This window comes from Procambarus clarkii, chromosome 70 (assembly GCF_040958095.1).
Source record: "Procambarus clarkii isolate CNS0578487 chromosome 70, FALCON_Pclarkii_2.0, whole genome shotgun sequence".
Taxonomy (NCBI): domain Eukaryota; kingdom Metazoa; phylum Arthropoda; class Malacostraca; order Decapoda; family Cambaridae; genus Procambarus; species Procambarus clarkii.
In genome coordinates, this window is record NC_091219.1 from 13,101,799 (window position 1) to 13,173,887 (window position 72,089).

At 43.9% G+C, this 72,089-nt stretch overlaps 1 protein-coding gene across 1 annotated transcript; it reads left to right on the forward strand.

The window, feature by feature from the left end:
• The first annotated feature begins 14,079 nt into the window (after window positions 1-14,079).
• On the forward strand, window positions 14,080-35,827 carry LOC138355956 (uncharacterized). The gene is made up of 10 exons (XM_069311492.1): window positions 14,080-14,706; window positions 28,765-29,163; window positions 29,308-29,454; window positions 29,980-30,378; window positions 30,523-30,669; window positions 31,088-31,318; window positions 31,655-32,158; window positions 33,207-33,962; window positions 34,634-34,906; window positions 35,534-35,827. Exons 1-10 carry the CDS (start codon window positions 14,080-14,082, stop codon window positions 35,825-35,827), a joined length of 3,777 nt encoding a protein of 1,258 aa, XP_069167593.1.
• The last annotated feature ends 36,262 nt before the right edge of the window (window positions 35,828-72,089 follow it).

Here is a 72,089-nt window from a genome sequence, read left to right on the forward strand (position 1 = left end):
TTCGTCAATACTCGTCTGTTGGCTCCTTCCCATGGTTCTCTAAAACAGCAGATTACCCATGAGGAATGTGCAAAAAACACCGAGTCTACCCTATATGTATCGATTACGTTAAGGTCATGTCATTAAATCGTTCATTTGAGTTTCAAATGTTCGGCCAGGATGGGATGCAAACATAGTGTATAACATAGTTTATGTTTGAATTCAGATTCCCACCAAAGTTTACCACAACGAGACAAATGTTGCCAATACGCTAGTATCCGTCAGAAGGCTCCCTCGCATGGTTCTCTCAGATAGCAGGATACCCGTGTGGAAAATGACACCAACACCGAGTCTACCATATATAAATCGAATACGTTAAGGTGATGTCGTTACATCGTTCAAATGAGTTCCAAATGGGCTATTATTACCACTTACGGGCTATTCATGCTTGTGCCACCTGTTATGTGGCTTAATCTTCATCAATCATCTCCACATAATTTTACAATTTTTAAATTGTCCTAATGGGTTAGGACATGATCGCGACCGCACCGGAAGCGAGAACTAGCACCTTGCATTGAGGGAAAAGACTGGAGCCTAAAAACAAAATAATGGGAAACATTTGCTCCTTTTCTCTGGCAACAACGAGACACTATGTCGACAATTCGTCAATACTCGTCTGTAGGCTCCTTCCCATGGTTCTCTAAAACAGCAGATTACCATGAGGAATGTGCAAAAAACACCGAGTCTACCCTATATGTATCGATTACGTTAAGGTCATGTCATTAAATCGTTCATTTGAGTTTCAAATGTTCGGCCAGTAAGCACCCTGCTCTGAACATACAACGAAAAAGTGTGATGTACCACATCCGATTTCTGGACAAAGGTAAATTTTTCGGCTCGATTTCCTCCATCTAAGTGAGGTTAGGACATGATCGCGACCGCACCGGAAGCGAGAATTAGCACCTTGCATTGAGGGAAAAGACTGGAGCCTAAAAACAAAATAATGGGAAACATTTGCTCCTTTTCTCTGGCAACAACGAGACACTATGTCGACAATTCGTCAATACTCGTCAGTAGGCTCCTTCGCATGGTTCTCTAAAACAGCAGATTACCCATGAGGGTTGTGCAAAAAACACCGAGTCTACTCTATATGTATCGAATACGTTAAGGTGATGTCATTACATCGTTCATTTGAGTTTCAAATGTTCGGCCAGGATGGGATGCAAACATAGTGTATAACATAGTTTATGTTTGAATTGAGATTCCCACCAAAGTTTACCACAACGAGACAAATGTTGCCAATACGCTAGTATCCGTCAGAAGGCTCCCTCGCATGGTTCTCTCAAATAGCAGGTTACCCGTGCGGAAAATGACACCAACACCGAGTTTACCCTATATAAATCGAATACGTTAAGGTGATGTCGTTACATCGTTCAAATGAGTTTCAAATGGTCGCCCAATATGCACCCTGCTCTGAACATATAAAGAACACTTAGTAAGCCAACCAGAGGCTTAGGGCCCGCACAGGAATATCCCTCGCAAAAAAAATCTTTTAATAAAGCACAGTACTTCAGCTTTGCAGCTTACATGTGCATACCTCACCGATTGCAATTCATCCACTTTTCATGGTGTTGTATTCAGTGTATTTTGAACTTTGTATTTGAAGTTTTTAATGCTTTGCGCTGCATAAGATTTAATGAGGCATTAATGATTCATCAAATTTTACTCCACTGAACATTGGATGAGGGAAGTTTTTACTCAGTCTAAGCATACTCCATTGTGAATTGTGTTAAGAACATATATATTGCGACATGGAATTGATAAGCTCTTTATTTTGAGGATGGGATGCAAACATAGTATATAGTATAGTTAATGTTTGAATTGAGATTTCCACCAAATTTTCCTACGAGACAAATGTTGCCAATACGCCAATATCCGTCAGAAGGCTCCCTCCCATGGTTCTCTCAGACAGCAGGTTACCCGTGCGGAAAATGACACTAACACCGAGTCTACCCTATATATATCGAATACGTTAAGGTGATGTCGTTACATCGTTCAAATGAGTTTCAAATGGTCGCCCAATAAGCACCCTGCTCTGAACGTATAAAGAAAACGTCTGATGCACCACACCCGATTTCTGGAGAAAGGTAAATTTCTCGGCTCGATTTTCTCCAGAATAAGCACATCTAAGTGAGGTGAGCACATGATCGCGAATGCACCGTAACCGAGAACAAACACCTTGCATTAAGGGAAAATACTGGAGGCAAAAAACGAAAATTGAAACATTTGCTCCTTTTCTCTCGAAACAACGAGACACTATGTCGACAATTCGTCAATACTCGTCTGTTGGCTCCTTCCCATGGTTCTCTAAAACAGCAGATTACCCATGAGGAATGTGCAAAAATCACCGAGTCTACCCTATATGTATCGATTACGTTAAGGTCATGTCATTAAATCGTTCATTTGAGTTTCAAATGTTCGGCCAGGATGGGATGCAAACATCGTGTATAATATAGTTTATGTTTGAATTGAGATTCCCACCAAATTTTCCTACAACGAGACAAATGTTGCCAATACGCCAATATCCGTCAGAAGGCTCCCTGGCATGGTTCTCTCAGACAGCAGGTTACCCGTGCGGAAAATGACACCAACACCGAGTCTACCCTATATATATCGAATACGTTAAGGTGATGTCGTTACATCGTTCAAATGAGTTTCAAATGGTCGCCCAATATGGACCCTGCTCTGAACATATAAAGAAAACGTCTGATGCACCACACCCGATTTCTGGAGAAAGGTAAATTTTTCGGCTCGATTTTCTCCAGAATAAGCACATCTAAGTGAGGTGAGCACATGATCGCGAATGCACCGTAACCGAGAACAAACACCTTGTATTAAGGGAAAATACTGGAGGCAAAAAACGAAAATTGAAACATTTGCTCCTTTTCTCTCGAAACAACGAGACACTATGTCGACAATTCGTCAATACTCGTCTGTTGGCTCCTTTCCATGGTTCTCTAAAACAGCAGATTACCCATGAGGAATGTGCAAAAAACACCGAGTGTACCCTATATGTATCGATTACGTTAAGGTCATGTCATTAAATCGTTCATTTGAGTTTCAAATGTTCGGCCAGTAAGCACCCTGCTCTGAACATACAACGAAAAAGTGTGATGTACCACATCCGATTTCTGGACAAAGGTAAATTTTTCGGCTCGATTTCCTTCATCTAAGTGAGGTTAGGACATGATCGCGACCGCACCGGAAGCGAGAACTAGCACCTTGCATTGAGGGAAAAGACTGGAGCCTAAAAACAAAATAATGGGAAACATTTGCTCCTTTTCTCTGGCAACAACGAGACACTATGTCGACAATTCGTCAATACTCGTCAGTAGGCTCCTTCGCATGGTTCTCTAAAACAGCAGATTACCCATGAGGGTTGTGCAAAAAACACCGAGTCTACTCTATATGTATCGAATACGTTAAGGTGATGTCATTACATCGTTCATTTGAGTTTCAAATGTTCGGCCAGGATGGGATGCAAACATAGTGTATTACATAGTTTATGTTTGAATTGAGATTCCCACCAAAGTTTACCACAACGAAACAAATGTTGCCAATACGCTAGTATCCGTCAAAAGGCTCCCTCGCATGGTTCTCTCAGATAGCAGGTTACCCGTGCGGAAAATGACACCAACACCGAGTCTACCCTATATACATAGAATACGTTAAGGTGATGTCGTTACATCGTTCAAATGAGTTTCAAATGGTCGCCCAATATGCACCCTGCTCTGAACATATAAAGAACACTTAGTAAGCCAACCAGAGGCTTAGGGCCCGCACATTAATATCCCTCGCAAAAAAATTCTTTTAATAAAGCACAGTACTTCAGCTTTGCAGCTTACATGTGCATACCTCACCGATTGCAATTCATCCACTTTTCATGGTGTTGTATTCAGTGTATTTTGAACTTTGTATATGAAGTCTTTAATGCTTTGCGCTGCATAAGATTTTATGAGGAATTAATGATTCAACAAATTTTACTCCACTGAACATTGGATGAGGGAAGTTTTTACTCAGTCTAAGCATACTCCATTGTGAATTGTGTTAAGAACATTTATATTGCGACATGGAATTGATAAGCTCTTTATTTTGAGGATGGGATGCAAACATAGTATATAGTATAGTTAATGTTTGAATTGAGATTTCCACCAAATTTTCCTACAACGAGACAAATGTTGCCAATACGCCAATATCCGTCAGAAGGCTCCCTGGCATGGTTCTCTCAGACAGCAGGTTACCCGTGCGGAAAATGACACCAACACCGAGTCTACCCTATATATATCGAATACGTTAAGGTGATGTCGTTACATCGTTCAAATGAGTTTCAAATGGTCGCCCAATAAGCACCCTGCTCTGAACATATAAAGAAAACGTCTGATGCACCACACCCGATTTCTGGAGAAAGGTAAATTTTTCGGCTCGATTTTCTCCAGAATAAGCACATCTAAGTGAGGTGAGCACATGATCGCGAATGCACCGTAACCGAGAACAAACACCTTGCATTAAGGGAAAATACTGGAGCCTAAGAACAAAATAATGGGAAACATTTGCTCCTTTTCTCTGGCAACAACGAGACACTATGTCGACAATTCGTCAATACTCGTCAGTAGGCTCCTTCGCATGGTTCTCTAAAACAGCAGATTACCCATGAGGGTTGTGCAAAAAACACCGAGTCTACTCTATATGTATCGAATACGTTAAGGTGATGTCATTACATCGTTCATTTGAGTTTCAAATGTTCGGCCAGGATGGGATGCAAACATCGTGTATAATATAGTTTATGTTTGAATTGAGATTCCCACCAATGTTTACCACAACGAGACAAATGTTGCCAATACGCTAGTATCCGTCAGAAGGCTCCCTGGCATGGTTCTCTCAGACAGCAGGTTACCCGTGCGGAAAATGACACCAACACCGAGTCTACCCTATGTCTCTCACCGATCCAGATAGTGTCTCATTACCCTGGTAGTATCTCTCACCAACCAGGTAGTGTCTCTAGCCAACCAGGTAGTGTCTCTCACCAACCTAGTAGTGTCTCTCACCAAACTGATAGTGTCTCTCAACATCCAAGTAGTGTCTCTCACCCACATGGTAGTGTGGGTGATAACAACCAGGTAATGTCTTTCGCCAACGAGGTAGTGTCTCTCACCAACCTGGCAGTGTCTCTCACCAACCTGGTAGTGTCTCTCACCAACCTAATAGTGTCTGTCACCAACCAGGTAGTGTCTCTAACCAACCTGATATTGTCTCTCGCCAACCAGGTACTGTCTCTCACCAACCTGGTAATGTCTCTCGCCAACCAGGTAGTGTCTCTCACCAACCTGGTAGTGTCTCTCACCAACCAGGTAGTGTCTCTCACCAACCTGGTAGTGTCTCACACCAACCTGGTAGTATCTCTCACCAACCAGGTAGTGTCTCGCACCAACCTGGTAGTGTCTCTCACCGATGCAGATAGTGTCTCATTAACCTGGTAGTATCTCTCAGCAACCAGGTAGTGCCTCTCACCAACCTGGTAGTGTCTCTCACCAACCAGGTACTTTCTCTCACTAACCAGGTAGTGTCTCTCACCAACCAGGTAGTGTCTCTCACCAACCTGGTAGTGTCTCTCACCAACAAGGTAGTGTCTCTCGCCAATCTGGTAGTGTCTCTCACCAACCTGGCAGTGTCTCTCGCCAACCTGGTAGTGTCTCTCACCAACCAGGTAGTGTCTCTCACCAACCAGGTAGTGTCTCTCACCAACCTGGTAGTGTCTCTCACCAGCCAGGTAGTGTCTCTTTCCAACCTGGTAGTGTCTCTCTACAACCAGGTAGTGTCTTTCACCAACCAGGTAGTGTCTATCACCAACCTGGTAGTGTCTCTTTCCAACCTGGTAGTGTCTCTCTACAACCAGGTAGTGTCTTTTACCAACCAGGTAGTGTCTCTTACCAACCTGATAGTGTCTCTCACCAACCAGGTACTTTCTCTCACCAACCTGGTAGTGCATCGCACCAACCAGGTAGTGTCTCTCTCCAACCTAGTAGTGCCTCGCACCAACCTGGTAGTGTCTCTCACCAACCTGGTAGTGTCTCTCAACAACCAGGTAGTCTCTCTCACCAACCTGGTAGTGTCTCTCACCAACCAGATAGTGTCTCTCACCAACCAGATAGTGTCTCTCACCAACCAGGTTGTGTCTCTCACCAACAAGGTAGTTTCTCTCACCAACCTGGTAGTGTCTCTCACCAACCACGTAGTGTCTCTCACTAATCTGGTAGTGTCTCTCACCAACCAGGTAGATTCTCTCACCTACCGGGTACTGTCTCTCACCAACCAGGTTGTGTCTCTCACCAACAAGGTAGTGTCTCTCACCAAGCTGGTAGTGTCCCTCACCAACCAGGTAGTGTCTCTCACCAACCTGGTACTGTCTCTTACCAAACTGGTAGTGTCTTTCACCAACTAGGTAATGTCTCTCACCAACCTAGTAGTGTTTCTCACCAACCAAGTAGTCTCTCTCAACAACCAGGTAGTGTCTCTCACCAACCTGGTAGTGTCTCTCACCAACCAGGTAGTGTCTCTCACCAACCTGGTAGTGTCTCTCACCAACCTGGTAGTGCCTCTCACCAACCTGGTAGTGTCTCCCACCAACCTGGTAGTGTCTCTCACCAACCTGGTAGTGTCTCTCACCAACCAGGTAGTGTCTCTCACCAACCTGGTAGTGTCTCACACCAACCTGGTAGTATCTCTCAACAACCAGGTAGTGTCTCTCGCCAACCTAGTAGTGTCTCTCAACATCCAGGTAGTGTCTCTCACCAACCTGGTAGTGTCTCTCACCAACCTGGTAGTGTCTCACCAACCAGATAGTGTCCCTCACCAACCAGATAGTGTCTCTCACCAACCAGGTTGTGTCTCTCACCAACAAGGTAGTTTCTCTCACCAACCTGGTAGTGTCTCTCACCAACTAGGTAGTGTCTCTCACCAACCTGGTAGTGTCTCTCACCAACCAGGTAGTCTCTCTCAACAACCAGGTAGTGTCTCTCACCAAACTGGTAGTGTCTCTCACCAACCAGGTAGTGTCTCTCACCAACCTGGTACTGTCTCTTACCAACCTGGTAGTGTCTTTCACCAACTAGGTAATGTCTCTCACCAACCTAGTAGTGTTTCTCACCAACCAAGTAGTCTCTCTCAACAACCAGGTAGTGTCTCTCACCAACCTGGTAGTGTCTCTCACCAACCAGGTAGTGTCTCTCACCAACCTGGTAGTGTCTCTCTCCAACCTGGTAGTGCCTCTCACCAACCTGGTAGTGTCTCCCACCAACCTGGTAGTGTCTCTCACCAACCTGGTAGTGTCTCTCACCAACCAGGTAGTGTCTCTCACCAACCTGGTAGTGTCTCACACCAACCTGGTAGTATCTCTCACCAACCAGGTAGTGTCTCGCACCAACCTGGTAGTGTCTCTCACCAACCAGGTAGTGTCTCTCACCGATCCAGATAGTGTCTCATTAACCTGGTAGTAACTCTCACCAACCAGGTAGTGTCTCTAGCCAACCAGGTAGTGTCTCTCACCAACCTAGTAGTGTCTCTCACCAAACTGATAGTGTCTCTCAACATCCAAGTAGTGTCTCTCACCCACATGGTAGTGTGGGTGATAACAACCAGGTAATGTCTTTCGCCAACGAGGTAATGTCTCTCACCAACCTGGCAGTGTCTCTCACCAACCTGGTAGTGTCTCTCACCAACCTAATAGTGTCTGTCACCAACCAGGTAGTGTCTCTAACCAACCTGATATTGTCTCTCGCCAACCAGGTACTGTCTCTCACCAACCTGGTAATGTCTCTCGCCAACCAGGTAGTGTCTCTCACCAACCTGGTAGTGTCTCTCACCAACCAGGTAGTGTCTCTCACCAACCTGGTAGTGTCTCACACCAACCTGGTAGTATCTCTCACCAACCAGGTAGTGTCTCGCACCAACCTGGTAGTGTCTCTCACCAACCAGGTAGTGTCTCTCACCGATGCAGATAGTGTCTCATTCACCTGGTAGTATCTCTCAGCAACCAGGTAGTGCCTCTCACCAACCTGGTAGTGTCTCTCACCAACCAGGTACTTTCTCTCACTAACCAGGTAGTGTCTCTCACCAACCAGGTAGTGTCTCTCACCAACCTGGTAGTGTCTCTCACCAACAAGGTAGTGTCTCTCGCCAACCTGGTAGTGTCTCTCACCAACCTGGCAGTGTCTCTCGCCAACCTGGTAGTGTCTCTCACCAACCAGGTAGTGTCTCTCGCCAACCAGGTAGTGTCTCTCACCAACCTGGTAGTGTCTCTCACCAGCCAGGTAGTGTCTCTTTCCAACCTGGTAGTGTCTCTCTACAACCAGGTAGTGTCTTTCACCAACCAGGTAGTGTCTATCACCAACCTGGTAGTGTCTCTTTCCAACCTGGTAGTGTCTCTCTACAACCAGGTAGTGTCTTTCACCAACCAGGTAGTGTCTCTTACCAACCTGGTAGTGTCTCTCACCAACCAGGTACTTTCTCTCACCAACCTGGTAGTGCATCGCACCAACCAGGTAGTGTCTCTCTCCAACCTAGTAGTGCCTCGCACCAACCTGGTAGTGTCTCTCACCAACCTGGTAGTGTCTCTCAACAACCAGGTAGTCTCTCTCACCAACCTGGTAGTGTCTCTCACCAACCAGATAGTGTCTCTCACCAACCAGATAGTGTCTCTCACCAACCAGGTTGTGTCTCTCACCAACAAGGTAGTTTCTCTCACCAACCTGGTAGTGTCTCTCACCAACCACGTAGTGTCTCTCACTAATCTGGTAGTGTCTCTCACCAACCAGGTAGATTCTCTCACCTACCGGGTACTGTCTCTCACCAACCAGGTTGTGTCTCTCACCAACAAGGTAGTGTCTCTCACCAAGCTGGTAGTGTCCCTCACCAACCAGGTAGTGTCTCTCACCAACCTGGTACTGTCTCTTACCAAACTGGTAGTGTCTTTCACCAACTAGGTAATGTCTCTCACCAACCTAGTAGTGTTTCTCACCAACCAAGTAGTCTCTCTCAACAACCAGGTAGTGTCTCTCACCAACCTGGTAGTGTCTCTCACCAACCAGGTAGTGTCTCTCACCAACCTGGTAGTGTCTCTCACCAACCTGGTAGTGCCTCTCACCAACCTGGTAGTGTCTCCCACCAACCTGGTAGTGTCTCTCACCAACCTGGTAGTGTCTCTCACCAACCAGGTAGTGTCTCTCACCAACCTGGTAGTGTCTCACACCAACCTGGTAGTATCTCTCAACAACCAGGTAGTGTCTCTCGCCAACCTAGTAGTGTCTCTCAACAACCAGGTAGTGTCTCTCACCAACCTGGTAGTGTCTCTCACCAACCTGGTAGTGTCTCACCAACCAGATAGTGTCCCTCACCAACCAGATAGTGTCTCTCACCAACCAGGTTGTGTCTCTCACCAACAAGGTAGTTTCTCTCACCAACCTGGTAGTGTCTCTCACCAACTAGGTAGTGTCTCTCACCAACCTGGTAGTGTCTCTCACCAACCAGGTAGTCTCTCTCAACAACCAGGTAGTGTCTCTCACCAAACTGGTAGTGTCTCTCACCAACCAGGTAGTGTCTCTCACCAACCTGGTACTGTCTCTTACCAACCTGGTAGTGTCTTTCACCAACTAGGTAATGTCTCTCACCAACCTAGTAGTGTTTCTCACCAACCAAGTAGTCTCTCTCAACAACCAGGTAGTGTCTCTCACCAACCTGGTAGTGTCTCTCACCAACCAGGTAGTGTCTCTCACCAACCTGGTAGTGTCTCTCTCCAACCTGGTAGTGCCTCTCACCAACCTGGTAGTGTCTCCCACCAACCTGGTAGTGTCTCTCACCAACCTGGTAGTGTCTCTCACCAACCAGGTAGTGTCTCTCACCAACCTGGTAGTGTCTCACACCAACCTGGTAGTATCTCTCACCAACCAGGTAGTGTCTCGCACCAACCTGGTAGTGTCTCTCACCAACCAGGTAGTGTCTCTCACCGATCCAGATAGTGTCTCATTAACCTGGTAGTAACTCTCACCAACCAGGTAGTGTCTCTAGCCAACCAGGTAGTGTCTCTCACCAACCTAGTAGTGTCTCTCACCAAACTGATAGTGTCTCTCAACATCCAAGTAGTGTCTCCCACCCATATGGTAGTGTGGGTGATAACAACCAGGTAATGTCTTTCGCCAACGAGGTAGTGTCTCTCACCAACCTGGCAGTGTCTCTCACCAACCTGGTAGTGTCTCTCACCAACCTAATAGTGTCTGTCACCAACCAGGTAGTGTCTCTAACCAACCTGATATTGTCTCTCGCCAACCAGGTACTGTCTCTCACCAACCTGGTAATGTCTCTCGCCAACCAGGTAGTGTCTCTCACCAACCTGGTAGTGTCTCTTACCAACCAGGTAGTGTCTCTCACCAACCTGGTAGTGTCTCACACCAACCTGGTAGTATCTCTCACCAACCAGGTAGTGTCTCGCACCAACCTGGTAGTGTCTCTCACCAACCAGGTAGTGTCTCTCACCGATGCAGATAGTGTCTCATTAACCTGGTAGTATCTCTCAGCAACCAGGTAGTGCCTCTCACCAACCTGGTAGTGTCTCTCACCAACCAGGTACTTTCTCTCACTAACCAGGTAGTGTCTCTCACCAACCAGGTAGTGTCTCTCACCAACCTGGTAGTGTCTCTCACCAACAAGGTAGTGTCTCTCGCCAACCTGGTAGTGTCTCTCACCAACCTGGCAGTGTCTCTCGCCAACCTGGTAGTGTCTCTCACCAACCAGGTAGTGTCTCTCGCCAACCAGGTAGTGTCTCTCACCAACCTGGTAGTGTCTCTCACCAGCCAGGTAGTGTCTCTTTCCAACCTGGTAGTGTCTCTCTACAACCAGGTAGTGTCTTTCACCAACCAGGTAGTGTCTATCACCAACCTGGTAGTGTCTCTTTCCAACCTGGTAGTGTCTCTCTACAACCAGGTAGTGTCTTTCACCAACCAGGTAGTGTCTCTTACCAACCTGGTAGTGTCTCTCACCAACCAGGTACTTTCTCTCACCAACCTGGTAGTGCATCGCACCAACCAGGTAGTGTCTCTCTCCAACCTAGTAGTGCCTCGCACCAACCTGGTAGTGCCCTCACCAACCTGGTAGTGTCTCCCAACAACCAGGTAGTCTCTCTCACCAACCTGGTAGTGTCTCTCACCAACCAGATAGTGTCTCTCACCAACCAGATAGTGTCTCTCACCAACCAGGTTGTGTCTCTCACCAACAAGGTAGTTTCTCTCACCAACCTGGTAGTGTCTCTCACCAACCACGTAGTGTCTCTCACTAATCTGGTAGTGTCTCTCACCAACCAGGTAGATTCTCTCACCAACCAGGTAGATTCTCTCACCTACCGGGTACTGTCTCTCACCAACCAGGTTGTGTCTCTCACCAACAAGGTAGTGTCTCTCACCAAGCTGGTAGTGTCCCTCACCAACCAGGTAGTGTCTCTCACCAACCTGGTACTGTCTCTTACCAAACTGGTAGTGTCTTTCACCAACTAGGTAATGTCTCTCACCAACCTAGTAGTGTTTCTCACCAACCAAGTAGTCTCTCTCAACAACCAGGTAGTGTCTCTCACCAACCTGGTAGTGTCTCTCACCAACCAGGTAGTGTCTCTCACCAACCTGGTAGTGTCTCTCACCAACCTGGTAGTGCCTCTCACCAACCTGGTAGTGTCTCCCACCAACCTGGTAGTGTCTCTCACCAACCAGGTTGTGTCTCTCACCAACAAGGTAGTTTCTCTCACCAACCTGGTAGTGTCTCTCACCAACTAGGTAGTGTCTCTCACCAACCTGGTAGTGTCTCTCACCAACCAGGTAGTCTCTCTCAACAACCAGGTAGTGTCTCTCACCAAACTGGTAGTGTCTCTCACCAACCAGGTAGTGTCTCTCACCAACCTGGTAGTATCTCTCACCAACCTGGTAGTGTCTCTCACCAACCTGGTTGTGTCTCTCACCGACCTGGTAGTGTCTCTCACCATCCTGGTAGTGTCTCTCACCAACCAGGTAGTGTCTCTCACCAACCTGGTAGTGTCTCTCACCATCCTGGTAGTGTCTCTCACCAACCAGGTAGTGTCTCTCACCAACCTGGTAGTGTCTCTCACCAACCTGGTAGTGTCTCTCAACAACCAGTTTGTGTCTCTCACCGACCTGGTAGTGTCTCTCACCATCCTGGTAGTGTCTCTCACCAACCAGGTAGTGTCTCACACCAACCTGGTAGTGTCTCTCAACAACCAGGTAGTGTCTCTCGCCAACCTAGTAGTGTCTCTCAACAACCAGGTAGTGTCTCTCACCAACCTGGTAGTGTCTCTCACCAACCTGGTAGTGTCTCTCACCAACCTGGTAGTGTCTCTCAACAACCAGTTTGTATCTCTCACCAACATGGTAGTGTCTCTCTCTAATCTGGTAGTGTCTGTCACCAACCTGGTAGTGTCTCTCACCAACCTGGTAGTGTCTCTCAACAACCAGGTAGTCTCTCTCACCAACCTGGTAGTGTCTCTCACCAACCAGATAGTGTCTCTCACCAACCAGATAGTGTCTCTCACCAACCAGATAGTGTCTCTCACCAACCAGGTTGTGTTTCTCACCAACAAGGTAGTTTCTCTCACCAACCTGGTAGTGTCTCTCACCAACCAGATAGTGTCTCACACCAACCTGGTAGTATCTCTCACCAACCAGGTAGTGTCTCTCACCAACCAGGTAGTGTCTCTCACCAACCAGGTTGTGACTCTCACCATCAAGGTAGTGTCTCTCACCAACCTGGTAGTGTCTCTCACCAACCACGTAGTGTCTCTCACTAATCTGGTAGTGTCTCTCACCAACCAGGTAGATTCTCTCACCAACCATGTACTGTCTCTCACCAACCAGGTTGTGTCTCTCACCAACACGGTAGTGTCTCTCACCAAGCTGGTAGTGTCCCTCATCAACCAGGTAGTGTCTCTCACCAACCTGGTAGTGTCTCTCAACAACCAGGTAGTCTCTCTCACCAACCTGGTAGTGTCTCTCACTAACCAGATAGTGTCTCTCACCAACCACATAGTGTCTTTCACCAACCAGGTTGTGTCTCTCACCAACAAGGTAGTTTCTCTCACCAACCTGGTAGTGTCTCTCACCAACCAGGTAGTGTCTCACACCAACCTGGTAGTATCTCTCACCAACCAGGTAGTGTCTCTCACCAACCAGGTAGTGTCTCTCACCAACCAGGTTGTGACTCTCACCATCAAGGTAGTGTCTCTCACCAACCTGGTAGTGTCTCTCACCAACCACGTAGTGTCTCTCACTAATCTGGTAGTGTCTCTCACCAACCATGTAGATTCTCTCACCAACCGGGTACTGTCTCTCACCAACCAGGCTGTGTCTCTCACCAACAAGGTAGTGTCTCTCACCAAGCTGGTAGTGTCCCTCACCAACCAGGTAGTGTCTCTCACCAACCTGGTACTGTCTCTTACCAACCTGGTTGTGTCTTTCACCAACTAGGTAATGTCTCTCACCAACCTAGTACTGTTTCTCACCAACCAAGTAGTCTCTCTCAACAACCAGGTAGTGTCTCTCACCAACCTGGTAGTGTCTCTCACCAACCAGGTAGTGTCTCTCACCAACCTGGTAGTGTCTCTCTCCAACCTGGTAGTGCCTCTCACCAACCTGGTAGTGTCTCCCACCAACCTGGTAGTGTCTCTCACCAACCTGGTAGTGTCTCTCACCAACCAGGTAGTGTCTCTCACCAACCTCGTAGTGTCTCACACCAACCTGGTAGTATCTCTCACCAACCAGGTAGTGTCTCGCACCAACCTGGTAGTGTCTCTCACCAACCAGGTAGTGTCTCTCACCGATCCAGATAGTGTCTCATTAACCTGGTAGTATCTCTCACCAACCAGGTAGTGTCTCTAGCCAACCAGGTAGTGTCTCTCACCAACCTAGTAGTGTCTCTCACCAAACTGATAGTGTCTCTCAACATCCAAGTAGTGTCTCTCACCCACATGGTAGTGTGGGTGATAACAACCAGGTAATGTCTTTCGCCAACGAGGTAGTGTCTCTCACCAACCTGGCAGTGTCTCTCACCAACCTGGTAGTGTCTCTCACCAACCTAATAGTGTCTGTCACCAACCAGGTACTGTCTCTCACCAACCTGGTAATGTCTCTCGCCAACCAGGTAGTGTCTCTCACCAACCTGGTAATGTCTCTCGCCAACCAGGTAGTGTCTCTCACCAACCTGGTAGTGTCTCTCACCAACCTGGTAGTGTCTCTCACTAATCTGGTAGTGTCTGTCACCAACCTGGTAGTGTCTCTCACCAACCTGGTAGTGTCTCTCAACAACCAGGTAGTCTCTCTCACCAACCTGGTAGTGTCTCTCACCAACCAGATAGTGTCTCTCACCAACCAGATAGTGTCTCTCACCAACCAGGTTGTGTCTCTCACCAACAAGGTAGTTTCTCTCACCAACCTGGTAGTGTCTCTCACCATCCAGGTAGTGTCTCACACCAACCTGGTAGTATCTCTCACCAACCAGGTAGTGTCTCTCACCATCAAGGTAGTGTCTCTCACCAACCTGGTTGTGACTCTCACCATCAAGGTAGTGTCTCTCACCAACCTGGTAGTGTCCCTCACCAACCAGGTAGTGTCTCTCACCAACCTGGTACTGTCTCTTACCAACCTGGTAGTGTCTTTCACCAACTAGGTAATGTCTCTCACCAACCTAGTAGTGTTTCTCACCAACCAAGTAGTCTCTCTCAACAACCAGGTAGTGTCTCTCACCAACCTGGTAGTGTCTCTCACCAACCAGGTAGTGTCTCTCACCAACCTGGTAGTGTCTCTCACCAACCTGGTAGTGCCTCTCACCAACCTGGTAGTGTCTCCCACCAACCTGGTAGTGTCTCTCACCAACCTGGTAGTGTCTCTCACCAACCAGGTAGTGTCTCACACCAACCTGGTAGTATCTCTCACCATCCAGGTAGTGTCTCTCAACAACCAGGTAGTGTCTCGCACCAACCTGGTAGACTCTCTCACCAACCAGGTAGTGTCTCTCATTTGCTCCTTTTCTCTCGAATCAACGAGACACTATGTCGACAATTCGTCAATACTCGTCAGTAGGCTCCTTCTCATGGTTCTCTAAAACAGCAGATTACCCATGAGGGTTGTGCAAAAAACACCGAGTCTACTCTATATGTATCGAATACGTTAAGGTGATGTCATTACATCGTTCATTTGAGTTTCAAATGTTCGGCCAGGATGGGATGCAAACATAGTGTATAACATAGTTTATGTTTGAATTGAGATTCCCACCAAAGTTTACCACAAGGAGACAAATGTTGCCAATACGCTAGTATCCGTCAGAAGGCTCCCTCGCATGGTTCTCTCAGATAGCAAGTTACCCGTGCGGAAAATGACACCAACACCGAGTCTACCCTATATATATCGAATACGTTAAGGTGATGTCGTTACATCGTTCAAATGAGTTTCAAATGGTCGCCCAATAAGCACCCTGCTCTGAACATATAAAGAAAACGTCTGATGCACCACACCCGATTTCTGGAGAAAGGTAAATTTTTCGGCTCGATTTTCTCCAGAATAAGCACATCTAAGTGAGGTGAGCACATGATCGCGAATGCACCGTAACCGAGAACAAACACCTTGCATTAAGGGAAAAATACTGGAGGCAAAAAACGAAAATTGAAACATTTGCTCCTTTTCTCTCGAAACAACGAGACACTATGTCGACAATTCGTCAATACTCGTCTGTAGGCTCCTTCCCATGGTTCTCTAAAACAGCAGATTACCCATGAGGAATGTGCAAAAAACACCGAGTCTACCCTATATGTATCGATTACGTTAAGGTCATGTCATTAAATCGTTCATTTGAGTTTCAAATGTTCGGCCAGTAAGCACCCTGCTCTGAACATACAACGAAAAAGTGTGATGTACCACACCCGATTTCTGGACAAAGGTAAATTTTTCGGCTCGATTTCCTCCATCTAAGTGAGGTTAGGACATGATCGCGACCGCACCGGAAGCGAGAACTAGCACCTTGCATTGAGGGAAAAGACTGGAGCCTAAAAACAAAATAATGGGAAACATTTGCTCCTTTTCTCTGGCAACAACGAGACACTATGTCGACAATTCGTCAATACTCGTCAGTAGGCTCCTTCGCATGGTTCTCTAAAACAGCAGATTACCCATGAGGGTTGTGCAAAAAACACCGAGTCTACTCTATATGTATCGAATACGTTAAGGTGATGTCATTACATCGTTCATTTGAGTTTCAAATGTTCGGCCAGGATTGGATGCAAACATAGTGTATAATATAGTTTATGTTTGAATTGAGATTCCCACCAAAGTTTACCACAAGGAGACAAATGTTGCCAATACGCTAGTATCCGTCAGAAGGCTCCCTCGCATGGTTCTCTCAGATAGCAGGTTACCCGTGCGGAAAATGACACCAACACCGAGTCTACCCTATATAAATCGAATACGTTAAGGTGATGTCGTTACATCGTTCAAATGAGATTCAAATGGTCGCCCAATATGCACCCTGCTCTGAACATATAAAGAACACTTAGTAAGCCAACCAGAGGCTTAGGGCCCGCACAGGAATATCATTCGCAAAAAAATTCTTTTAATAAAGCACAGTACTTCAGCTTTGCAGCTTACATGTGCATACCTCACCGATTGCAATTCATCCACTTTTCATGGTGTTGTATTCAGTGTATTTTGAACTTTGTATTTGAAGTCTTTAATGCTTTGCGCTGCATAAGATTTAATGAGGCATTAATGATTCAACAAATTTTACTCCACTGAACATTGGATGAGGGAAGTTTTTACTCAGTCTAAGCATACTCTATTGTGAATTGTGTTAAGAACATTTATATTGCGACATGGAATTGATAAGCTCTTTATTTTGAGGATGGGATGCAAACATAGTATATAGTATAGTTAATGTTTGAATTGAGATTTCCACCAAATTTTCCTACAACGAGACAAATGTTGCCAATACGCCAATATCCGTCAGAAGGCTCCCTGGCATGGTTCTCTCAGACAGCAGGATACCCGTGCGGAAAATGACACCAACACCGAGTCTACCCTATATATATCGAATACGTTAAGGTGATGTCGTTACATCGTTCAAATGAGTTTCAAATGGTCGCCCAATAAGCACCCTGCTCTGAACATATAAAGAAAACGTCTGATGCACCACACCCGATTTCTGGAGAAAGGTAAATTTTTCGGCTCGATTTTCTCCAGAATAAGCACATCTAAGTGAGGTGAGCACATGATCGCGAATGCACCGTAACCGAGAACAAACACCTTGCATTAAGGGAAAATACTGGAGGCAAAAAACGAAAATTGAAACATTTGCTCCTTTCTCTTGAAACAACGAGACACTATGTCGACAATTCGTCAATACTCGTCTGTAGGCTCCTTCCCATGGTTCTCTAAAACAGCAGATTACCCATGAGGAATGTGCAAAAAACACCGAGTCTACCCTATATGTATCGATTACGTTAAGGTCATGTCATTAAATCGTTCATTTGAGTTTCAAATGTTCGGCCAGTAAGCACCCTGCTCTGAACATACAACGAAAAAGTGTGATGTACCACACCCGATTTCTGGACAAAGGAAAATTTTTCGGCTCGATTTCCTCCATCTAAGTGAGGTTAGGACATGATCGCGACCGCACCGGAAGCGAGAACTAGCACCTTGCATTGAGGGAAAAGACTGGAGCCTAAAAACAAAATAATGGGAAACATTTGCTCCTTTTCTCTGGCAACAACGGGACACTATGTCGACAATTCGTCAATACTCGTCAGTAGGCTCCTTCGCATGGTTCTCTAAAAGAGCAGATTACCCATGAGGGTTGTGCAAAAAACACCGAGTTTACTGTATATGTATCGAATACGTTAAGGTGATGTCATTACATCGTTCATTTGAGTTTCAAATGTTCGGCCAGGATGGGATGCAAACATAGTGTATAACATAGTTTATGTTTGAATTGAGATTCCCACCAAAGTTTACCACAACGAGACAAATGTTGCCAATACGCTAGTATTCGTCAGAAGGCTCCCTCGCATGGTTCTCTCAGATAGCAGGTTACCCGTGCGGAAAATGACACCAACACCGAGTCTACCCTATATAAATCGAATACGTTAAGGTGATGTCGTTACATCGTTCAAATGAGATTCAAATGTTCGCCCAATATGCACCCTGCTCTGAACATATAATGAACACTTAGTAAGCCAACCAGAGGCTTAGGGACCGCACAGGAATATCCCTCGCAAAAAAATTCTTTTAATAAAGCACAGTACTTTAGCTTTGCAGCTTACATGTGCATACCTCACCGATTGCAATTCATCCACTTTTCATGGTGTTGTATTCAGTGTATTTTGAACTTTGTATTTCAAGTTTTTAATGCTTTGCGCTGCATAAGATTTAATGAGGCATTAATGATTCAACAAATTTTACTCCACTGAACATTGGATGAGGGAAGTTTTTACTCAGTCTAAGCATACTCCATTGTGAATTGTGTTAAGAAAATTTATATTGCGACATGGAATTGATAAGCTCTTTATTTTGAGGATGGGATGCAAACATAGTATATAGTATAGTTAATGTTTGAATTGAGATTTCCACCAAATTTTCCTACAACGAGACAAATGTTGCCAATACGCCAATATCCGTCAGAAGGCTCCCTGGCATGGTTCTCTCAGACAGCAGGTTACCCGTGCGGAAAATGACACCAACACCGAGTCTACCTTATATATATCGAATACGTTAAGGTGATGTCGTTACATCGTTCAAATGAGTTTCAAATGGTCGCTCAATAAGCACCCTGCTCTGAACATATAAAGAAAACGTCTGATGCACCACACCCGATTTCTGGAGAAAGGTAAATTTTTCGGCTCGATTTTCTCCAGAATAAGCACATCTAAGTGAGGTGAGCACATGATCGCGAATGCATCGTAACCGAGAACAAACACCTTGCATTAAGGGAAAATACTGGAGGCAAAAAACGAAAATTGAAACATTTGCTCCTTTTCTCTCGAAACAACGAGACACTATGTCGACAATTCGTCAATACTCGTCTGTAGGCTCCTTCCCATGGTTCTCTAAAACAGCAGATTACCCAAGAGGAATGTGCAAAAAACACCGAGTCTACCCTATATGTATCGATTACGTTAAGGTCATGTCATTAAATCGTTCATTTGAGTTTCAAATGTTCGGCCAGTAAGCACCCTGCTCTGAACATACAACGAAAAAGTGTGATGTACCACATCCGATTTCTGGACAAAGGTAAATTTTTCGGCTCGATTTCCTCCATCTAAGTGAGGTTAGGACATGATCGCGACCACACCGGAAGCGAGAATTAGCACCTTGCATTGCGGGAAAAGACTGGAGCCTAAAAACAAAATAATGGGAAACATTTGCTCCTTTTCTCTGGCAACAACGAGACACTATGTCGACAATTCGTCAATACTCGTCAGTAGGCTCCTTCGCATGGTTCTCTAAAACAGCAGATTACCCATGAGGGTTGTGCAAAAAACACCGAGTCTACTCTATATGTATCGAATACGTTAGGGTGATGTCATTACATCGTTCATTTGAGTTTCAAATGTTCGGCCAGGATGGGATGCAAACATAGTGTATAACATAGTTTATGTTTGAATTGAGATTCCCACCACAACGAGACAAATGTTGCCAATACGCTAGTATCCGTCAGAAGGCTCCCTCGCATGGTTCTCTCAGATAGCAGGTTACCCGTGCGGAAAATGACACCAACACCGAGTCTACCCTATATAAATAGAATACGTTAAGGTGATGTCGTTACATCGTTCAAATGAGTTTCAAATGGTCGCCCAATATGCACCCTGCTCTGAACATATAAAGAACACTTAGTAAGCCAACCAGAGGCTTAGGGCCCGCACAGGAATATCCCACGCAAAAAAATTCTTTTAATAAAGCACAGTACTTCAGCTTTGCAGCTTACATGTGCATACCTCACCGATTGCAATTCATCCACTTTCATGGTGTTGTATTCAGTGTATTTTGAACTTTGTATTTGAAGTCTTTAATGCTTTGCGCTGCATAAGATTTAATGAGGAATTAATGATTCAACAAATTTTACTCCACTGAACATTGGATGAGGGAATTTTTTACTCAGTCTAAGCATACTCCATTGTGAATTGTGTTAAGAACATTTATATTGCGACATGGAATTGATAAGCTCTTTATTTTGAGGATGGGATGCAAACATAGTATATAGTATAGTTAATGTTTGAATTGAGATTTCCACCAAATTTTCCTACAACGAGACAAATGTTGCCAATACGCCAATATCCGTCAGAAGGCTCCCTGGCATGGTTCTCTCAGACAGCAGGTTACCCGTGCGGAAAATGACACCAACACCGAGTCTACCCTATATATATCGAATACGTTAAGGTGATGTCGTTACATCGTTCAAATGAGTTTCAAATGGTAGCTCAATAAGCACCCTGCTCTGAACATATAAAGAAAACGTCTGATGCACCACACCCGATTTCTGGAGAAAGGTAAATTTTTCGGCTCGATTTTCTCCAGAATAAGCACATCTAAGTGAGGTGAGCACATGATCGCGAATGCATCGTAACCGAGAACAAACACCTTGCATTAAGGGAAAATACTGGAGGCAAAAAACGAAAATTTGAAACATTTGCTCCTTTTCTCTCGAAACAACGAGACACTATGTCGACAATTCGTCAATACTCGTCTGTAGGCTCCTTCCCATGGTTCTCTAAAACAGCAGATTACCCAAGAGGAATGTGCAAAAAACACCGAGTCTACCCTATATGTATCGATTACGTTAAGGTCATGTCATTAAATCGTTCATTTGAGTTTCAAATGTTCGGCCAGTAAGCACCCTGCTCTGAACATACAACGAAAAAGTGTGATGTACCACATCCGATTTCTGGACAAAGGTAAATTTTTCGGCTCGATTTCCTCCATCTAAGTGAGGTTAGGACATGATCGCGACCACACTGGAAGCGAGAATTAGCACCTTGCATTGCGGGAAAAGACTGGAGCCTAAAAACAAAATAATGGGAAACATTTGCTCCTTTTCTCTGGCAACAACGAGACACTTTGTCGACAATTCGTCAATACTCGTCAGTAGGCTCCTTCGCATGGTTCTCTAAAAGAGCAGATTACCCATGAGGGTTGTGCAAAAAACACCGAGTTTACTGTATATGTATCGAATACGTTAAGGTGATATCATTACATCGTTCATTTGAGTTTCAAATGTTCGGCCAGGATGGGATGCAAACATAGTGTATAACATAGTTTATGTTTGAATTGAGATTCCCACCAAAGTTTACCACAACGAGACAAATGTTGCCAATACGCTAGTATCCGTCAGAAGGCTCCCTCGCATGGTTCTCTCAGATAGCAGGTTACCCGTGCGGAAAATGACACCAACACCGAGTCTACCCTATATAAATCGAATACGTTAAGGTGATGTCGTTACATCGTTTAAATGAGATTCAAATGTTCGCCCAATATGCACTCTGCTCTGAACATATAAAGAACACTTAGTAAGCCAACCAGAGGCTTAGGGCCCGCACAGGAATATCATTCGCAAAAAAATTCTTTTAATAAAGCACAGTACTTCAGCTTTGCAGCTTACATGTGCATACCTCACCGATTGCAATTCATCCACTTTTCATGGTGTTGTATTCAGTGTATTTTGAACTTTGTATTTGAAGTCTTTAATGCTTTGCGCTGCATAAGATTTAATGAGGCATTAATGATTCAACAAATTTTACTCCACTGAACATTGGATGAGGGAAGTTTCTACTCAGTCTAAGCATACTCCATTGTGAATTGTGTTAAGAACATTTATATTGCGACATGGAATTGATAAGCTCTTTATTTTGAGGATGGGATGCAAACATAGTATATAGTATAGTTAATGTTTGAATTGAGATTTCCACCAAATTTTCCTACAACGAGACAAATGTTGCCAATACGCCAATATCCGTCAGAAGGCTCCCTGGCATGGTTCTCTCAGACAGCAGGTTACCCGTGCGGAAAATGACACCAACACCGAGTCTACCCTATATATATCGAATACGTTAAGGTGATGTCGTTACATCGTTCAAATGAGTTTCAAATGGTCGCTAAATAAGCACCCTGCTCTGAACATATAAAGAAAACGTCTAATGCACCACACCCGATTTCTGGAGAAAGGTAAATTTTTCGGCTCGATTTTCTCCAGAATAAGCACATCTAAGTGAGGTGAGCACATGATCGCGAATGCATCGTAACCGAGAACAAACACCTTGCATTAAGGGAAAATACTGGAGGCAAAAAACGAAAATTGAAACATTTGCTCCTTTTCTCTCGAAACAACGAGACACTATGTCGACAATTCGTCAATACTCGTCTGTAGGCTCCTTCCCATGGTTCTCTAAAACAGCAGATTACCCAAGAGGAATGTGCAAAAAACACCGAGTCTACCCTATATGTATCGATTACGTTAAGGTCATGTCATTAAATCGTTCATTTGAGTTTCAAATGTTCGGCCAGTAAGCACCCTGCTCTGAACATACAACGAAAAAGTGTGATGTACCACATCCGATTTCTGGACAAAGGTAAATTTTTCGGCTCGATTTCCTCCATCTAAGTGAGGTTAGGACATGATCGCGACCACACCGGAAGCGAGAATTAGCACCTTGCATTGCGGGAAAAGACTGGAGCCTAAAAACAAAATAATGGGAAACATTTGCTCCTTTTCTCTGGCAACAACGAGACACTATGTCGACAATTCGTCAATACTCGTCAGTAGGCTCCTTCGCATGGTTCTCTAAAACAGCAGATTACCCATGAGGGTTGTGCAAAAAACACCGAGTCTACTCTATATGTATCGAATACGTTAGGGTGATGTCATTACATCGTTCATTTGAGTTTCAAATGTTCGGCCAGGATGGGATGCAAACATAGTGTATAACATAGTTTATGTTTGAATTGAGATTCCCACCACAACGAGACAAATGTTGCCAATACGCTAGTATCCGTCAGAAGGCTCCCTCGCATGGTTCTCTCAGATAGCAGGTTACCCGTGCGGAAAATGACACCAACACCGAGTCTACCCTATATAAATAGAATACGTTAAGGTGATGTCGTTACATCGTTCAAATGAGTTTCAAATGGTCGCCCAATATGCACCCTGCTCTGAACATATAAAGAACACTTAGTAAGCCAACCAGAGGCTTAGGGCCCGCACAGGAATATCCCACGCAAAAAAATTCTTTTAATAAAGCACAGTACTTCAGCTTTGCAGCTTACATGTGCATACCTCACCGATTGCAATTCATCCACTTTCATGGTGTTGTATTCAGTGTATTTTGAACTTTGTATTTGAAGTCTTTAATGCTTTGCGCTGCATAAGATTTAATGAGGAATTAATGATTCAACAAATTTTACTCCACTGAACATTGGATGAGGGAATTTTTTACTCAGTCTAAGCATACTCCATTGTGAATTGTGTTAAGAACATTTATATTGCGACATGGAATTGATAAGCTCTTTATTTTGAGGATGGGATGCAAACATAGTATATAGTATAGTTAATGTTTGAATTGAGATTTCCACCAAATTTTCCTACAACGAGACAAATGTTGCCAATACGCCAATATCCGTCAGAAGGCTCCCTGGCATGGTTCTCTCAGACAGCAGGTTACCCGTGCGGAAAATGACACCAACACCGAGTCTACCCTATATATATCGAATACGTTAAGGTGATGTCGTTACATCGTTCAAATGAGTTTCAAATGGTCGCTCAATAAGCACCCTGCTCTGAACATATAAAGAAAACGTCTGATGCACCACACCCGATTTCTGGAGAAAGGTAAATTTTTCGGCTCGATTTTCTCCAGAATAAGCACATCTAAGTGAGGTGAGCACATGATCGCGAATGCATCGTAACCGAGAACAAACACCTTGCATTAAGGGAAAATACTGGAGGCAAAAAACGAAAATTTGAAACATTTGCTCCTTTTCTCTCGAAACAACGAGACACTATGTCGACAATTCGTCAATACTCGTCTGTAGGCTCCTTCCCATGGTTCTCTAAAACAGCAGATTACCCAAGAGGAATGTGCAAAAAACACCGAGTCTACCCTATATGTATCGATTACGTTAAGGTCATGTCATTAAATCGTTCATTTGAGTTTCAAATGTTCGGCCAGTAAGCACCCTGCTCTGAACATACAACGAAAAAGTGTGATGTACCACATCCGATTTCTGGACAAAGGTAAATTTTTCGGCTCGATTTCCTCCATCTAAGTGAGGTTAGGACATGATCGCGACCACACCGGAAGCGAGAATTAGCACCTTGCATTGCGGGAAAAGACTGGAGCCTAAAAACAAAATAATGGGAAACATTTGCTCCTTTTCTCTGGCAACAACGAGACACTTTGTCGACAATTCGTCAATACTCGTCAGTAGGCTCCTTCGCATGGTTCTCTAAAAGAGCAGATTACCCATGAGGGTTGTGCAAAAAACACCGAGTTTACTGTATATGTATCGAATACGTTAAGGTGATATCATTACATCGTTCATTTGAGTTTCAAATGTTCGGCCAGGATGGGATGCAAACATAGTGTATAACATAGTTTATGTTTGAATTGAGATTCCCACCAAAGTTTACCACAACGAGACAAATGTTGCCAATACGCTAGTATCCGTCAGAAGGCTCCCTCGCATGGTTCTCTCAGATAGCAGGTTACCCGTGCGGAAAATGACACCAACACCGAGTCTACCCTATATAAATCGAATACGTTAAGGTGATGTCGTTACATCGTTTAAATGAGATTCAAATGTTCGCCCAATATGCACTCTGCTCTGAACATATAAAGAACACTTAGTAAGCCAACCAGAGGCTTAGGGCCCGCACAGGAATATCATTCGCAAAAAAATTCTTTTAATAAAGCACAGTACTTCAGCTTTGCAGCTTACATGTGCATACCTCACCGATTGCAATTCATCCACTTTTCATGGTGTTGTATTCAGTGTATTTTGAACTTTGTATTTGAAGTCTTTAATGCTTTGCGCTGCATAAGATTTAATGAGGCATTAATGATTCAACAAATTTTACTCCACTGAACATTGGATGAGGGAAGTTTTTACTCAGTCTAAGCATACTCCATTGTGAATTGTGTTAAGAACATTTATATTGCGACATGGAATTGATAAGCTCTTTATTTTGAGGATGGGATGCAAACATAGTATATAGTATAGTTAATGTTTGAATTGAGATTTCCACCAAATTTTCCTACAACGAGACAAATGTTGCCAATACGCCAATATCCGTCAGAAGGCTCCCTGGCATGGTTCTCTCAGACAGCAGGTTACCCGTGCGGAAAATGACACCAACACCGAGTCTACCCTATATATATCGAATACGTTAAGGTGATGTCGTTACATCGTTCAAATGAGTTTCAAATGGTCGCTAAATAAGCACCCTGCTCTGAACATATAAAGAAAACGTCTGATGCACCACACCCGATTTCTGGAGAAAGGTAAATTTTTCGGCTCGATTTTCTCCAGAATAAGCACATCTAAGTGAGGTGAGCACATGATCGCGAATGCATCGTAACCGAGAACAAACACCTTGCATTAAGGGAAAATACTGGAGGCAAAAAAAGGAAATTGAAACATTTGCTCCTTTTCTCTCGATACAACGAGACACTATGTCGACAATTCGTCAATACTCGTCTGTAGGCTCCTTCCCATGGTTCTCTAAAACAGCAGATTACCCAAGAGGAATGTGCAAAAAACACCGAGTCTACCCTATATGTATTGATTACGTTAAGGTCATGTCATTAAATCGTTCATTTGAGTTTCAAATGTTCGGCCAGTAAGCACCCTGCTCTGAACATACAACGAAAAAGTGTGATGTACCACATCCGATTTCTGGACAAAGGTAAATTTTTCGGCTCGATTTCCTCCATCTAAGTGAGGTTAGGACATGATCGCGACCACACCGGAAGCGAGAATTAGCACCTTGCATTGCGGGAAAAGACTGGAGCCTAAAAACAAAATAATGGGAAACATTTGCTCCTTTTCTCTGGCAACAACGAGACACTTTGTCGACAATTCGTCAATACTCGTCAGTAGGCTCCTTCGCATGGTTCTCTAAAACAGCAGATTACCCATGAGGGTTGTGCAAAAAACACCGAGTCTACTCTATATGTATCGAATACGTTAAGGTGATGTCATTACATCGTTCATTTGAGTTTCAAATGTTCGGCCAGGATGGGATGCAAACATAGTGTATAACATAGTTTATGTTTGAATTGAGATTCCCACCAAAGTTTACCACAACGAGACAAATGTTGCCAATACGCTAGTATCCGTCAGAAGGCTCCCTCGCATGGTTCTCTCAGATAGCAGGTTACCCGTGCGGAAAATGACACCAACACCGAGTCTACCCTATATAAATAGAATACGTTAAGGTGATGTCGTTACATCGTTCAAATGAGTTTCAAATGGTCGCCCAATATGCACCCTGCTCTGAACATATAAAGAACACTTAGTAAGCCAACCAGAGGCTTAGGGCCCGCACAGGAATATCCCTCGCAAAAAAATTCTTTTAATAAAGCACAGTACTTCAGCTTTGCAGCTTACATGTGCATACCTCACCGATTGCAATTCATCCACTTTCATGGTGTTGTATTCAGTGTATTTTGAACTTTGTATTTGAAGTCTTTAATGCTTTGCGCTGCATAAGATTTAATGAGGAATTAATGATTCAACAAAATTTAATCCACTGAACATTGGATGAGGGAAGTTTTTACTCAGTCTAAGCATACTCCATTGTGAATTGTGTTAAGAACATTTATATTGCGACATGGAATTGATAAGCTCTTTATTTTGAGGATGGGATGCAAACATAGTATATAGTATAGTTAATGTTTGAATTGAGATTTCCACCAAATTTTCCTACAACGAGACAAATGTTGCCAATACGCCAATATCCGTCAGAAGGCTCCCTGGCATGGTTCTCTCAGACAGCAGGTTACCCGTGTGGAAAATGACACCAACACCGAGTCTACCCTATATATATCGAATACGTTAAGGTGATGTCGTTACATCGTTCAAATGAGTTTCAAATGGTCGCCCAATAAGCACCCTGCTCTGAACATATAAAGAAAACGTCTGATGCACCACACCCGATTTCTGGAGAAAGGTAAATTTTTCGGCTCGATTTTCTCCAGAATAAGCACATCTAAGTGAGGTGAGCGCATGATCGCGAATGCACTGTAACCGAGAACAAACACCTTGCATTAAGGGAAAATACTGGAGGCAAAAAACGAAAATTGAAACATTTGCTCCTTTTCTCTCGAAACAACGAGACACTATGTCGACAATTCGTCAATACTCGTCTGTTGGCTCCTTCCCATGGTTCTCTAAAACAGCAGATTACCCATGAGGAATGTGCAAAAAACACCGAGTCTACCCTATATGTATCGATTACGTTTAGGTCATGTCATTAAATCGTTCATTTGAGTTTCAAATGTTCGGCCAGTAAGCACCCTGCTCTGAACATACAACGAAAAAGTGTGATGTACCACATCCGATTTCTGGACAAAGGTAAATTTTTCGGCTCGATTTCCTCCATCTAAGTGAGGTTAGGACATGATCGCGACCGCACCGGAAGCGAGAACTAGCACCTTGCATTGAGGGAAAAGACTGGAGCCTAAAAACAAAATAATGGGAAACATTTGCTCCTTTTCTCTGGCAACAACGAGACACTATGTCGACAATTCGTCAATACTCGTCAGTAGGCTCCTTCGCATGGTTCTCTAAAACAGCAGATTACCCATGAGGGTTGTGCAAAAAACACCGAGTCTACTCTATATGTATCGAATACGTTAAGGTGATGTCATTACATCGTTCATTTGAGTTTCAAATGTTCGGCCAGGATGGGATGCAAACATAGTGTATAACATAGTTTATGTTTGAATTGAGATTCCCACCAAAGTTTACCACAACGAGACAAATGTTGCCAATACGCTAGTATCCGTCAGAAGGCTCCCTCGCATGGTTCTCTCAGATAGCAGGTTACCCGTGCGGAAAATGACACCAACACCGAGTCTACCCTATATAAATAGAATACGTTAAGGTGATGTCGTTACATCGTTCAAATGAGTTTCAAATGGTCGCCCAATATGCACCCTGCACTGAACATATAAAGAACACTTAGTAAGCCAACCAGAGGCTTAGGGCCCGCAGAAATATCCCTCGCAAAAAAATTCTTTTAATAAAGCACAGTACTTCAGCTTTGCAGCTTACTTGTGCATACCTCACCGATTGCAATTCATCCACTTTTCATGGTGTTGTATTCAGTGTATTTTGAACTTTGTATTTGAAGTCTTTAATGCTTTGCGCTGCATAAGATTTAATGAGGCATTAATGATTCAACAAATTTTACTCCACTGAACATTGGATGAGGGAAGTTTTTACTCAGTCTAAGCATGTAGTGTCTCTCACCAACCAGGTAGTGTCTCTTACCAACCTGGTAGTGTCTCTCACCAACCAGGTAATTTCTCTCACCAACCTGGTAGTGCATCGCACCAACCAGGTAGTGTCTCTCACCAACCTGGTAGTGCCTCGCACCAACCTGGTAGTGTCTCTCACCAACCTGGTAGTGTCTCTCACCAACCAGATAGTGTCTCTCACCAACCAGATAGTGTCTCTCACCAACCAGGTTGTGTCTCTCACCAACAAGGTAGTTTCTCTCACCAACCTGGTAGTGTCTCTCACCAACCAGGTAGTGTCTCTCACCAACCTGGTAGTATCTCTCACCAACCTGGTAGTGTCTCTCACCAACCTGGTTGTGTCTCTCACCGACCTGGTAGTGTCTCTCACCATCCTGGTAGTGTCTCTCACCAACCAGGTAGTGTCTCTCACCAACCTGGTAGTGTCTCTCAACAACCAGGTAGTGTCTCTCGCCAACTTAGTAGTGTCTCTCAACAACCAGGTAGTGTCTCTCGCCAACCTGGTAGTGTCTTTCACCAACCTGGTAGTGTCTCTCACCAACCAGATAGTGTCTCTCACCAACCAGGTAGTGTCTCTCACCAACCAGGTTGTCTCTCACCAACAAGGTAGTTTCTCGCACCAACCTGGTAGTGTCTCTCACCAACCAGGTAGTGTCTCTCACCGATGCAGATAGTGTCTCATTAACCTGGTAGTATCTCTCAGCAACCAGGTAGTGCCTCTCACCAACCTGGTAGTGTCTCTCACCAACCAGGTAGTGTCTCTCACCAACCTGGTAGTGTCTCTCACCAACAAGGTAGTGTCTCTTGCCAACCTGGTAGTGTCTCTCACCAACCAGGTAGTGTCTCTCACCAACCAGGTAGTGTCTCTCACCAACCTGGTAGTGTCTCTCACCAGCCAGGTAGTGTCTCTTTCCAACCTGGTAGTGTCTCTCTACAACCAGGTAGTGTCTTTCACCAACCTGGTAGTGTCTCTCACCAACCTGGTAGTGTCTCTTACCAACCTGGTAGTGTCTCTCACCAACCAGGTAGTGTCTCTTACCAACCTGGTAGTGTCTCTCACCAACCAGGTACTTTCTCTCACCAACCTGGTAGTGCATCGCACCAACCAGGTAGTGTCTCTCACCAACCTGGTAGTGCCTCGCCCCAACCTGGTAGTGTCTCTCACCAACCTGGTAGTGTCTCTCAACAAACAGGTAGTCTCTCTCACCAACCTGGTAGTGTCTCTTACCAACCTGGTAGTGTCTCTCACCAACCAGGTAATTTCTCTCACCAACCTGGTAGTGCATCGCACCAACCAGGTAGTGTCTCTCACCAACCTGGTAGTGCCTCGCACCAACCTGGTAGTGTCTCTCACCAACCTGGTAGTGTCTCTCACCAACCAGATAGTGTCTCTCACCAACCAGATAGTGTCTCTCACCAACCAGGTTGTGTCTCTCACCAACAAGGTAGTTTCTCTCACCAACCTGGTAGTGTCTCTCACCAACCAGGTAGTGTCTCTCACCAACCTGGTAGTATCTCTCACCAACCTGGTAGTGTCTCTCACCAACCTGGTTGTGTCTCTCACCGACCTGGTAGTGTCTCTCACCATCCTGGTAGTGTCTCTCACCAACCAGGTAGTGTCTCTCACCAACCTGGTAGTGTCTCTCAACAACCAGGTAGTGTCTCTCGCCAACTTAGTAGTGTCTCTCAACAACCAGGTAGTGTCTCTCGCCAACCTGGTAGTGTCTTTCACCAACCTGGTAGTGTCTCTCACCAACCAGATAGTGTCTCTCACCAACCAGGTAGTGTCTCTCACCAACCAGGTTGTCTCTCACCAACAAGGTAGTTTCTCGCACCAACCTGGTAGTGTCTCTCACCAACCAGGTAGTGTCTCTCACCGATGCAGATAGTGTCTCATTAACCTGGTAGTATCTCTCAGCAACCAGGTAGTGCCTCTCACCAACCTGGTAGTGTCTCTCACCAACCAGGTAGTGTCTCTCACCAACCTGGTAGTGTCTCTCACCAACAAGGTAGTGTCTCTTGCCAACCTGGTAGTGTCTCTCACCAACCAGGTAGTGTCTCTCACCAACCAGGTAGTGTCTCTCACCAACCTGGTAGTGTCTCTCACCAGCCAGGTAGTGTCTCTTTCCAACCTGGTAGTGTCTCTCTACAACCAGGTAGTGTCTTTCACCAACCTGGTAGTGTCTCTCACCAACCTGGTAGTGTCTCTTACCAACCTGGTAGTGTCTCTCACCAACCAGGTAGTGTCTCTTACCAACCTGGTAGTGTCTCTCACCAACCAGGTACTTTCTCTCACCAACCTGGTAGTGCATCGCACCAACCAGGTAGTGTCTCTCACCAACCTGGTAGTGCCTCGCCCCAACCTGGTAGTGTCTCTCACCAACCTGGTAGTGTCTCTCAACAAACAGGTAGTCTCTCTCACCAACCTGGTAGTGTCTCTCACCAACCAGATAGTGTCTCACCAACCAGATAGTGTCTCTCACCAACCAGGTTGTGTCTCTCACCAACAAGGTAGTTTCTCTCACCAACCTGGTAGTGTCTCTCACCAACCACGTAGTGTCTCTCACTAATCTGGTAGTGTCTCTCACCAACCAGGTAGATTCTCTCACCTACCGGGTACTGTCTCTCACCAACCAGGTTGTGTCTCTCACCAACAAGGTAGTGTCTCTCACCAAGCTGGTAGTGTCCCTCACCAACCAGGTAGTGTCTCTCACCAACCTGGTACTGTCTCTTACCAACCTGGTAGTGTCTTTCACCAACTAGGTAATGTCTCTCACCAACCTAGTAGTGTTTCTCACCAACCAAGTAGTCTCTCTCAACAACCAGGTAGTGTCTCTCACCAACCTGGTAGTGTCTCTCACCAACCAGGTAGTGTCTCTCACCAACCTGGTAGTGTCTCTCACCAACCTGGTAGTGCCTCTCACCAACCTGGTAGTGTCTCCCACCAACCTGGTAGTGTCTCTCACCAACCTGGTAGTGTCTCTCACCAACCAAGTAGTGTCTCTCACCAACCTGGTAGTGTATCTTACCAACCTGGTAGTATCTCTCAACAACCAGGTAGTGTCTCTCGCCAACCTAGTAGTGTCTCTCAACAACCAGGTAGTGTCTCTCACCAACCTGGTAGTGTCTCTCACCAACCTGGTAGTGTCTCTCACCAACCAGATAGTGTCTCTCACCAACCAGATAGTGTCTCTCACCAACCAGGTTGTGTCTCTCACCAACAAGGTAGTTTCTCTCACCAACCTGGTAGTGTCTCTCACCAACCAGGTAGTGTCTCTCACCAACCTGGTAGTATCTCTCACCAACCTGGTAGTGTCTCTCACCAACCTGGTTGTGTCTCTCACCGACCTGGTAGTGTCTCTCACCATCCTGGTAGTGTCTCTCACCAACCAGGTAGTGTCTCTCACCAACCTGGTAGTGTCTCTCAACAACCAGGTAGTGTCTCTCGCCAACTTAGTAGTGTCTCTCACCAACGTGGTAGTGTCTCTCACCAACCTGGTAGTGTCTCTCAACAACCAGTTTGTGTCTCTCACCAACCTGGTAGTGTCTCTCACCAACCAGGTAGTGTCTCTCACCAACCAGGTTGTCTCTCACCAACAAGGTAGTTTCTCTCACCAACCTGGTAGTGTCTCTCACCAACCAGGTAGTGTCTCTCACCAACCTGGTAGTATCTCTCACCAACCTGGTAGTGTCTCTCACCAACCTGGTTGTGTCTCTCACCGACCTGGTAGTGTCTCTCACCAACCTGGTAGTGTCTCTCACCAACCTGGTAGTGCCTCTCACCAACCTGGTAGTGTCTCCCACCAACCTGGTAGTGTCTCTCACCAACCTGGTAGTGTCTCTCACCAACCAGGTAGTGTCTCTCACCAACCTGGTAGTGTCTCTCACCAACCTGGTAGTGTCTCTCACCAACCAGGTAGTGTCTCTCACCAACCTGGTAGTGTCTCACACCAACCAGGTAGTATCTCTCACCAACCAGGTAGTGTCTCGCACCAACCGGGTAGTGTCTCTCACCAACCAGGTAGTGTCTCTCACCGATCCAGATAATGTCTCATTAACCTGGTAGTATCTCTCACCAACCAGGTAGTGTCTCTAGCCAACCAGGTAGTGTCTCTCACCAACCTAGTAGTGTCTCTCACCAAACTGATAGTGTCTCTCAACATCCAAGTAGTGTCTCTCACCCACATGGTAGTGTGGGTGATAACAACCAGGTAATGTCTTTCGCCAACGAGGTAGTGTCTCTCACCAACCTGGCAGTGTCTCTCACCAACCTGGTAGTGTCTCTCACCTACCGAATAGTGTCTGTCACCAACCAGGTAGTGTCTCTCACCAACCTGATATTGTCTCGCGCCAACCAGGTACTGTCTCTCACCAACCTGGTAATGTCTCTCGCCAACCAGGTAGTGTCTCTCACCAACCTGGTAGTGTCTCTCACCAATCAGGTAGTGTCTCCCACCAACCTGGTAGTGTCTCACACCAACCTGGTAGAATCTCTCACCAACCAGGTTGTGTCTCGCACCAACCTGGTAGTGTCTCTCACCAACCAGGTAGTGTCTCTCACCGATGCAGATAGTGTCTCATTAACCTGGTAGTATCTCTCAGCAACCAGGTAGTGCCTCTCACCAACCTGGTAGTGTCTCTCACCAACCAGGTAGTGTCTCTCACCAACCTGGTAGTGTCTCTCACCAACAAGGTAGTGTCTCTTGCCAACCTGGTAGTGTCTCTCACCAACCAGGTAGTGTCTCCCACCAACCTGGTAGTGTCTCTCACCAACCTGGTAGTGTCTCTCACCAACCAAGTAGTGTCTCTCACCAACCTGGTAGTGTATCTTACCAACCTGGTAGTATCTCTCAACAACCAGGTAGTGTCTCTCGCCAACCTAGTAGTGTCTCTCAACAACCAGGTAGTGTCTCTCACCAACCTGGTAGTGTCTCTCACCAACCTGGTAGTGTCTCTCACCAACCAGATAGTGTCTCTCACCAACCAGATAGTGTCTCTCACCAACCAGGTTGTGTCTCTCACCAACAAGGTAGTTTCTCTCACCAACCTGGTAGTGTCTCTCACCAACCAGGTAGTGTCTCTCACCAACCTGGTAGTATCTCTCACCAACCTGGTAGTGTCTCTCACCAACCTGGTTGTGTCTCTCACCGACCTGGTAGTGTCTCTCACCATCCTGGTAGTGTCTCTCACCAACCAGGTAGTGTCTCTCACCAACCTGGTAGTGTCTCTCAACAACCAGGTAGTGTCTCTCGCCAACTTAGTAGTGTCTCTCACCAACGTGGTAGTGTCTCTCACCAACCTGGTAGTGTCTCTCAACAACCAGTTTGTGTCTCTCACCAACCTGGTAGTGTCTCTCACCAACCAGGTAGTGTCTCTCACCAACCAGGTTGTCTCTCACCAACAAGGTAGTTTCTCTCACCAACCTGGTAGTGTCTCTCACCAACCAGGTAGTGTCTCTCACCAACCTGGTAGTATCTCTCACCAACCTGGTAGTGTCTCTCACCAACCTGGTTGTGTCTCTCACCGACCTGGTAGTGTCTCTCACCAACCTGGTAGTGTCTCTCACCAACCTGGTAGTGCCTCTCACCAACCTGGTAGTGTCTCCCACCAACCTGGTAGTGTCTCTCACCAACCTGGTAGTGTCTCTCACCAACCAGGTAGTGTCTCTCACCAACCTGGTAGTGTCTCTCACCAACCTGGTAGTGTCTCTCACCAACCAGGTAGTGTCTCTCACCAACCTGGTAGTGTCTCACACCAACCAGGTAGTATCTCTCACCAACCAGGTAGTGTCTCGCACCAACCGGGTAGTGTCTCTCACCAACCAGGTAGTGTCTCTCACCGATCCAGATAATGTCTCATTAACCTGGTAGTATCTCTCACCAACCAGGTAGTGTCTCTAGCCAACCAGGTAGTGTCTCTCACCAACCTAGTAGTGTCTCTCACCAAACTGATAGTGTCTCTCAACATCCAAGTAGTGTCTCTCACCCACATGGTAGTGTGGGTGATAACAACCAGGTAATGTCTTTCGCCAACGAGGTAGTGTCTCTCACCAACCTGGCAGTGTCTCTCACCAACCTGGTAGTGTCTCTCACCAACCTGATATTGTCTCGCGCCAACCAGGTACTGTCTCTCACCAACCTGGTAATGTCTCTCGCCAACCAGGTAGTGTCTCTCACCAACCTGGTAGTGTCTCTCACCAATCAGGTAGTGTCTCCCACCAACCTGGTAGTGTCTCACACCAACCTGGTAGAATCTCTCACCAACCAGGTTGTGTCTCGCACCAACCTGGTAGTGTCTCTCACCAACCAGGTAGTGTCTCTCACCGATGCAGATAGTGTCTCATTAACCTGGTAGTATCTCTCAGCAACCAGGTAGTGCCTCTCACCAACCTGGTAGTGTCTCTCACCAACCAGGTAGTGTCTCTCACCAACCTGGTAGTGTCTCTCACCAACAAGGTAGTGTCTCTTGCCAACCTGGTAGTGTCTCTCACCAACCAGGTAGTGTCTCTCACCAACCAGGTAGTGTCTCTCACCAACCTGGTAGTGTCTCTCACCAGCCAGGTAGTGTCTCTTTCCAACCTGGTAGTGTCTCTCTACAACCAGGTAGTGTCTTTCACCAACCTGGTAGTGTCTCTCACCAACCTGGTAGTGTCTCTTACCAACCTGGTAGTGTCTCTCACCAACCAGGTAGTGTCTCTTACCAACCTGGTAGTGTCTCTCACCAACCAGGTACTTTCTCTCACCAACCTGGTAGTGCATCGCACCAACCAGGTAGTGTCTCTCACCAACCTGGTAGTGCCTCGCCCCAACCTGGTAGTGTCTCTCACCAACCTGGTAGTGTCTCTCAACAACCAGGTAGTCTCTCTCACCAACCTGGTAGTGTCTCTCACCAACCAGATAGTGTCTCACCAACCAGATAGTGTCTCTCACCAACCAGGTTGTGTCTCTCACCAACCAGGTTGTGTCTCTCACCAACAAGGTAGTTTCTCTCACCAACCTGGTAGTGTCTCTCACCAACCACGTAGTGTCTCTCACTAATCTGGTAGTGTCTCTCACCAACCAGGTAGATTCTCTCACCTACCGGGTACTGTCTCTCACCAACCAGGTTGTGTCTCTCACCAACAAGGTAGTGTCTCTCACCAAGCTGGTAGTGTCCCTCACCAACCAGGTAGTGTCTCTCACCAACCTGGTACTGTCTCTTACCAACCTGGTAGTGTCTTTCACCAACTAGGTAATGTCTCTCGCCAACCTAGTAGTGTTTCTCACCAACCAAGTAGTCTCTCTCAACAACCAGGTAGTGTCTCTCACCAACCTGGTAGTGTCTCTCACCAACCTAGTAGTGTTTCTCACCAACCAAGTAGTCTCTCTCAACAACCAGGTAGTGTCTCTCACCAACCTGGTAGTGTCTCTCACCAACCAGGTAGTGTCTCTCACCAACCTGGTAGTGTCTCAAACCAACCTGGTAGTATCTCTCACCAACCAGGTAGTGTCTCGCACCAACCTGGTAGTATCTCTCACCAACCAGGTAGTGTCTCTAGCCAACCAGGTAGTGTCTCTCACCAACCTAGTAGTGTCTCTCACCAAACTGATAGTGTCTCTCAACATACAAGTAGTGTCTCTCACCCACATGGTAGTGTGGGTGATAACAACCAGGTAATGTCTTTCGCCAACGAGGTAGTGTCTCTCACCAACCTGGCAGTGTCTCTCACCAACCTGGTAGTGTCTCTCACCAACCTAATAGTGTCTGTCACCAACCAGGTAGTGTCTCTCACCAACCTGATATTGTCTCTCGCCAACCAGGTACTGTCTCTCACCAACCTGGTAATGTCTCTCGCCAACCAGGTAGTGTCTCTCACCAACCTGGTAGTGTCTCTCACCAACCTGGTAGTGTCTCTCACCAACCTGGTAGTGTCTCTCACCAACCAGATAGTGTCTCTCACCAACCAGATAGTGTCTCTCACCAACCAGGTTGCGTCTCTAACCAACAAGGTAGTTTCTCTCACCAACCTGGTAGTGTCCCTCACCAACCAGGTAGTGTCTCACACTACCTGGTTGGTGAAACAAACAACGAGACACTATGTCGACAATTCGTCAATACTCGTCTGTTGGCTCCTTCCCATGGTTCTCTAAAACAGCAGATTACCCATGAGGAATGTGCAAAAAACACCGAGTCTACCCCTATATGTATCGATTACGTTGTCATGTCATTAAATCGTTCATTTGAGTTTCAAATGTTCGGCCAGTAAGCACCCTGCTCTGAACATACAACGAAAAAGTGTGATGTACCACATCCGATTTCTGGACAAAGGTAAATTTTTCGGCTCGATTTCCTCCATCTAAGTGAGGTTACGACATGATCGCGACCGCACCGGAAGCGAGAACTAGCACCTTGCATTGAGGGAAAAGACTGGAGCCTAAAAACAAAATAATGGGAAACATTTGCTCCTTTTCTCTGGCAACAACGACACTATGTCGACAATTCGTCAATACTCGTCAGTAGGCTGCTTCGCATGGTTCTCTAAAACAGCAGATTACCCATGAGGGTTGTGCAAAAAACACCGAGTCTACTCTATATGTATCGAATACGTTAAGGTGATGTCATTACATCGTTCATTTGAGTTTCAAATGTTCGGCCAGGATGGGATGCAAACATAGTGTATAACATAGTTTATGTTTGAATTGAGATTCCCACCAAAGTTTACCACAACGAGACAAATGTTGCCAATACGTTAGTATCCGTCAGAAGGCTCCCTTGCATGGTTCTCTCAGATAGCAGGTTACCCGTGCGGAAAATGACACCAACACCGAGTCTACCCTATATAAATCGAATACGTTAAGGTGATGTCGTTACATCGTTCAAATGAGATTCAAATGGTCGCCCAATATGCACTCTGCTCTGAACATATAAAGAACACTTAGTAAGCCTACCAGAGGCTTAGGGCCCGCACAGGAATATCATTCGCAAAAAAATTATTTTAATAAAGCACAGTACTTCAGCTTTGCAGCTTACATGTGCATACCTCACCGATTGCAATTCATCCACTTTTCATGGTGTTGTATTCAGTGTATTTTGAACTTTGTATTTGAAGTCTTTAATGCTTTGCGCTGCATAAGATTTAATGAGGAATTAATGATTCAACAAATTTTACTCCACTGAACATTGGATGAGGGAAGTTTTTACTCAGTCTAAGCATACTCCATTGTGAATTGTGTTAAGAACATTTATATTGCGACATGGAATTGATAAGCTCTTTATTTTGAGGATGGGATGCAAACATAGTATATAGTATAGTTAATGTTTGAATTGAGATTTCCACCAAATTTTCCTACAACGAGACAAATGTTGCCAATACGCCAATATCCGTCAGAAGGCTCCCTCGCACGGTTCTCTCAGACAGCAGGTTACCCGTGCGGAAAATGACACCAACACCGAGTCAACCCTATATATATCGAATACGTTAAGGTGATGTCGTTACATCGTTCAAATGAGTTTCATATGGTCGCCCAATAAGCACCCTGCTCTGAACATATAAAGAAAACGTCTGATGCACCACACCCGATTTCTGGAGAAAGGTAAATTTTTCGGCTCGATTTTCTCCAGAATAAGCACATCTAAGTGAGGTGAGCACATGATCGCGAATGCACCGTAACCGAGAACAAACACCTTGCATTAAGGGAAAATACTGGAGGCAAAAAACGAAAATTGAAACATTTGCTCCTTTTCTCTCGAAACAACGAGACACTATGTCGACAATTCGTCAATACTCGTCTGTAGGCTCCTTCCCATGGTTCTCTAAAACAGCAGATTACCCATGAGGAATGTGCAAAAAACACCGAGTCTACCCTATATGTATCGATTACGTTAAGGTCATGTCATTAAATCGTTCATTTGAGTTTCAAATGTTCGGCCAGTAAGCACCCTACTCTGAACATACAACGAAAAAGTGTGATGTACCACATCCGATTTCTGGACAAAGGTCAATTTTTCGGCTCGATTTCCTCCATCTAAGTGAGGTGAGCACATGATCGCGACCGCACCGGAAGCGAGAACTAGCACCTTGCATTGAGGGAAAAGACTGGAGAATAAAAACAAAATAATGGGAAACATTTGCTCCTTTTCTCTGGCAACAACGACACTTTGTCGACAATTCGTCAATACTCGTCTGTAGGCTCCTTCGCATTGTTCTCTAAAACAGCAGATTACCCACGAGGAATGTGCAAAAAACACCGAGTCTACCCTATATGTATCGATTACGTTAAGGTCATGTCATTAAATCGTTCATTTGAGTTTCAAATGTTCGGCCAGTAAGCACCCTGCTCTGAACATACAACGAAAAAGTGTGATGTACCACATCCGATTTCTAGAGAAAGGTAAATTTTTCGGCACGATTTCCTCCAGAATAAGCACATCTAAGTGAGGTGAGCACATGATCGCGAACGCACCGGAAACGAGAACTAGCACCTTGCATTGAGGGAAAAGACTGGAGCCAATAAACAAAATAATGTGAAACATTTGCTCCTATTCTCTGGCAACAACGAGACACTATTTCGACAATTCGTCTGCAGGCTCCTTCGCATGGTTCTCTAAAACAGCAGATTACCAATGAGGAATGTGCAAAAAACACCGAGTCAACCCTATATGTATCGAATACGTTAAGGTGATGTCATTACATCGTTCAATTGAGTTTCAAATGTTCGGCCAGGATGGGATGCAAACATAGTGTATAATATAGTTTATGTTTAAATTGAGATTCCCACCAAAGTTTACCACAACGAGACAAATGTTGCCAATACGCCAGTATCCGTCAGAATGCTCCCTCGCATGGTTCTCTCAGACAGCAGGAAAATGACACCAACACCGAGTCTACCCTATATATATCGAATATGTTAAAGTGATGTCGTTACATCGTTCAAATGAGTTTCAAATGGTCGCCCAATAAGCACCCTGCTCTGAACATATAAAGAACACTTAGTAAGCCAACCAGAGGCTTAGGGACCGCGCAGGAATATCCCTCCTAAAAAAATTCTTTTAATAAAGCACAGTACTTCAGCTTTGCAGCTTACATGTGCATACCTCACCGATTGCAATTCATCCACTTTTCATGGTGTTGTATTCAATGTATTTTGAACTTTGTTTTTGAAGTCTTTAAATCTTTGCGCTGCATAAGATTTAATGAGGCATTAATGATTCAACAAATTTTACTCCACTGAACATTGGATGAGGGAAGTTTTTATTCAGTCTAAGCATACACCATTGTGAATTGTGTTAAGAACATTTATATTGCGACATGGAATTAATAAGCTCTTTATTTTGAGGATGGAATGCAAACATAGTGTATAATATAGTTTATGTTTGAATTGAGATTCCCACCAAAGTTTCCCACAACGAGAAAAATGTTGCCAATACGCCAATATCCGTCAGAAGGCTCCCTCGCATGGTTCTCTCAGACAGCAGGTTACCCGTGCGGAAAATGACACCAACACCGAGTCTTCCCTATATATATCTAAAACGTTAAGGTGATGTCGTTACATCGTTAAAATTAGTTTCAAATGGTAAGTCAGAAGGCTCCCTCGCATGGTTCTCTCAGACAGCAGGTTACCCGTGCGGAACATGACAGCGACACCGAGTCTACCCTATATATATCTAATACGTTAAGATGATGTCGTTACATCGTTCAAATTAGTTTCAAATGGTCGCCCAATAAGCACCCTGCTCTGAACATATAAAGAAAAAGTCTGATGTACCACACCCGATTTCTGCAGAAAGGTAAATTTTTCGGCTCGATTTTCTCCAGAATAAGCACATCTAAGTGAGGTGAGCACATGATCGCGATTGCACCGTAACCGAGAACAAACACCTTGCATTAAGGGAAAATACTGGAGCCAAAAAACGAAAATTTAAACATTTGCTCCTTTTCTCTCGAAACAACGATACACTATGTCGACAATTCGTCAATACTCGTCTGTAGGCTCCTTCCCATGGTTCGCTAAAACAGCAGATTACCCATGAGGAATGTGCAAAAAACACCGAGTCTACCCTATATGTATCGATTACGTTTAGGTCATGTTATTAAATCGTTTATTTGAGTTTCAAATGTTCGGCCAGTAAGCACCCTACTCTGAACATACAACGAAAAAGTGTGATGTACCACATCCGATTTCTAGAGAAAGGTAAATTTTTCGGCTCGATTTCCTCCAGAATAAGCACATCTAAGTGAGGTGAGCACATGATCGCGAACGCACCGGAAACGAGAACTAGCACCTTGCATTGAGGGAAAAGACTGGAGCCAAAAAACAAAATAATGTGAAAACATTTGCTCCTTTTCTCTGGCAACAACGAGACACTATGTCGACAATTCGTCTGCAGTTTCCTTCGCATGGTTCTCTAAAACAGCAGATTACCAATGAGGAATGTGCAAAAAACACCGAGTCAACCCTATATGTATCGAATACGTTAAGGTGATGTCATTACATCGTTCAATTGAGTTTCAAATGTTCGGCCAGGATGGGATGCAAACATAGTGTATAATATAGTTTATGTTTGAATTGAGATTCCCACCAAAGTTTACCACAACGAGACAAATGTTGCCAATACGCCAGTATCCGTCAGAATGCTCCCTCGCATGGTTCTCTCAGACAGCAGGAAAATAACACCAACACCGAGTCTACCCTATATATATCGAATATGTTAAGGTGATGTCGTTACATCGTTCAAATGAGTTTCAAATGGTCGCCCAATAAGCACCCTGCTCTGAACATATAAAGAACACTTAGTAAGCCAACCAGAGGCTTAGGGACCGCGCAGGAATATCTCTCCTAAAAAAATTCTTTTAATAAAGCACAGTACTTCAGCTTTGCAGCTTAAATGTGCATACCTCACCGATTGCAATTCATCCACTTTTCATGGTGTTGTATTCAGTGTATTTTGAACTTTGTTTTTGAAGTCTTTAAATCTTTGCGCTGCATAAGATTTAATGAGGCATTAATGATTCAACAAATTTTACTCCACTGAACATTGGATGAGGGAAGTTTTTACTCAGTCTAAGCATACACCATTGTGAATTGTGTTAAGAACATTTATATTGCGACATGGAATTGATAAGCTCTTTATTTTGAGGATGGAATGCAAACATAGTGTATAATATAGTTTATGTTTGAATTGAGATTCCCACCAAAGTTTCCCACAACGAGAAAAATGTTGCCAATACGCCAATATGCGTCAGAAGGCTCCCTCGCATGGTTCTCTCAGACAGCAGGTTACCCGTGCGGAAAATGACACCAACACCGAGTCTTCCCTATATATATCTAATACGTTAAGGTGATGTCGTTACATCGTTCAAATTAGTTTCAAATGGTAAGTCAGAAGGCTCCCTCGCATGGTTCTCTCAGACAGCAGGTTACCCGTGCGGAAAATGACAGCGACACCGAGTCTACCCTATATATATCTAATACGTTAAGGTGATGTCGTTACATCGTTCAAATTAGTTTCAAATGGTAAGTCAGAAGGCTCCCTCGCATGGTTCTCTCAGACAGCAGGTTACCCGTGCGGATAATGACAGCGACACCGAGTCTACCCTATATATATCTAATACATTAAGGTGATGTCGTTACATCGTTCAAATTAGTTTCAAATGGTCGCCCAATAAGCACCCTGCTCTGAACATATAAAGAAAAAGTCTGATGTACCACACCCGATTTCTGCAGAAAGGTAAATTTTTCGGCTCGATTTTCTCCAGAATAAGCACATCTAAGTGAGGTTAGGACATGATCGCGACCGGACCGGAAACGAGAACTAGCACCTTGCATTGAGGGAAAAGACTGGAGCCTAAAAACAAAATAATGTGAAACATTTGCTTCTTTTCTCTGGCAACAACGAGACACTATGTCGACAATTCGTCTGCAGGCTCCTTCGCATTGTTCTCTAAAACAGCAGATTACCAATGAGGAATGTGCAAAAAACACCGAGTCTACCCTATATGTATCGAATACGTTAAGGTGATGTCATTACATCGTTCATTTGAGTTTCAAATGAACTCTAATTTGTAGATGTCGTGAACTTTAGCTTCCTCTAATCCAATGCGCATGAGCAACTATAACAAGTCCAGACTAACCAGGTAGTCTTTCTGAGGAAGGTGAGAAGCAATTAATTTAGTGTTGTTTTTAGGCAGACCACAACTTTCTTCTGTAAGAATATTCTTACTGTAAGGTGAAATGTGATCCTCGGTAATGCAAGTATGTGAAAGAACAAGGGGCAGTTCATCAGTATACCTAGCCACCTCCGGTCGGACCTGCAGTGTATCACACAACACCCAATACCCCTTGGACCCATCACAAGGGATATTCCCTAAGCCTTGCTCTAGCAGCACGTCACGCTCATTGTGTGTCAGTTTCCGGATCCCGCCACGAGGGAGCAGTTCAGTCATACACGCCCCGTAAAGACTATTAAAATCTAAGTAAATGATGTAGCTACTATCTTCCCCTAGATCTAAGCCTGTATGCTGGTTCTCCACATTCGTGTACTGTCTCGTCACACTGGTGAACCCACCTCGGAGATTCCGACCAAGTAAATCATATAACAATGGGTCTGACACAACATCAAGTTCAACTTTCGATTTAAGCAAGAACGCATCCCAAGCAAATGAGGGTAAAGAAATGTAGTGGGAACTGTCTAATTTGTAGAGAGCAAGCATGGTGTCTCGCCAGACTGTGAACACATCAGCTAGCAATCCTGTGTCCACTTTGAGGTAAAGGAGTAGATACTCCCCTATGTTACGACATTTAGCCAAATCAAAAATTTCTAAGGCTTGTTTATAATCTTTTTCTGACAACTCTTCGTCTTTTAGTGTATTGTAAAACTTATCGCGAGAAGGAAGGTGTGGTTCATCTAACACAGACATAGAGGATAAATAATCATAGCAGAATGATTGTTTACCCTTGAGCAGTTTTAGGATGGCCGCTTTATTTACACCTTTTAACATAGCCAAAGTGAATGTGGTAGGTTTCCCACTATCAATATGATCCTTGGCTATTCTTCCTAGCGAGCCGTTGAGAAGGGCTAAACTATCCAAAAATCTTAAGTTGTTCACATCAACTTTCATAAATTTAAATCCATCCTTAGCTAATATATCTATTTCACTCCCTGGTCTATCTCTCATCTCGTTTAGGATTACTCCTAAATCATAGGAAGCGTTGTGTGAAAAAGTGTATAGGAACTTGTATGAATTTACACACTGCAAATTACATCTATCACAGTAAGCTGCTTGATAATTGTGGAATCTTACTGTGTGGTCGTGATGACGGACTTTGATTACATCTTCCCCGTTAAAAGGTTCATCACAGAGTTCACAGGCCGTTTTTGTCTCAAATAGTGCCTGTTGTTGCTGGGACATGTAAAGTTCATAGGATACTATCCCCTTCTTGATTCTAGCCCATGACGCTTCTAGCGTCATGGTTACAAAGTGATTGACCGCATCTTTACCCAAATAAGTATCTTTCTCAACAATATTCATCTGTCTGTCAATGATGATGTACGCATACGCCACTGCGTTGTGACGTGATTCTATCATTCCCTTAGGGTTCGAGCGATCTAACATGCACTCAAAGTCATAAAAGCACATGTGACTAGGACCATATCCCCGTCCATAGTTACGGAAAGTAATCTTCCTCTCTGGTGGGTAAAATTTGAGAGTCTGATGTACTTTGCATGTACTTTCATGGCTCTGCATGCTATCAGCTTGGAGTGATATCATACAACAATGACAAAAGCTGTGATGCCTTGGGATTAGATCTGTATTGTTGCTCATATTACTTACATATTGGTTAAAATCCTTAATTAATACTAAGTGTTGAGCTTCCAACATCAGCAATGGCATGACATCTGTATATCCCCCTCTTCCCTTCCTAGCTAGTGTAATGTAGTGTCGTTGTCGTCTAGCATTTTCATCTCTTTCTAGTGAATAGATGAATATACTGGCTTTATTCATTGTCTCTACCTTGAGAATATCATCAAACGTCACTGCAGAATTGACATCTGCTGGCCAATTAATGTGTCTGAGACACCAACTAGCATTCACAGATCTAGCGCGAATATTATCTCGGTGCATCCCTTTAGCTAAACATTTATAAGCAGCAACACACTGCATAAGGCATATATCAGCCTCTCCCTCTGGATTGAAAACCAATTTTTTTCCACGCAAGCCTTCAGGGTAGTCTACATGCGAGACTAATCTTATCGGATGTTCAATCTGACCACAGTTAATGTAAAACCCAGTGAGCCGCTCAACCAAGACATTGGACCCCTCCCTCTCTTCAAGGTACTGGGATATTTTCCCTGTCAATTCGTCAGCCCAAAAATCAATAAGTGTGTCTACCTTCTCTAGAGTTATTCTTCGCCCCTCACACCGTATGGGAAAGCCATCGTTATTTATAGGATCCAATAGATTCTCCTTATCCTCCCCATCTTGTTGTACATTTAAATTCCGCACAATTAGAGTGATGTTTGGGTAAATTAGGAGTGATGGGTGTTGTGGAGAGAAAAGGGCGCGTATCTCATTAATGAAAAAATCACTGTATGTTCTCAAATAGAGTCCTGGGGATGTGTTAACATGTTCTGGTATGGAGAATGAAAGCCGAACATAACCGCCATTATAGTTATCAATTCGATCCAGTAGCTGAGGTTGAATTTCTAGGGCAGGTGGGGGAGAGGGAGGGAGCGCTGGTGGGGGTGATGGGAGAGGGCTAGGGGGGGTGGGGGGTGGTGATAGTCCCCCTCCGAGATGAATGGGGGACACTGCACGGTCAGCTATTACGCCAGACGGTGCTAACCAGTCAGAATTGACAGAGGATGACGAGTCAAGGTCAAGGTCTGCTAAGCTGTCGTCGTCTGAGTCAAGGCTATTCTCACGGTCTGTGATGCTGTTGTTAACGGTAGTGTTCTCACCACTGCTGCTGCTGCTGTTGCTGATGCTGCTGCTGCTGCTGTTGTCGCTGCTGTCGCTGATTGATTGGGGTATGGGGCTGGGGGAGGAACGGGGGGTTGAGTGAGCACGTGAACGAGCCCTCCCCTCCCTGTGAGTTGAGGGGTGAGAGCCGGATATGGGTAATGTCCACTCTGCTGAGTTGGGTGTGTCACTCTCACTGCTGCTCTCAGCGCTGCTGGATGCCAAATCTATGCACAGTGGTGTGTCATCTGTAAAAAAGAAAAACATATTATCTCTAGAAAGAATGAAAGCATATATATATATATATATATATATATATATATATATATATATATATATATATATATATATATATATATATATATATATATATATATATATATATATATATATATATATATATATATATATATTTTGAGGTGAGGGAACAGACTAGTGGGAATTAATATGTTTAGGAAATAGACTGAAATAAGACAGTATTAACTTACTTATGTCCTGGTGTGGAGGTTGAGCAGGTGTGAGGCTGTGAATCCTTAACGTTGTGTTAACTGGGCATGATATTGTCTCGTAGCCCTCCATCTGCTGGCGCTGCCGCCCTTGTTAAAGGGGCGGGGGGTGCCCGCGAGTGAGATCTGCTCTCTTTTGCTCAGTGTGGGACGGATGGGATACAGACTCGATGATGTCTATCTGCTCCCTCCGTCGATTGAGGTATGGATTATAACCTGAAATGGAACAAAATGATATTCAGCATGGGTGAATGGGGAAAATATGTTTATTATGCATGTGTGTTCGCTTGCAACTGGATGTAATACAGATACGAGAAGTATATTTATATATGATACCTACGTTTATGTGAAGTTTCATTCCGGCGATGACCTCCTCACGGGGCAGGTGAGCAATAAGGGCACTTCACGGTTTTGTAAACTGAAATTGGAAAGAACATATTTAACTGTGTGGAATGTAATAGCCCGAAAGAGTAAATATTCTCACACTATAAGAGATGATAGTTTACACACGCGATATTTCACCTGTAATTACCATAAAATGAACTGTGGAATATTAAATAAGAATAACACTCACGGTTATCACAGAAAATCTGCTGACATCGCTTGCATTTGATGTCGTAATGGCCTAGGGGCGGTTTTTCACAGCTTGCGCATTGCAGCCGACATAGTTGATTTGGTGATGGAATATAAAACACTCCGCATTTCATGCAGGCTGTTGAGGTTCGTCTTTCCATGAGGCGGAGCTGTATGGTGAGTGTGTGTAGCGAATGAAGACTCGCAGTGAACTAACGGCGCGTTTGTGTGTAAGGGGAGGGAAACGATCTCGGTCAAATGAGAAGTGATTGATGGTTGGCAGGTGATGGCCTGCCGGCGGAAGTAAGAACGCCACCTCTCCTTAACGAATCGCAGTGGAGGGAGAGCCATGCTGGGGTGAACATCTCCAAGACTACTCTGAAGACATCGAAAAGCCATTAAGGCAATGGACCACATCCCTCCTGCTGCAGCTCATCTCCTCCTGGACTCTGCTCTCTCGAAGAAAAACCACAAACCACAAATGGCTCCTAAGCACTCTCACGCCGAGGGGAAGCTCCCCATCCCCCACCCTAAACAACATATCCACCTATGTTGGGACCCCTCACACCTACACACAGCCTCTACATAGCTTACTTACTATCATCAAAACTATTATCTACACACACACAGGATTAGGTCTACGGCCAACACACACACACATTTTCATTTACTCTTTCCACATATTCCACTCATATCCTCGTATTTCTTACTCTACCACATAGTCCACATACTCTCCTACATCCCCAACAACATGACCTCCCATCTTTCCTGACCACATACCCAAACACCGAACGCTCACACGCGTCCGACACATCACAACTTCTGGGAAAATTCCCCCCAAACCCTTTGCAACTAGACACCTGCGCGCCACCTGCCCAGATGGCTCTATAGAGCCAGCTGGGCAGGTGGCGCACGCGGTTCTAGGCGTATATTTCACTACTTGCAACAACTGTGTTGCACAGTCTGGTGGACTTTTTGTGTTGCCAATAGATATAGGTTTCAGATCTGAACAAATCATAGCTTTTAATACTAGTACTTTCAGGTCGTTGGGAGTCAGTAATTTCTTTCCTATCGGACCTGAGTGTTTGGACCAATACAGTTTTGATAGTATAGATGGGGATATCTAGATCTAATTCAACATCCTGTTTATTGCATGCTAATTTGGCTGCAATGTCTGTCTCATTTTGATGGGTTATATTTGTATGTGAAGGTATCCATATAAAGGAGATTCGAAACCCTTTACTCTGTAGCAATTAGATCATAAATAATTGCTAGTATGAGGTTTTTGCTGTCGATCTTCCAGAAGAAGTTTTCGATTGCTTGAAGAGCAGACTTTGAATCACAAAATATTATTCCTCCTCTAATGTTTTTTAATGTACTGGTAGGTAGTTGTAATGATGCTAGTTCTGCTTGTGTGGAGTTCAGCCAGTTGTTTAACCTGACACTGACAAACTTTGTGCAAAAATTATTTCTATAAAACCTACATGCTGCTGCAGTCCGTCCAGTAGAAGATTCTCGATGGAGGAGGCAATTGTTTCGAGTGTGACAGCTTTGAGAAGAGCAAGATTCTCATTATCTGTTTTGGCGACAGGTGTGTATGATACTTGAATGGTGGGGTACAGATAAAGAGGAATATCAGAGACAGGTAGATTGCACTTAAAAGAAATGTAGAGTTTAATGAGATTGTAGGCATTTTTTTTCTCAGTCATTTATCTTAAAAGGAGTGAGTTAGTATGTTGGCACCAGTCAATAGGGTGTTAACGGTACTAAATAATTTGTCTCTGAGCAATGCAGGATATGTAGGGTCTCTCATGATTTTAAGGCAAAAGGTAGTGTTGACTTGCACGATTCTCTCTAGTATGGTTGGAAGCTTCAGTTCTTCCCTCATGTTGATGATTCTTGTGCATCTTGGGGCACCAAAAATTATCCTCATGGCTTCATTCTGTACTACTTCAAGTTTGTCCAACACAGAGGAGGGGTAATTAATTAAGTGCAAAGCTTTATAATCAACGAGAGATCTAACAAACATCATATAGAATAGTCTAGCATATATAATATTGATACCAATATTCTTACCAGTAAGTGTTTTCAGTGGTTTTTGGTCTTTCTTTTACCCTATGGTGTAGATCGTTTACAATGTCACTGGTAATACCAACTCCACGATATTTGTGCTGCCTACACGTTTCAATGTTCTGGTTTTTGACCTTGAAAGTTATAGAGACATGAGTTTTCTCTAGGGGATGAAGAACTCTCGGATTTAGCTATAGAGATAACAAGACCACATTCAATGCTTTTAGCAGCGAATGATTCAAGTAGAGCTTGCAGTCTAGTTTGGGTATTTGCAACAATGCACAGGTCATTGGCATAACAGATAACGGGTTCGTCAGGTAGTGTAGGAATATCAATTGTTAATTTGTGCATCAGAACATTGAACAGTGTAGGACTTAGCACTTCTCCCTGAGGTGTACCCAACTCAAAGGGAGCACAATGTTTACTTTTGACCCCCTTGAAAAGGACTGAGGCGGTTCTGTTACTCAGGTAATGTATAATGATGCTTTAGAGCTGGACAGGTAAAGTTCTAGAATCCTCCCCTAACCCCCCCCCCCCCCCCCATCCCCCTTCCCCTTGCATACAGGCTCCAGTCAGTGATGCTCTGTCTCGTGAATATGAACTCTCTTTGTTGATTTATTCACACATATTTATTTTATCGCTTGTGTGGGACATAAAGACCTGTTACTTTCTCAGGAAATGTATTGTATAATACTATGTTAGCTATATGTATGTTTAAGGATTTATTGCTTGTAAAGGTCATGTTCTGAGATAGAGATATTTGAGTTGTTCTGAGATAAAGATGTGCAAAGTTGGATACAGTGTCTCTCTCGGGGCTCTCCTGGCCGCTGCGAGCTCACTGCTCGGTTGGAAATTGTAACATATAATGTAACATATAATATGTAACTTTATTGATGTGTCACGGAGCAGTCTGCCGATGTGCACCATTTAGGCAGGTGGTAGGTGATATTTCTGGTATAATTTATGTGGTGAAACTCTGAGGACATTAAGTGACTGCATGATATTGCTTCCTCACCCGACTAGTGATATTTTGTGACACCACCATCCTGTAATGATGTACAATACTTTGATTTGAAGCATGCTAGAGCTAGTGTACCACTGCACTAGGACAGAGCCTAGTGACAGTTAGCTCAGAGGGTGTGCAGTACAGTGCATGATGATGATTCCGAAGAGTTTGAAGTACAGTGCATGATGACTGATAATCTTGAAGAATTTTTAGTAAAGTTTACTGTTGTGAAAAAGTATCAGTTGTAGACAACTTAGTTTTATCTTTTTGTTTTCCGGTGTCTTATTTCAAATGCCTCAGTAAACTGGTTCTTTTTTTTAGTGATTTTATTTACTTCCCCTAGACATGTATAGAAGGCCTGGTGGTCTTACTGAGATTTGATCACGTTAATTATGACTAGCGATGCTGTGGAGAACTGGGGCATGACAATGGACAACCAACGTAACGACCGACTTACTGTATTTGGACTACCAACATAATGTCCCTCTTACTATATTTAGACTACCAACGTAACTACCCACTTACGGTATTTGGACTAACAATATTACATATTAGCATCACTGTTACAATACCTATTATTTTTTAATATAACAAATGCTTCCATTTTTGTTATTTCAAAGTGAATTAAATAAATTACAAATTATCACGATTCTAATTATTTGTCAAATAATGTAGAATTGCCAACATTGTCAAATTATCATGACAATGTAGGCCTAATGGAGTTTTTAATAAGCACTAATTAGCGAAATGTACTTTTACACATTTTACAAATACTTTACTGAAGATAACGTAAAATATTAATTAGTTATTTTAAATGGGTGTAAATTTAGCTGGAGAGAAAAAGGCTCCGCCAGGAGTTGAACCTGAGTCTGCCACTTTAAAGGCGGCCGTGCTGACCGCTGCACCACAGAGCCGGGCTCTGGAATTATTATGTTTAATATATAAATGTTACTGACAAAATGGTTATATCAACAATATATATGATAATAGGTTACAAGAGGTAAAGGTAAGTATTACAATACAAGGTATGGCAGATTTACAATACATTGTGTGGCAGTAGGTCTTGCAATACAAGGTGTGGCACAGTTACAATATAAGATGAGGCAATAATTATTTTAATACAACGTGTGATAGTGTTACAATACAAGGTAAGGAAGCATGTGTTACATAATAAGGTGTTGCAGTAAGTCTTACAATACAAAGTGTGGCAGAAAGTTTTACAATACAATGTTTAACAGTGAAGTGGTACAATACAAGGTGTGGCAGTAAAAGTTACATTACAGGGTGTGGCAGTAAAAGTTACATTACAGGGTGTGGCAGTAAAAGTTACATTACAGGGTGTGGCAGTAAAAGTTACATTACAGGCTGTGGCAGTAAAAGTTACATTACAGGGTGTGGCAGTAAAAGTTACATTACAGGGTGTGGCAGTAAAAGTTACATTACAGGGTGTGGCAGTAAAAGTTACATTACAGGGTGTGGCAGTAAAAGTTACATTACAGGGTGTGGCAGTAAAAGTTACATTACAGGGTGTGGCAGTAAAAGTTACATAAGAGGGTGTGGCAGTAAAAGTTACATAAGAGGGTACCTTTCACAACAGCAGTTCTTGGTTTTTGGGCTGTCTGGGCGGGGAATTAAATAGGGCGCTACTTTTTCCACGAGGCCATGTTAGACAAGCCAATCGCTAGACATAAGGTAAGGCCATGAAGGTGACCGTGGTTAACTAAGGGATGGCCTAGAAATTTTCTAGCAACGGAGTGATGGTAGTGTCGTACATGAGGTTTCGTCAGTCGTTCCACTTTCTAGTCTAACCGTTACCGCGAAAGCAGAATTTTCGTACTGTTGGAATCTAGGTGGCTGCGGTTGCCTAGGCTTGGGCGAGAGTGTGGGCCAGTAGGATATGGTGATAATTTTTAAATCGAGTTTTCTTAAGCAATAAATAAGTGTTCCCCTGTATATTAAGTACCACCCTTCAATTTAAGTAATCCCATTGTTAGATAATTGTTTCCATTGTTAAGTAATCCCTGCAAAATAAACACGGTGTTATTCTCTGTCTATTTTACACAATATTCAGAAGTCTGGATTTCTCTGTGTTTTGTATTATTAATTTTCTGGGAGAATTACCAAGGTGAGTGGTTCTGAGGTTTTACAAGTGAAGTGAAGTGAAATCAGTGAAAGAACTTAGTGGAAAATTTTTGCGGTGATTTGTTTAAAGTTGATTGTGTAAATCTCAGTTTTTGGAATAAATTCCAGTTTTAGTGTTTAGCTATATGTCCCACAGGTCGTCAGTGAGCGTTCACTTGTGCCATCAAAGTGGTTCATGTCAAAGTTTTGAGGGACCAAAAGTTCGATTTTGGTCGTTAAGTGAATTTAGCGTTGAGACTGATTTTTTTTAGCGCTTTACTCAGTGCCTAGTAGGGGCAGCGTTCTCTAATTGTTTGTGCTTAACTAAATTTCCAAGCGTTTAACCAGTGTTTTATTCAGTTCAACCATTGTGTCAGCAACACGCTAGTATTTAATTTATAATTTTGAAACAGGAAATATTAATTTTTAATTAAGAATCAGTGCGACTCTGTTTGTGGCTAGGAGCGGTGCGATTATCAGTCACAATTTCTCAGTGAACTGCAAATCGACTACCAGTAAACAAGTACATTATTAAAAGATCAAGCTCAATCAATTAACGGAAAGAATTAATTTACCATTAACTTTTCAACTAATAAATAGTGATAATTATTTCTGAGTGCCGTTGTTAGCGCCGGGCGTTCAGAGTTATATAATTGTTGAAGCTTTAACCATCCCGACAGCATTCAATTATTAGGGTAACGTCATCAATCACAGACGTCTAAGAATTACAACAAAATTTAACAATTCAGTTAACATAAAGTGTTGAATTAGTTATGCGCTGGTCAGCAAGACTGAGACTACTTTTGCTAAATAAAAGAGAGTTCAAGGTAAATTGTTCACAGTAAATTCAGTTTAGTTTCTTTGTGAAAATATTACTTATACAGTTTTCAGTGTATTGTTCAAGAGTTCAGTCATTTGCGTTCATCATAACGAACCACTAAGTTGGTATGCTGAGTGCGCTTGTACATTCTTCTGGTCACCAGAAAAAGGCATCTGGTGTCGGTCAACACTCACTGTTAGTTTGTGGATAATAACAACGCAATAGTACAACAATCTTCACTAACCAGTTTTTCTCCCCTCATAACCTCTCCACATTTAGTCTGAATAAAGGAACTGTTAATTTAACCAACAAACTATACAATAAACGTTACTAAATATTTTGAAGAGTGGAAGGTAATCTTGAAGTCATCTCGCCTTTCGACGCAACTCTGGTTATATATAAGCTTCCCCACTACTCCAGTGGAATTGTCTGGGTGAAGGAATAGCTTTATTGGGTCAGGTAATTGAGTTGACTGGCGAGGCTAAAGATCAACAAATCTAATAGGTTTGCTATAAGTTAACCACGCCGCCTCCAGCCCTTGCTGGGGTTGTTTACAAGTCCCACGTGGCCAGGAGAGAGCGCCGAGCCTGCGAGCATCTCCTTGGCTCGTTATCCCTTCAACGGTTTGCCTAATTATAATTTCTAATCCTTAATTAAACAGTATTTAATGGTAAATTCCATATGTAAAAGCCTTCAGCTTTTACTTATGGTTATTTGTATATTCATTTATGAGCATCACAAGAGTTCACAAGAGGGATTACATAAGGTGGTACAGGGGTTACATAAGAGTGTACAGGAGTTACATAAGAGGGTACAGGAGTTACAAAAGAGGGTACAGGACTTACAAAAGATGATATAGGAGTTACAAAAGATGATACAGGAGTTACACGTGATGAGGTCAAGAAGCACCTATTGGAGCTGGACGTGAGAAAAGCTGTTGGGTCGGACGGAATCTCACCATGGGTATTAAAAGAGTGTGCAGGAGCACTTTGTTTACCACTCTCCATAGTGTATAGTAGGTCACTGAAAACTGGAGACCTAACAGATATATAGAAGACGGCGAATGTAGTCCCAATATACACAAAGGGTGACAGACAAGAGGCACTGAACTACAGGCCAGTGTCCTTAACTTGTATACCATGCAAGGTGAAGGAGAAGATTGTGAGAAAAAACCTAGTAACACATCACGAGAGACGAGACTTCGTGACAACCAATCAACATGGGTTCAGGGAGGGTAAATCTTGCCTTACAGGCTTATGAGAAATTTACGATCAGGTGACAAAGATTAAGCAAGAAAGAGAAGGATGGGCGGACTGCATTTGTCACATGTCTGAAAGCCTTTGACACAGTACCCCATACTCGGCTGATGCATAAGCTGGAGAAACAGGCAGGAGTAAGTGGTAGGGCGCTCCAGTGGATAAGGGAGTACCTAAGCAATAGGAAGCAGAGAGTTACAGTGAGGGGGGAGACCTCAGATTGGCGTGAAGTCACCAGTGGAATCCCACAGGGCTTTGTGCTCGGACCTATCTTGTTTCTGATAAATGTAAATGATCTCCCAGAGGGTATAAACTCATTCCTCTTAATGTTTGCTGACGATGCCAAAATTATGAGAAGGATTAAGACAGAGGAGGACAGCTTGAGGCTTCAAGAAGACCTGGACAAGCTGCAGGAATGGTCGAACAAATGGTTGTTAGAGTTTAACCCAAGCAAATGTAATGTAATGAAGATAGGGGTAGGAAGCAGGAGACCAGATACAAGGTATCATTTGGGAGACGAAATACTTCAGGAGTCAGAGAGAGAAAATGACCTAGGGGGTTGATATAATGCCAAACCTGTTCCCTGAAACTCATATCAAGAGGATAACATCAGCTGCTTATGCCTGTTTGGGTTACATAAAAACGGCATTTAGAAACTTGTGTAAGGAATCTTTCAGAACATTATATACCACATATGTCAGACAAATCCTGGAGTATGCGGCTCAGCATGGAGTCCATATCTAGTCAAGCATAAGACTAAACTGGAAAAGGTTCAAAGGTTTGCCACCGGACTAGTACCCGAGCTGAGAGGTATGAGCTACGAGGAGAGACTCCGGGAATTAAACCTCACTTCGTTGGAAGACAGAAGAGTTAGGGGGGACATGATCACCACATTCAAGATTCTCAAGGGAATCGACAGGGTAGATAAAGACAGGCTATTTAACACAAGGCTATTTAACAAGGGGCACACGCACTATTGGACACATGTGGAAACTGAGTGCCCAAATGAGCCACAGAGATATTAGAAAGAACTTTTTTAGTGTCAGAGTGGTTGACAAATGGAATGCACTAGGAAGTAATGTGGTGGAGGCTGACTCCATACAGTTTCAGGTGTAGATATGATAGAGCCCAATAGGCTCAGGAACCTGTACACCTGTTGATTGACGGTTGAGAGGCGGGACCAAAGAGCCAGAGCTCAACCCCCGCAAGCACAACTAGGTGAGTACACACACACACACACACACACACACACACACACAGGGAGCAGCCCATAACAGCTGTGTAACTCCCTGGTATCTATTTACTGCTGGGTAACCGGCACCTCAGGGTGAAAGAAACTCTTCCTATCTGTTTCCGCCGGCGCCGGGAATCGAACCCCGGCCCACATGCTCACGTACTCAGTGTGCTCTGCACTCAGCTAACAGCGCTCAGTGTGTGCGTGTGTGTGTGTTCACCTAGTTGTGCTTGCGGGGGTTGAGCTGTGTCATAGGTTGTGTCAAAGAGGCCAGTCAAGAATTTGGTGGTGGTGGACCTTTAAATGTTGTCTAGGGGAATAGATGATTTTACTTGAGTCAAGGGGACATCAAGGAGTAAGTAAAACAGCCTAGTACAAAGACACAAATTTATATGTATAAGACACATGACAACATATATAATAATTTGTACTCCTAACAACTCAAGGTCATTCTGTAGTAATAAAAACTCCTAAGCGGGCTCTGGTTACCCTATGGTTCACAGTCCCAAACCTGGAACCATGCACACTGCCACCACACCCATCAACCGGTGACACACATATATAAACCTCTAGGAAACCTGTACTCTCTCTTATAAAACATCACCAAAGACTGCATTACTGCTCTACCCTATCTTGCAACCCTGATACCAGGTAATGGTGGTTTATCTGACTGTGCGGCCGGAGAAAAACCCTCAGAAAAGCAAGGTCTGGTCCTCAACGATCCACCTCCCCTCACGTCAAGATGGCGTCCACCTCTCTAGCGTCATCGCCCCTTTATACTCTATTCCTTACATTTGCAATCAAACTCTTTATTGACTTTATTTACCATATTCCCAATGCATGCTTTTTGATTGAGTCCATTTTTCCCTCACATAGGCTATTCCAGTTCACATTATTCCTAACAATCTCCAGCTGAGAAGGAACTACTTTGCTTGGCGGAGTATTACTGGTGACTCGCGGCCTCCCAGATATCAGCTGTAGATTTATTCCTGTTAAACATTGTCCACTGTGTCCACCAACAATTTATAATTGAAACTAACCTTCACAGGAGGTAAGGTTCGTAACACGCTGCTCTTTCGGCCCACCTTTCAATTGTTACCAACTTCTATTGTTTTTTAAACACATACACCCAGGAAGCAGCCCGTAGCAGCTGTCTAACTCGCAGGTACCTATTTACTGCAAGGTAACAGGCGCATCAGGGGTGAAAGAAAACTCTGCCCATTGGTTTTTCCGGCGGTGCCGAAGGATCAAACTTCGGTCAGTAGGTCCACGAGTCTAGAGCGCTGTCTACTCGGCCACCTCCCACCCACATGTGTGTGTGTGTGTGTGTGTGTGTGTGTGTGTGTGTGTGTGTGTGTGTGTGTGTGTGTGTGTGTGTGTGTGTGTGTGTGTGTGTGTGTGTGTGTGTGAGTGTGTGTGTGTGTGTGTGTGTGTCTGTGTGTGTGTGTGTGTGTGTGTGTACTCACCTAGTTGTACTCGCCTAGTTGTGCTTGCGGGGGTTGAGCTCTGGCTCTTTGGTCCCGCCTCTCAACCGTCAATCAACAGGTGTACAGGTTCCTGAGCCTATTGGGCTATTGTGTGTGTGTGTGTGTGTGTGTGTGTGTGTGTGTGTGTGTGTGTGTGTGTACTCACCTAGTTTTCTTTGCAGAGGTCGAGCTCTGGCTCTTTGGTCCTGACTCTCAACTGTCAATCAACTGGTGTACAGATTCTTGTGCCTAATGGGCTCTATCATATTTACATTTGAAACTGTGTATGGAGTCTGCCTCCACCACATCACTGCCTAATGCATTCCATCTGTTAACTACTCTGACACTGAAAAAGTTCTTTCTAATATCCCTGTGGCTCATTTGGGTATTCAGTTTCTACCTGTGTCCCCTTGTTCACGTACCACCCGTGGTAAACAGTTTATCTTTATCTCCACCCCCCCGTCAATTCCTCTGAGAATTTTGCAGGTAGTGATCATGTCTCCCCTTGCTCCTCTGTCTTCCAGTGCTGTCAGGTGCATTTCATGCAGCCTGTCACCGTAACTCATGGCTCCTAAAGAACAAATCCACTAGGGCCGTGACGAGGGTTCGAACGTATGTTCGAGAGGATCCCAGACGCTGCCTTAATCGACTGAGCTACGACATGGCCAAAAGAATTGCAACCAGAAGTTCTACTGAACTTTCTTGGATCCTGCAGCCTCTCCGAGACACAAACCAGGGTTTTACACAATTCCCCCATGCACTCGAGCTCTATCAATAAGCTGTTCTACCTCTTCGCCCTTACTTCATTACACACAGAAATCACAATAGCGTGTTGCATCAAATGAACAAATCCACAACGGGGGGGGGGGGCACGAGTCCACAAATCCCTTGTGGATTTGCACATTTGATGCATCACGCTATTGTGATTCCTATGTGTGTCATTCCTCTTAGTTCTGGGACTAGTCTAGTGCCATACCTCTGAACTTTTTCCAGCTTCGTTTTGGGCTTGACAAGTTATGGGCTCCATGTTGTGGCCGCATACTCCAAGATTGGTCTTGTAGATGCGGTATACAAGATTCTGAAAGATTCCTTGCACAGGTTCCTGATGGCAGTTTTGATGTTAGCCAGCCTTGCATACGCCACAGATGTTATTCTTGTGATGTGGGCATCAGGAGACAGGTTTGGCTTGATATCAACTCCTACATCTTTTTCTCTGTTCGTTTCACGAAGGACTTAATCTCCCATTCGGTATCCTGTGTCTGTTCTCCTGTTTTCACCGCCTAGTTTCATTCCCTTACATTTACTCGGGCGTAACTTTAGTAGCCATTTGTTTGATCATTCACTCAGTTTGTCTAGATCATCTTGTAGCCTCATACTATCTTCCTCTGTCTTAATCCTCCTCATAATATTTGCACCATCAACAAACAATGAAAGGAACCAATTAGTCTTGGGAACTCTCCACTATCACAGTTTGTACACCTTGTTCACCAGTAAGCGTCTTGGGATCTCATCACCATCACAGGCTGGACACCATGGTCACCAGTTAGCGTCTTATGCACTCTCCTTTCGATTGTTTTTTTTTTTTTTTGGGGGGGGGGGCAGCAGAAAATAACATGATGTTTAACGGTGATAAGTTCCAGGTACTCAGATGCGGCAAAAATGAGGATCTTAAACATAATACAGGGTACAAAACACAATCGAATCTGCCCATAGTAGGAAAACAGCATGTCAAGGATTTGGGAATAATGATGTCCGACGACCTATCGTTTAGGGAGCATTACCAAGCAAGTATTGCGTCAGCCAGAAAAATGATTTGGATGGATTACGAGAACCTTCAAGTTCAGAGATCCCATCACAATGGTTGTACTCTTCAAATCACTTGTGTTGTCCAGTCTTGAGTACTGCTCAGTACTCACTTCCCCCTTCAGAGCAGGAGAGATTGCTGAAATAGAGGGAATACAGAGAACATATACGGCACGCATAGACGAGATAAAGCACCTAAATTATTGGGATCGTATCAAAGCTCTCCAAATGTACTCACTAGAAAGGAGACGAGAGAGATACCAAATAATATACACATGAAAAATACTGGAGGGACAGGTCCCAAATCTGCACAGTAAAATAACAACGTACTGGAGTGAACGACATGGAAGAAAATGCAGAATAGAACCAGTGAAGAGCAGAAGTGCCATGGGCACAATCAGAGAACACTGTATGAACATCAGAGGTCCACGGTTGTTCAACGTCCTACCAGCGAGCATCAGAAATATTACAGGAACAATCGTGGACATCTTCAAGAGGAAACTAGATTTATTCCTTCAAGGAGTGCCGGACCAACCGGGCTGTGGTGGGTATGTGGGCCTACGGGCCACTCCAAGCAACAGCCTGGTGGACCAAACTCTCACAAGTCAAGTCTGGCCTCGGGCCGGGCTTGGGGAGTAGAAGAACTCCCAGAACCCCATCAACCAGGTATCAGCCAGGTATGTCCTTAATCACAGTCTCTAGACCATGGTCACCAGTTAGCGTGCTGGGAATTCTAAACCATCCCAGTCTGCACACCATGGTCACCATTTAGGGTCCTGGGAACTCTAAACCATCCCACTCTGTACACCATGGTCACCATTTAGGGTCCTGGGAACTCTAAACCATCCCAGTCTGTACACCATGGTCACCATTTAGGGTCCTGGGAACTCTAAACCATCCCAGTCTGTACACCATGGTCACCATTTAGGGTCCTGGGAACTCTAAACCATCCCAGTCTGTACACAATTGTCACCAGTTAGCGTCCTGGTAACTCTCCACCATCACAGACTGTACATCATGGTCACCAGTTATCGTTCTGGAAACTTAATACCATCACAACCCTCAAACCTTGGCCCCCAGTTGAAGAGACGAATTAAGATGAAGACGTGTTTGGAATTCGCTTTAAAACACTTATCTTGATTTGAAGGAGGTATCCGAGTTCTTGTACCCAGCTCTGCTGACCACACAGGCTTCACTCACATCATCTCTTGCAAACGGAAATTTTCTAGACTATTAATTAACGTAAAAAATATGAAAATTGTATGAAATTTATGTGAATATATATTAAAATTGTACCACACTTTACCAATGGGATTTGTGACTGTCAACACACACTCATAGTTCATGGTTAACAAGGTAATAATATTGACTATCCTCAGATTGTTAAAGTTCTTTTAGTAACTATTTGGTCGACACTACCAATATGTTGTGATGGACCACCAGAAATTTCTCTTTTTGTATTAATGAATTTTGACAAACTGGAAACTTTTTCAATAATACCTTTCATGTATAAGCTTACCTAACCTAACCTTTGCTATCAGTCCTAGGCCTAATTCTCGCGATTTTAGGCCTAATGTACTACATATAGGTGCAGTACTAGGAATGGGAATTTTTATGTTTTGATTTTAGCTTTTTGGGGACTGTGAAATTAATATTTCAAAAATTAGTTTACTGTTAGTCCATCACTACATATTTGTACTGTCGACCAAATAGGTACAAATAGGTAAGTATGATCAGGTAATGAGGAAGGGTGGAACAATGCAACAATTTGCACCAACCTATCTTTGTGTTTTGTCACACTTATAACCCATCCAACTTTTGTCTAAATTAAGGCATTGATAAATTGGCCAACAAACTATATACCTCTATTGAACTTTGGAGAGTGGAAGGTGAGCTTGGAGTGTTCTTGGCTTTGGACGTACCTCTGGTTACACATAAGCTTCCCCACTACTCAAGTCTGGGAGTGAAGAAATGGCTTTATTGGTTTAAGTAATGCAGTTGGCTGTTTTGGCTCCAGAATTTCCAAAATATTCTAGGTTAAATTAACAGTTAACCACACCGCATCCTGCCCTTGCTCGGGTTGTTTACAAGTCCCACTTGGTGAAGTGAGAGCGCCGAGCCAGCGATCATCTTTTTTTTATATATAATGGAAAAATACAAATAAATACAATAATAAAAGCAAGGTGCCGAACCACCAGAACAAATAAAGACAAAACCGTGAACAGTACAGTAACATGACAATAACAGAACAGCAAGTAACACAAACAGAACTGGGAAGCGTTAACACAAACAAAAACACAAAATACATACACATGATTAACAGGCAGAAGCAGGGTACATAAAGTTAAGCATAAAAGAATAGGCACCAGAGTGCCACATCATAATTACAGAAAAATGACAGGAAGAATACACGAATAACATAATGGCAAAGACAAAAACTACAGTAAGAGCAGGGCACAACCTGCACATAGTCACCCATATCAATACTACTCTGGAAACAAAGTTCCTGGATATCTCGCTCAATTCACATACCATAACTCCTAAGGTTTTTTTATCCTAAGTTATTGTGTTTGTGAGAAGACATTATCATTACTAATAATAATAATGTACAATGAAATCACATTAACGTAATGTAACAATGAGAAAATCCTTTATACATCATGCTTAAAACGGAAATTTTGCTTCAGTTGTAAGCCTCAGGAACCTTAGAAGATTCACTGGTATCATAAGTTGCATTGTTCTTGACCATGTTGTGGCGTGGCTTTTTTATGGTGACAGCTTGGGGGTACCAAGTTAATGGGTATAGAATCCTCCTTATGGCTCCTACTCATCTATATAAATAAAAATAAAAATGATCGTTTGTGAATAACCGCTAATCTTCAAAAGTTCTTCACCGATTGCTTTGAAATTTTCACACAACGTTCCATTCGCATCCGAGCAGGTTTTATATATATACCATATAGATGTCACGTCTGTGACGGTAAAAAAAACATGCTTTTTTTGAAGAGCTGTGTTTTTCATGTGTTTTTCATGTGAGGGAAACCTTCGAAACCTCTTTACCGATTGTTTTGAAATTTTGACACAATGTTACATTTTCATGTCATTTTTAAACTGTTTTTCATGTATTTCAGTGATGAGAACATCAGATCACCTGATGTTCCCAATTTTCTGATGGGAACATCAGTGTGAGGGATCTAGATCCCTCAGCTAGTTTTCCTAGTTTCTAGAGCAGGCTAGACACTCTAGAAATTGAAGCTTTCAAAATAACATATGCTTGTTGGGTGTTGAATGAAAGCTTATGTCACGAACTATCACTTGAGAGTAGTTAGAAGTCTGTGATTGCTCTGTAGAGAGAATTACAGAGATTTTCCTGTTTCTGTGAAGTAGGATGTGAGTTAAGAGTGAGTGTGAGAGGATACTTGACTAAAACCGTTAGAGGTGGGGGGGAGAGTGGGGTGAACGCTACCTCTCCCCCCCCCCCCACATGGGAGACATCACGCCACTCCTTAGGCCTCCTCCTCCTTGTGACGTCACAAGACGCCGAGGGTGACGGAGGCATGTGATTGGGTCCCGCACGTGTGGTCCAAGCCTAGTTTTGGCGCGAACCATTATGATTGGTCTAGGCACTGTAAGGAGGTACGGGCATCTAGAGTACCCTTAGCCCGCGAAATCCTCAGTTTGAATTGGGCGGCCAGGGAAGGAAGAGGTGTTTGGGTGGGGCGGCACGCTTGCCGCCTCCACCCCCTGTTAATCGCTTCTGTCGTCCAAATTACTCGATTGGTGGCACTCCTGCCATCAGGGGTTGTGTCAAGGCCCAATTAAGTGAATTGGGGCCAGGGATTTAAGGAAGAAACAGTAAAAAGCTAAGAGACAGTTGACTGTGTGAACGCATGAGGCAGGCTGGCAGAAGCCTCGTGGAGTATCAGATTGTTCCCTCATCCCTCGGGTCTGAGTATCCTGTCTAGTGGCAATGGACAATTGATGTTGGGCAGTGTACGCGTATGTGATGTTGCAGGCCCATGTTGGACTTTGCATTCCGCCAGGCTGCGTCAGTATGGGGACGCCGCCTGGGGACGCCACCAACCATTGTCACCCCAGTGTAGAACAAAGGCATGGTTCTAGAGTGATGGGGTGGAGATTCCTCAGCCGCGTGGGTACTCCTGTGGGCGGCAGCCTGCCAGCCCGCGGCCACCCGTGGCCACCCGCGCCACCCGCGCGCCGGCCACCCCAGGCCACCCGCCCGCCTGCCCGCGCGGCGGCCACCCAGGCCACCCACGCGCCAGCAACCCCAGGCCACCAAACCCCCCCTCTCTCAGCTCGGGAGGGGCGCTGTGGCCACCTGCCTTGGCCACATGCCTTGGCCACTTTCCCGGGACAGCCTAGGGCCACATCTTGTCGACGCATGAGGAGCAAGCCAGCTAAGTGTGTCAGCTAAAAGCTAAGTGTGGTAGTCAGTTTTGGTAATGAGGAAAAATAAGGCAGTAGAAATGAGTAGAAATGAGTACTATTACAGTGTGATGAGTACCGGTGGATGTGCCCGGTAAGAGTTATCTCAGAGCCTCGCCAGGCTAGGAAAAAAACAGCTGGGGGGCAGCTGTCAGTGGAATCCAGATGTCGGGTAGGGCGGTACCTGGAGATAGAGATTATACACGGGACCACGCTGTATGGTAGTATGTTGGTAGACTGACTAGAGGATGTGACCAGTCAGTGTAGAGATTTGCCATATAAGTGATCCAGCCTGTCGAGTCTATATAATCGTTCAGGCTGGATTAATGCCATAGAGTACAGTAAAATTATAATCATTATAATTATAAAATTATAATCATCAGGAGTGTCAGAGAGGACCCCTGAAGTTTGTGTAATTAGTACATATTACTTGGTGATATAATTTTCAGAGAGTATGTGAAGGCCATTTCTATGTGTTCATTTGCATGTCTATGTACTGTATTGTGTGGTGGTCAGTAGAGGTGATTGCTGACTGATTGCCTAATGATGTCATTAGCATGTGGGGTATGCTGACGGCATCATTATGTTGCAGGTTTGTGCAGTGTTGTTATCAGTATACAATATTATTGCCCCAGGAACTGTGTTGAGGGTAAGGGACCTCTAGGATTATTCAGGGGAATTTTCAGTACTTAATGAGAGCAGGCAATTGATGGGTTAATTGCCTGGCTGAAGTATGTGTGTGTTCACAGTATTCCTTTGCAATCAGGTGCAAGAAGTAAAAGAGAGGGGCAGTAATATTAGTATACTTGTGTGTGTTGCACAACCGTGTGTTTTATTGTGTGGGCACAGTAATTAGCGAGTTGCAGAGCTGCAACTATATGTGTGGGTAGTGCTGATATGTTGTTGCATGCCATTATAGTGTGACCTATGTAACGCTGGGGTTACTTTGTTCTTTAAGTTATGTTGAGGACTTAAGGATTCAGTGAGTTAATTAAGGGGTAATTAACTGGATAAGGGGTGCACACTTAGTATTGTGGAGTGAGTGAGGGCTGTTATAAGAGGGAACAGTGTTGAGCGAGAATGAGATACGTCTCGGGAGCAATTAATTGTCCATGTGACAGTTAATTGACCACTCTAGCTAATTATGTAATTAGCCTTCTCATCATGAATTCACGTAGTGGGAGAGGTTCTGTCAGAGTCTGTCAGTATTTGTGTTAACGTAATATGCTCGAGACTAATTACCTTTCAGGGGTATAGCATTAGTGGCTCATGTTAATTGGTGGAGTAATTAGCATTGGAGAGCTCCGGTGACTCGGTAAAGCGAGGTCATGGAGCTAGCATAAATCGTTGTATTAATCATATCCTGTCTGAGGACAATGGATTATTGGCACATCTTGTTAATTAGGGTAATTAACTCCTTTCCCGTGAATTCACAGTGTTTGATGAGACCTGCTTAGGCAGTGCGGAGTGAGACGTATTTATGGTTGATTAATTATCGGTCCTGGAAACAGGTAATTAATGGCTCAGCAGTAATTAGTGCCCTAATTAGGGTAATTAACACTCACTAGTAATATTTTGACACAGACTGTGGAGAAGCTACCAAGTTAGGGTAATCTTAGTTAACGTAACTCAATGGGGATGTAATTAGTGGTCCGTTTGACCTTAATTGAGAATTACTCACTGAATACTTGCAAGGAGTCAAGTGTGTTGTAATATGTTGAGTTATTGTTAACAAGAGAGAGACAAGTGTTAAAGATTAACGCAGAGTATCATCATGCTGTTGTCTAGTGGGAGACAATTGGTTGTGATTACCGTGGTACTTTGTTGCTGACTGCTGCGATCAGTCAATTAACGTAATTAATCACTTCAGGCAATTTCTTTTGGTTGTCGTCTGGTGACGAGAGTAGAGTCATACTAGGGATCTGTGGAGCTGTGTCCCAGAATTCCCGCCTTGCCTGTCTGTGTATCGGGTTACAACAGGGCAACTTCTTAGTGGGAGTTGCAAAGAGTGTTCACACTGGGTTGTGATAGGGGGGAGTCACTGTTAGACTTCCGCCTAGTTACGTGGGTCTCTCCTGGGGGGCGGGAGGACCCCTGAGCTTGTGATTATAGTAGCTGTCAGGGAAACCGTGACACTATTGATTGCCTGCTTGTGTCTTTGTTTCAGTGGATCCTTCATTTGTTCAGTTAGTTCATGTTGTCAGCCCGAAGTGTCAGCAAGATGGAGCCTGCTGTCACTTCTCGAGGGGCTGTTGAATAGCTGTGTTGCAAATGCCACTTGATGTACAATAACGTAACCATTCGCTGTGGTGTAACTTAGTCTGTGATATTTTTCTTTGTTTTGCAATATTGCGTCATCAGTGGGCACACCTGTGTTCAGGTTAGTTCAGTATGCAGCCTCACAGCAAGGGTTGCTATTTAGCTGTTTGTTATCGTGCCACTGGATTGACATTAACGTAACGTAAACTCGGTAATGTAGTAGTTAGTCTCTTGTTATTAATAAATTGTTATGTTATAGAAAACAGTCTTTGATGTCAACCCTTCAACCATATTATTCCACTATATTTCTGCCAATTATTATTAAATGTTGATGTGATCTTGATAAGGCGGCTGTTCTTGGGAATTCGAATTCCAATTCATAGCGCCACTTCAAATATAAATATTTGATTGTGAGAACCCGTCGGTTACCCTTTATTAGTTTTAACGTCCTGTTTAACTAGAAGGAGCCCGCGGCCTATTGTGGACAGGTTTTCACCCTTGTTGGTGGAGGCCTGGCGGTTTGCTCCCGCTTTTCATTTTTCTACCGGACTCATGCTTAACTGCTGTGAGCAGACTTTAAACTTGTAGTCCACCTCTTAAGGGAGGTAGGCGTAGAGAAAAATCTCACAATCAGACCACTTGGGAAGGCATCGGACGAGGGAGTGGAGAAAGGTGGGGTTGACGAGGTGACGGAAGTGAGAGATGGTGGGGAGGACGAGGGGACAAGGGAGGGGGTAATGGTGGGGAACGACAAGTGGGCGGAGGTGTTTGGGATGGTGATGGCGAGGGGATGAGGGGAATGGAGAATGGTGGGGAGGAAAAAGGGGACGGAGGAGTTGGGAATGGTGAAAAGGAAGATGGGGAGGGTGGAGTGGGGAATGTTGGGGGGGATGAGGGGACGGTGGAGTGAGGAATGGTTGGGTGGCTGAGGAGACGGGTGAGGGGGGGAATGGTGGGGAGGACTGGGAGGGACAGGAAAGGTTGCTGTGGCTCAGCAACGCGTGGCCGGGTACTGCTAGTTTTCTCAATAATAATCAAAATAGTACAAATAATAATAATCAAAATAATATTTTATTCATCCCCCGGAGGCCTGGTCAGGGACAGGATCGCGGGGACGTTGATCCTCGGACTCACCACAATGTAGGCTGATAACATATGCATACATCTATACTATGAGAGGAAATATCAGTTTGTGAGTCTGATATCTGTGTGTCTGACCAAAGTTGGAGGCCAGACACTTGGGTTACCCTCACCCCACTTTGCAGCGGGAATAGTCTGGGGTATGGGCTGGATGTAGGATGGTCGGGGATAGATTAAGTTATTTTTTTAATAAATATCAGTATTTAAACCCCTCAGGTAATACGTTTGAATTTTAAAATGAAATCGTGGACATGTTTTCCGTAAAGTTTATCGTAACAATTGTGACCCAGGAAAATGTTACACTGATGGGGGGACATGAGATAGATGAAGGGAGATTGGGGACAAGGGACTAATAATAAAAGGAGAGGTGGGCAGGAGGAGAGGCGGGAGGGAGGGTAGGTGGGAGAGAGGGAGGGAGGGAGGGAGGGAAATTGGAAAAGGGGGAAGAAGAGGAGGGAAGGGGGAAGGGGAGGTAAAAGACAAAGACCCCTGCCTAATTCCCCTTTACATATTGATATAAATGTAAATAGCTGTCTGGTGGCGATTGGAGGCCAGACGGAGGAGAGTGGGAAAGAAGGGAGTGAAGTAAGGACAAGTGTGAGGAAGGGGATGATAGGGACATGGGGTGGGAACAAGGGTGGGACTGGGGAAGATGCGAGGGAGATGGGGAAGACAGACAGAGAAAAGAAGGAAAGAAAGGGGAGGGGAGGGGAGGGAAAGGGTAAAGAGGGAAGGGAAGGTGGAGGAAGAGTGGGGGATGTGAAGAGAGGTGGAAGGAAGAGGGGAGGAATGGTGGTTGGGGGTATGAGATTATCCTGGACACTGCCGAGCGCCCCTCCAGTAATTTATAGTAAAGAGGCAAGTGAGAAGGAAGCCAACCTATGGAGACTAACCATATATCACTTGATATATGTAAAAGGGCCAAATTAAAACTCTAACTGCCAGAATATGCCTAGAAGGAGTGAGTGTAGGCGTGTCCGCCCTAACCAGCGTTCTCAGCCTCCACTCACTCAGCCACAACATAACCATAACCAGGAACTGCATCACTAACCTCAACAAGGCCCTGAACAATGTCAACACCGGCCTCCACTCCCTCAGCCACAACATAACCATAACCAGGAACTGCATCACCAACCTCAACATGGCCCTGAACAAGGTCAACACCAGCAGAACACACATCACGGGTCTCAACTCGGCCTTGCTCAAGGGGAACTTGAACAGCCAAGCAAAATATTTCACCAATCGTATACTGGTGAAAGAGTTATATAAAGATCGGCAAGCATATTCATCTGAGCACACAATCCTGCCTGTAAACCGGGAGGATGGAACTGTTGCAACCAGCAATCAGGAGAAGGCTGATCTATTGGCAACCCACTTTGCTGCCAAGATATCGAGCTTGGGAGCTTTCAGGGTGTGTGTGTGCGATACATTACAGAAGCATAGAGTATGTGGGGCTAGAACAAAGAGAATTGTGTGTTTGAGGGAGATAGCTTTAGGGAGATAGATAGCAGTATGAGGATGGATGAAGTGTAATCACATGCATAGATGAGAGAAGAGGGTTCTACCAGAACAGCAGTAGCAGACAGACAGACAGAGTTAACAATCCATTCATACAACTAACCATCCAACCAACCAATCAACCTCTCTACAAATTGGACATTTCCCACCACATTTCGCTCCCATCATTCGCCTTGGATGCCTTCTTGCTTAAATCAAAAGTAGAACTCGATGTAGTGTCAGATCCTCTGGTATATGACTTAATCCTGCGGAAACTCCGCAGCGTGTTCCCCCAGCGTACCTAGACAGTATACAAATGTTGTGGACCAACAGACCAGGGCTGAGCCGAGTGATGACACCAGTTACAACATTTACTTGGACATTAAGGCCACATTTGACCAAGAATCTTAACCTCAACAGTAAACAGTTCAGTAATAGCACGACCTGTATAAGGCCAGTGGACGTGGCATAAAGTGCTGGACTTAACTTTTCTTAGTAATAATTATTTACTAACAAGAAATTTAATTACATTCAACAGTAAAAGCAACAAAAACAAGTACAAAAGGCTCATCTCCGAGCTTTAGCATCTCTCATATTAAGAAAGATTAAGAACACAATTGGATAATGGACAAAAAAGACACCAAGATCACCATAGTGTGTAGCCTGACGAGCCACATTTATAAGTATATATATAAGTTCCAAACAAATATATATGTGGGACGCCGTAATACAGTTGATAGAGCGATCACCTCGAGTTCTTAGATCTGAAGATCAAGTCCCACCCCGAGGAATCTCTGTCACTGTCTCTGGCATAAACAGTGTTGTGACCACAGTAGCCATCATGGACCGCCGCTATGAGGTGTTCACCGTTGGCGATGCCCAGCGCCAGCTCGTGAGGCATGCTCTTCGAAAGACCAAGAGCCAGCGCCGACGCAGCAAGGAGCGAACCCAGGCATACAAAGGTCTGTGGCAAGGAGGTCCAGACCCTTCCCTCCCGCGCCACCCACTCTCAGTGAGTCTCCTCTCCTCTACACACTTGTAAAAAAAAAAAAAAAAAAAAAAAAAAAAAAAACGAAATAATAAAATCCCATTCTTAAATTATTAAATTTTATTATTAAATATTAATTAAAAAATTATATACCTTAAAAAATTTTGCTACTTGGAACTTTTTGTTCCAGGTAGCAAATCTTGAACAACATAAGACATATATTATTATTTGTATATTTGTCTCAGTTTATTTACTGATGAAGCAAGTGTATAAATCGTTACAATAATTAAGAGGTGAGTAAAGGATGTGGTAATTGTAATGTTGGTAGTGTGTAGTGTATGTGGTTATTATGATGAAGGTAGTGTGTAGTGTATGTGGTTATTATGATGATGGTAGTGTGTAGTGTATGTGGTTATTGTGATGAAGGTAGTGTGTAGTGTATGTGGTTATTGTGATGATGGTAGTGTGTAGTGTATGTGGTTATTGTGATGAAGGTAGTGTGTAGTGAATGTGGTTATTGTGATGAAGGTAGTGTGTAGTGTATGTGGTTATTGTGATGAAGGTAGTGTGTAGTGTATGTGGTTATTGTGGTGATGGTAGAGTGTAGTGTATGTGGTTATTGTGATGAAGGTAGTGTGTAGTGTATGTGGTTATTGTGATGAAGGTAGTGTGTAGTGTGTGTGGTTATTGTGATGAAGGTAGTGTGTAGTGTATGTGGTTATTGTAATGATGGTAGTGTGTAGTGTATGTGGTTATTGTGATGAAGGTAGTGTGTAGTGTATGTGGTTATTGTGATGAAGGTAGTGTGTAGTGTGTGTGGTTATTGTGATGAAGGTAGTGTGTAGTGTATGTGGTTATTGTGATGATGGTAGTGTGTAGTGTATGTGGTTATTGTGATGAAGGTAGTGTGTAGTGTATGTGGTTATTGTAATGATGGTAGTGTGTAGTGTATGTGGTTATTGTGATGATGGTAGTGTGTAGTGTATGTGGTTATTGTGATGAAGGTAGTGTGTAGTGTGTGTGGTTATTGTGATGAAGGTAGTGTGTAGTGTATGTGGTTATTGTGATGATGGTAGTGTGTAGTGTATGTGGTTATTGTGATGATGGTAGTGTGTAGTGTATGTGCTTATTGTAATGGAGGTAGTTTGTAGTGTATGTGGTTATTGTGATGAAGGTAGTGTGTAGTGTACGTGGTTATTGTGATGATGGTAGTGTGTAGTGTATGTGCTTATTGTAAATGAGGTAGTGTGTAGTGTATGTGGTTATTGTAATGAAGGTAGTGTGTAGTGTATGTGGTTATTGTGATGAAGGTAGTGTGTAGTGTGTATGGTTATTGTAATGAAGGTAGTGTGTAGTGTATGTGGTTATAGTGATGATGGTAGTGTGTAGTGTATGTGGTTATTGTGATGAAGGTAGTGTGTAGTGTATGTGGTTATTGTGATGATGGTAGTGTATAGTGTATGTGGTTATTGTAATGAAGGTAGTGTGTAGTGTATGTGGTTATTGTAATGAAGGTAGTGTGTAGTGTATGTGGTTATTGTAATAAAGGTAGTGTGTAGTGTATGTGGTTATTGTGATGATGGTAGTGTGTAGTGTATGTGGTTATTGTAATGATGGTAGTGTGTAGTGTATGTGGTTATTGTGATGAAGGTAGTGTATGTGGTTATTGTGATGAAGGTAGTGTATGTGGTTATTGTGATGAAGGTAGTGTGTAGTGAATGTGGTTATTGTAATGGAGGTAGTGTATGTGGTTATTGTAATGGAGGTAGTGTGTGTGGTTATTGTAATGAAGGTAGTGTATGTGGTTATTGTAATGAAGGTAGTGTGTAGTGTATGTGGTTATTGTAATGAAGGTAGTGTGTAGTGTATGTGGTTATTGTAATGGAGGTAGTGTGTAGTGTATGTGGTTATTGTGATGAAGGTAGTGTGTAGTGTATGTGGTTATTGGGATGAAGGTAGTGTGTAGTGTATGTGGTTATTGTAATGAAGGTAGTGTGTAGTGTATGTGGTTATTGTGATGAAGGTAGTGTGTAGTGTGTGTGGTTATTGTAATGGAGGTAGTGTGTAGTGTATGTGGTTATTGTGATGAAGGTAGTGTGTAGTGTGTGTGGTTATTGTAATGGAGGTAGTGTGTGTGGTTATTGTGATGAAGGTAGTGTATGTGGTTATTGTGATGAAGGTAGTGTGTAGTGTATGTGGTTATTGTGATGAAGGTAGTGTGTAGTGTATGTGGGTACAGTAATGAAGGTAGTGTGTAGTGTATGTGGTTACCGTAAAAACGGTAGTGTGTAGTGAATGTGGGTACAGGAGGCCTGGTCGACGACCGGGCCGTGAGGAAGCTAAGCTCCGAAAACACCTCAAATTACATTAATGACGAAAGTGTGTAGTGTATGTGGGTAGAGCAGTGACGGTTGAGTGTAATGTATGTAGGTACAGCAATGATGGTATTGTGTAGTTACAGTAATGATGGTATTGTGTAGTTACAGTAATGATGGTATTGTGTAGTTACAGTAATGATGGTATTGTGTAGTTACAGTAATGATGGTATTGTGTAGTTACAGTAATGATGGTATTGTGTAGTTACAGTGATGATGGTATTGTGTAGTTACAGTGATGATGGTATTGTGTAGTTACAGTGATAATGGTATTGTGTAGTGTATATGGTTATTGTAATGAAGGAAGTGTGTTTTGTATGTGGTTATTGTGATGAAGGTAGTGTTTAGTGTATGTGATTACAGTAATGACGGTAATGTGTAGTGTATGTGGTTACAGTAATGAAGGAATAGTAATAATTATTAAATATTTATATTATTATAATAATTATTATAATAATAATATTTTTAATTAATAAATATTATTCTTCCTTGTGCTGGGTCATGAAGGAAGCCTGCCTCGGGTTAAAGGGCTGTGACGGATCTATGTCTGGAACCCATAGGTGCGGGGTTCGAACGTCCACCTCCTGGGGCTCGTTTGGCCCAAGCTCTTCAAGTGGCTGGGATCGTTCTTGACCTTGCTAGGGTGGGTCTTCTTCGGCCTCGACCACCGCGGTGTCCGGGTTTGTAGTCCCTGTGCCTCCTTTACCAACTACGAAGTAAACTCCTGTCGTGTCTTCATGCTTCACAGCATCACTGGAAACACTGACCTGGTCAAAATCTCAATAATGCCACCTGGTCTTCAGTACTATTGTCTAGGGTTAAGTAAAAGTAAACAAAATTTACCGGTTTACTGGGGTATATCTAGGCAAGACACTGTAACATAAGTAAACAACTTTATACAACTGATACTCCCAAAGTATATAATATAGCTTCAATCAAAGCTTTTCGGAATCATTATCATGCACACATCAATTGCACACCCTATGAACTAGC

What these genes read in the sequence shown, in the direction of transcription:
- LOC138355956 (XM_069311492.1), top strand. Translation starts at nt 14,080, where the DNA reads ATGTCTTTCGCCAACGAGGTAGTGTCTCTCACCAACCTGGCAGTGTCT. An exon ending in TAGTGTCTCTCACCAACCAG is followed by an intron (nt 30,379 to 30,522) that starts GTAGTGTCTCTC and finishes CTCAGCAACCAG; the next exon opens with GTAGTGCCTCTCACCAACCT. An exon ending in TAGTGTCTCTCACCAACCAG is followed by an intron (nt 33,963 to 34,633) that starts GTAGTGTCTCTC and finishes TTCGCCAACGAG; the next exon opens with GTAGTGTCTCTCACCAACCT.